This window comes from Spinacia oleracea, chromosome 5 (genome assembly GCF_020520425.1).
Source record: "Spinacia oleracea cultivar Varoflay chromosome 5, BTI_SOV_V1, whole genome shotgun sequence".
NCBI lineage: Eukaryota > Viridiplantae > Streptophyta > Magnoliopsida > Caryophyllales > Amaranthaceae > Spinacia > Spinacia oleracea.
This window is the reverse complement of record NC_079491.1, coordinates 118,197,075-118,258,022: the sequence shown is the minus strand read 5'-3', so window position 1 is coordinate 118,258,022 and position 60,948 is coordinate 118,197,075. Positions and strand designations below refer to the sequence as shown.

Below are 60,948 nucleotides of genomic sequence, written 5' to 3'. Positions count from 1 at the left end.
TGCAAAAGCAAAATGAAGGCCAAGACACTTGAGCTTCATATGAGCTACTGCCACCGATCTAAGTTTTAGTTTTTCTAAGTTTTAGTTTTTCTTGGGTTTGATTTATGATGTTTTAGACTATTTGGTTGAGATTTCGGTTAGTGATATAGATGCGTGTATGTTTGGATTCTGGTTTGAAACATACGTGTACGTATTATGAATTTCAACTACTTAAGTTTTTGTACGTTAATTTTATTGTTAATTGAAGACCAAGTATTCACAATTCAGGTTTTATTGAATGATCTTGTGTTGTACTTTAATTTTAAATTTATAATTGTGATATTGAATAGTTTTTTATTATATATTTATTAAATATGCGATATGATACAGGAATAGGTGGAATAAAAACAGCCTATATGCGATACAGGAATAGGTGAAAAAAAGCTTAATTATACAAATAAATCTAGACGTTTTCTGGGGTCGTAATATTATCGTGCTCATTTTGAATTAAATTCCCGCCAATTCAAAATGGGCAAAGCAGGAAAAAATGTTGGGGACGCCAAAAGTCAAACTTGTGGACGCATAAAAGCGTCGGGGATGGAGAAAACATGGACGCCAATTAGCGTCGAGGACTTTAAGTAGGAGAATGTTGGGCAAAGAGGGAAAACAACTTGTGGACGCTTGTATCAGACATGTGGGCGGTATAAAGCGTCGAGGTGGTCGACGCTGAACATAAAAGGTGGTCGTCAAAAAGCGTCGAGGTAGTCGACGCAACCTGGCGTCGAGAATTTTCTCGACTTTAATTTTTTCGACGCTTTTAGAAAGCGTCGAGGCTAAATTTCTCGACGCTTTATGGCGTCGAAAAACCTTCTAAAAAGCGTTCATAAAAGGCGCGTTTCGTAGTAGTGTGTGCATCTCTCTTTCATAGCACTGAAGAAAAATTTAGAGTTTGAGTCACCTGTTTTCAACCACTGAATTCTTGATTTTTGTCTATATGCACTTTCCTGAATTCCTAGAAACTTTTTAAGCAACTCTGTCTGCCTTTTTTCATTCACCTGTAACTCAGTGTCAATGGGAGTAGCAGCCAGCTGGAGTTGGATGCCATCAAGATCAGTTCTAATAGTGTCAATTCTTTCCTCAAGTCTTGCAAACTCCTTCTTGTGTAAAGTTTTCAAACCCTGCTTAACACATTTCAACTTTTGCCACACCTGGTGCATTGCAGTACCCTGAGTATTAACCTTCCAGCCATCTTGAACCACTTGATTAAAGCTAGGGTGATCAGCCATATAGTTGAAGAACCTAAAAGGCCTCCCTTTAGAATGATCCTCTAATTTACAAGTGAGAACAAGAGGAGAATGGTCAGGAAGACCTGGGTTAAGATAATCCACAACAACATCATCAAAAACTGTATGCCAAGCAGCACACCCTAGAGCTCTATCGATTCTAGAACTGATTCTCATATCACCTTGCCCTTTATTACTCCAGGAGAAGTAGTGGCCACAACTCTTCAGTTCAGCCAAACCAGCAGCATCAATACACCCCTCAAAGTCCCTTGTTTCACTATCTTGAACTTGCTTACCATTAATCCTATCCCCAGAATATAAAACAGAATTGAAATCCCCCATAAGGAGCCAAGGTTTGCTCACTTTGACCAAATCAACCCATAAGGGCTTTCTATGATCTATAGTGTGTAGACCATAGACAGCAGTAAATTCAAAATTAGTTAAGCCAGTCTTAGTGCATAGGACTCCATGAATAAACCGATCTGTTTTATTCACAACCTGATAAGTAATCAAACTGTGTCTCCAACCTACCCAAATTCTCCCTTTAGGAGAGTAGGAGTAGTTCATTTCCCACTTCCACTCACCTCCAAGCTTAGTCTGAACTTTCTTGACATTATTTTCTCTTACCCTAGTCTCCACCAAAGCTACAACATCTACATTATTCTTCTGCAAAAACCTCCTCACCTCCACCACCTTTGAAGGAGCATTAATCCCCCTCACATTCCATGAGCATATTATCATGGGAGGAACTCCAAACTACCTTCTCCCCCACCTCCATCATCATCCTCAGAAGAACTCACCACAGAAGTATGAACTTGGGCCAAACCAAGAGCAGAAATATGAGATCTAGTCTCCCTTCTTCTCCTAAATACTACCCTCCACCCATCATCACTAGGTTGAGCAATAGCAGCTGGAGTGTTCTCAACAACAGTAGAAGCCACCTCCTTTACTCTTTCAGCACATTTCTCATCTTCCACAATTACAGGAACAACATTAACTCTAGGATCTTTTGAGTGGGTTTAACAAACACTGCAGGCTGAAATCTAGTGGTATTGCTCTTTTTAATGCTACAATCATGTCCCATGACCTTACAGGATTTTCAGAAGGGGGGAAGCTAGTCATATTCTACCTTTTGCCTAATAGCCACACCTTCACTATTCTGAATCTGCACAGTTTTTGGCAACTCCTTTGTGATATCCACTTCAATCAACATCCTAGCAAAAGAGATCCTTAACTGCTTAGAGGTACACTCATCAGCAAAGAGTGGCACTCCTATCAAACTTCCAATCCTGCTGAGGGAGTCAATACCCCAACAGCTCAAATGGAGATTTGGATGTCTCACCCACACAGGAATAACCCTCAGAATCTCCTCCTGGAAGTCAAAATTAGCAGTCCAAGGTTTGGTGATCATAGGCCTACCATAGAAGGAATGAGGTCCAGATAGCAACACTAAATCCCTATCTTTCTTAGCAGCAAATTTAATCACAAAGTACCCCTCATCATGCAGAAACACATAAGGCTTACTTAGAATTTTCCACTCATTTGCAATATACCTAATGACATCCCCAATGGATGGTTTCTCTCCTACAACATACAAAATAAGAGTTGCATCCCATTGAGCAGCCATACTCTTAATGTCTAAGCTATCAAGCACAGCAACAGGACAACCATCTGAAATTGTGAGAGGGATGAAAGAGAGTGCATTACCTTTACCAGTGAGTTGAGAACCTTTAAAGAGACTCACCCAAGGTGTTGTTGGAGGTGCACCATTCTCACACTGCTCCTTTAAAGAGCTGGTCCTTTGCTGAGTAGAATCAATGTGCTCTGATTCTGAGTATTACAAACCCCTATTATCAGCAAGGGTTTCCGTACCATTCTTCAATCCAAGCACAACATTCACACTCCTCGTCATCTCTTTAACCCTTTCCAATGCAGAGCCTCTAAGAACTCCACTGTCTTGCACACCTTCCACAATCTCCAAGATCTTTGGAGAAACCACCTGGGTTGGCGCTGGGAGAGAGGGGGTGTAGTTAATAGCAGCGTGGTAGGCATCAATGGCTTCTTGCATCTCAGGAGAAGGTGGCTCAGTGTTTGGATGCGACGGAAACGGAGAAATTACCGGCGGCGATTTCCGAGTTTCCCCACCATAGCTGGGTGTCACATTTCTCAGTTGATGCTGATTCTTTGGCCTCAAACTTACAGTGTTGAGAAGAGAGGAGGCCTCCTCATTGTTTTCTCGAACTTCATGCTTCTGATTCTTCTTCTTCCTCGTCATTTTCGAAAAGGTTGCGCACAATAGCAAGAACCTTATCCTACGCTCTTTCCATGGCAGAGAGAAGAAGCCCCTTTTAATTGTTCACGTAGATGCTGTGGCTGTTCTTTAATAGGTTGCTCCTGCGTTCTTCAGTCCAAACGGCATAACTATGTAGCAATATGTACCCCACTGAGTGAAGAAGGTTGTCTTCTCCATATCCTCCTCTGCCATGGGAATCTGATTGTAGCGTGCATACCCGTCCATAAAAGAGAGTAAGGCATGATTTGTGGTGTTGTCGACCAGGATGTCGATGTGGGGTGATGGAAAACCGTCTTTAGGGATGGCCCTGTTAAGATCTCTGTAGTCCACACACATTCGTACTTTCTTTGGAACTGGGACGACATTTACGATCCATTCTGGATACTTTGCTTCTCGAATAAACCCGGCCTCTAGCTTCTTGGAGACCTCTTCTTGAATTTTGAGGGAAACGTCCAGTTTCATGCGACGGAGTTTCTGCTTGATGGGCTTTGAACCTGGAATAAGGGGAATTGTATGCTGATCGATGCTTGGATCAACCCCTGACATATCATGATAGGACCATGCGAAGACTTCTATGTACTCTGAAAGTATCTTGATAAGATCATCCCGCTCTGCTTGAGATAGAGTTAAACCAATCTGAACTAGTTTTGAATCACTGTTGTTAGAAAGGTTGATTTTTTCTGTTTCCTCAATTACGGGCGTCTTGTTTTCATGATTTTCGATAGCTTTTAGAATTTCAAGGTCAGTTTCTTGTGAAGCAAAGTTGTTTGGATTAGGATTGTGTTTTGAATTAGAACGCGAGGAGTAAGTAGAAATTGAAGTGTTATTGAAATCAGCAATCATTACATCGACTGTTTTGACTTGAAGCTCGGCCTTTAGAGGCTCTTGATTGATGCAAGACTCTAGTTCTAGACTCTTAGACTCATTGCTAGACTCGGAAATTGAAAGACAGACTCTTGACTTGGACAAAGACACTAATCGTAAAGATAGTTCTCGGGGTATTCCAGATATCCACGTCATCGTCATAATCATCGTAGACGGGGCTACATGCACAGATCTTCAAGACTTGATCCCGGACCTGATCCCACGTGCTGTAAGGAAATGCGGCGAAGCTACCCTAGCATGAAGTGTTGAGCCCTATGAGGAACATTCTCACCATTTTTCCCTCTGGCAGCTCGGGCTTGATTGTACGAGCGGAGGTTGCCCATCTGTAGTAGTATTCTTGAATGCACTCATCCTTTTCCTGGCGTACAGCCGGCTTTTGTCTGATGGAAGTGTCTCGGAAGCTTGAACCTTTGAGGGTGAGGCAGGCAGGGCCATCCAATATTTCCTCGAACCAAGGCTCTCCGAATAGTAGATCAAAGTTGGCAGACACATCGACAACTAGGAATTCAGCATTGATGTGATAAGTGTTGAAGGAGAAAACTAGTTCGAGGACTCTTAGGACCTTTTATGTGACATCCTGGAGTTTGACAGTCTGTTGAGCACTCAGCATGAGATCGTACTCAGAGAACCCCAAAGCCTTCAAGGTGGAGAGAGGGCAGATGTTTTCTTAAATGTCGGTGGTTACCCTAGGTTCGGGGATCACCCAGTTTTGAGCACTTGGAAGGAGATGGCAAAAGCTTGGGACCATCAGTTCGTAACCTGGCTTGTATATTGTAGAGATTAAATGGCATGAGAATTCCTCTTCTTCATCTTCACAGTCATAGGAGATAGCTTGGACCGAGGGAGTTTGTTTGGCTCCGGGAGGTAGGGGAAGGTCTTGTTGTCGACCATGTTTTGGATCAAGTGCTTAAGCTTGTAGCAGTCTTCGATGTCATGACCCTTACCTTGATGATACTTGCAATGGGCTGCCGGATCCCAGCTCTTGGACCTTTTGTCGACTGGAGGATCGGGTGTTGGATCGATTGGTGTTATGACTTGTTTTTCCACCAGCCGATCGAATGCCTCGCTGTAGGACATCCCAAGGTTTGTAAAGACCCTTTGTGGTCTTTCTTGATAGTTGGGCTGGTTAGCATTGTTCTTGAAATTGTTTGAATTTGGACCTTGAGGAGCCTCTAGGGCGTTAACCTCATGAACTTTGTGTGTTTCTTCAGTTCTCTTGCCCTTCCACTTTTCAGCTTGTGGAGCCGGGGCTTCTAGTGCTTTCATCATGTCATCTTCTATGTCGACCCCGATGTCGTAGGTTCTCTTGAAGCTTTCCAAGCCTAGGTACTTCATGTGAGTATTGTATTTCGGAAGAAGACCAGCAATAAAGATCTTGACCAGTTCTCTCTCGGAGGGTCGAGTCACCATCTGGGACGCTATTTCTCTCCACCGGTTGAGGTAAGTAGTGAAGCCTTCCTGAGGCCATTGCCTGAGAACCTCTAGCTCCCTTAGAGTAGTTTGAAGTTGAATGTTGGGCTGATATTGCTCCATAAATGCTCGAGCAACTGCTTCCCATGTACATGTTTGATGTTCCTTGAGTGTATAGTACCATTTCTGGCAGACTGGTTCCAGAGACATGGGGAATACCACAAGGTACAGCTCGAGTTCGACCCCCTTGATGGCCATTGTAGCTCTGAAGTTCTTGAGGTGGTATTTAGGATTGTCGGTGGACTTGAACTTTGGAATATCATTGGCGGAGAATTTGTCTGGCAGATTCGCCATCCCCTTGAGGTTGTCTTCCATTGAGGTGTCAAAATAGTTCTCTTGATTAGTGACCTTACTTACCAGACTCTCGATCTTCTTGGTTAAGTCATCAGTAGGTGCACCCTGTTCCACAACCCCCAGTCGGTTGCTTATGTTCTCCACATTGGCGCTGAGGCTGGTGAAAGCTGCTAGGAGTTGAGTGAGTTGATCGGAGGCAGACATTTGGACTGATTCTTGAAAGGGACTGGAAGTTTGATATGTAGGAGATGAACTGGCTGCTCGTTTGATGCCGGCTATGAGGGAGGCTAGGGCTGATGTAGTTCTTTTCAACCTCTCTCCTCTTCGGCGAACCCACAGGATCCTCGGACTCCTATTTAGGACACACCACATGATTTAGAACTTGGACTTCGCGACACATGATATGATATGCATGCAATGAATGAGACCTAGACTTGACTCTAAGTGCCACTCCGAAGATTCGGGATTTTGGATTTGTGTACTTGTATTCGGGATTTGCAACCTGTTGGAAGTGTTTGAGAGGAGCCTTCATTCTTTTGTGGAAGTTGACTCTTTGTACTAGAACTTGGAATATCGAAAGAATATTTCGACCTATTGGAACTTGGACTATTTTAGGGGAATTTCAACCCATTAAGAATTTCGAAATTGGACTTGTAGTAGGAGATTGAATTTTGTATTATTTCAAGGGAATTTCAACCCGTCAATATCTTAGGGGAATTTCAACCCGTTAGATTTGGAGTATTTGAAGGGAATTTCAACCCGATTGAAAGGGAATTGATTTTGTATTATTTTAAGGGAATTTCAACCCGTCAATATTTTAGGGGAATTTCAACCCATTGATAGGACTTGGAATATTTTAGGGGAGTTTCAACCCAAGAATAGGATGCGAAATTTGAACTTGTACTATTTCAGGGGATTTTCAACCCATTGGAAAGTTGGACTGGTATTATTTCAGGGGATTTTCAACCCATTGGAGGGGATTTTCAACCCTTTGGAGAATTGGAACTTGTATTATTTTAGGGGATTTTCAACCCATTGGAAAAGAGGGTTTTGAATTTGTTTTATTTCAGGGGATTTTCAACCCATTGGAAATGTTTGGAATTTTGAATTTGAGAGCAACGGAAAGCAAGGATTTGTAGCTCAAAAATGAGTTTGAAGTTTGAATTTGATTCGAAGTTTTGAACTTGGAAATGGAAAAGACGCACTTTTATATATTGAAAATCCGGCATTATGCCGCCATGGATTTGAGACATTGAATTTGGGAATTTGAAAGTCCGGCATTATGCCGCCGCGGACTTGGAATTTTGAAGTGTTTGAGAATGAGATTGAATGAGAGAGGTTATGCCATCATGGATTTGGAATTGGAAGCTTCGAATATAGGACTTGAGATTGGAAGGTTTGGAATTTTTGAACTTCGAACATGAGGTTTGAAATATGGAATGGAAAAGTCGGCATTACGACGGTATGAACTTGGAACTTGAAATTTTGAGCATAGGACTTGAAACTCGAAAGATCGACATGGGATTTGAGGTTTGAAAATTGGAGTTGAAAAGGTGGGCATTACGCCGGTCATGAGCTTGGACATTTGAACTTGAGGTCTTGAGGTTGGCAACTTGAGTTTGAGGTTTGAAGACTTGAATGTTTGAAATAGAAAATCCGGCATGACGCCATTGGATTTGAGTTTTGAACGTGGAATTTGAAATTTTGACTAGAAAATCAGGCATTATGACGCCGTTGGATTTGAGTTTTGAACTTGAAACTAAAAACTCGAAATTTGAATTAGAAAATCCGGCATTATGACGCCGTTGGATTTGGACTTGAAAATTGAGGTTTGGACTAGAAAATTTGGACTTGAAACTCGAAATTTGGACTAGGAAATCCGGCATTATGACGCCGTTGGATTTGAGTTTGAATTTGAAACTTGTGGTTTGAAATGGAAATTTCGGCATTATGACGCCGTTGGATTTGAACTTGAGTTTGAAGCTTGAAATGGAAAATCCGGCATTATGACGCCGTTGGATTGCATTTTGTATTTGAAGGTTGAAATTTGGAGCGGAAAATCCAGCATTATAACGCCGTTGGATTGCATTTTGAATTTGGAACTTGGAATATGGACTCGAAAATCCGGCATTATGACGCCGTTGGATTGAATTTTGAATTTGGCATTTGTGCGTGAGGCGTGTTTGAGGGTTTTGAATCAAATGGAGTGGCACTCCTAAAAGACCTTAAATCGGCGATTTAGATGCATGAGGTTTGAATGATGCTCCTAGGGGTTTGGTTTCCTAGTTGGAGACTAATTGGTTTTGGCAAGCTAGAACTCGAGGTTAGCCATTCACGCGCGCAAAGACGCCCACACAAAGCACAAGTAGCACGTTGTCACACTAATCATGAATATGAATGCGACATGCAAAGTTCTCTACCTAAGGTCGGTCTAAGTTTTTGTATGATGCAAGTGGTCGGCTTTGGGTGTCAAAAGGTACTTCACTAAGAGACGGATCCGGCGACAACTTACACATCCTCCTAAGGGACGTGTGTGTCGGCAGACGGCCTCCATACTTGACATCGGGAATGTCAAGCAAATGCCAAGTTTCGGTAGGCGCGGAAATGGTCACACACTTTGGTCGGGAACTGTATGGAGAGTCACCATTTCGTTGCCCCCGGGGCTAGCCCGAATGCAGAACACATCCGTTTGGGCAAGGTAGAATGTCATTTTGCACAATATGGTTTTCGAAAAATGCATGAAATGCCTAGAAATTGAAATTTGAAATCATACTCGAATTTGTATTTGTAAAGCTCGTTTTTCGACATTCGTTCTCGAGGTTTGGGAGCATCCTTCCATATTCAAAAATAGACTAACTCCCAACACGAAAAGTTGAGCAAAAGTGGGCGACAAGTCCTGGATGCAGGCAGTGGCGTTGGGCAGGCATCCAGTACTTAAGCAGATCAGTGGCTATCTGCTCGCATTTTCGAAATTAAAATTAGAAAGTCCCCAGTTAAGTCGCCAGAATTTAAGGGGGGTGTTTTTTGCGTATGTATTGTAATTCCCTACAAGGGGGCGGTTTTTAGAAACCATCGTATTTTTGTACCTCGAAGGAGTCTCCAACAAACGTTGTTTAGGGTCTCGTTTGGAAAGACCGCAAATGACTCTATTAGGATAAGACTTGAATCTTCGAAACGGATGGATGAGATCCGGGCACGGGAACGAGATGCTTATTCTGCGAGCTTTAGAAATTATTCGAGTACGTGACATGGCATTTTCGAAAATACCCTAGTTTAGACTATGCGGGTTTGAATTTAGAGCAAATAGAATCTCTACTTTGTATGGTGGTCACTTTGCTTTAAAGGTAATTTAAGGGAACCTAAGATCGGTTTGTCCAAGAAATTATCTTTGTTAAGCGTGATGTAACCTTGCATTTTGTTGTATTTAGCATTTATGGTGATGAAAGCAATAAAGAAAATAAAGCAACATCACAATAGTAAATAAGTGCGGAATTAGTAAATACAAGACCCCCTAGAGACGGACTAGGGAGTAGGTCCACATTGCCTAGAAGGACTAGGCAAGTAAAGATGCGGAAATGAAATGCGGAATTGAAAGTGCGATATTGAAATTGCGAAATTGAAGGTGCGATATTGAAATTGCGGAATTGAAAGGTGCATAATTGAAATTGCAATATTGAAAGGTGCATAATTGAAATTGCGATATTGAAATTTGTACTTGGGCACATGAGATTCGAACGCCAAGCGACACCTTAAAAATAAGTGCGCCCGACACGAATTCAAAGCCAAAAATCTCAACTTGGGAGAAGTTGCTCATCCCAAAGTATCCTAGACTTTGCATATAGAATTTGAACTTGAAAGTTTGAATCTTGAAATATTGAACTTGAAAATTTTGAACTTGAATTTGAAATATTGAACTTGTACTTGAAATATTGAAGCTTAAGAGACTTGAATCTCAAAGATCGGGCCTTTTAATGTTGAAAAGCTTAGATCTCTGATGTGCTCTTACTTTGAAAGGATCCTAGTTTAGGGAAGTAGTCATGTGCAACCCTAAACATGGTGGGATCTTGAAATTTGAAAACTTGTACTTGTATTTTGAAAAGATGGAGTCTTGAATCTCAAAAGACTCAACCTTTAATAGTTAAAAAGGTGTCATCTTTGATTACTCCATACTTGAAAGTGATTCTAGTTCAAAGAAGCGTTTGCAAACAAATTTGAACATCCTTGAATCTTGAAAGTTTGTATTTTGAAAAGTTTGGATTTTGAAAAGATGTATGATTTTTGCAAGTGAAATTTTTAGTAGTAAAAATGGCAACTTGCTAATCATTTTTGAAGTAGGAAAATCAAAGAAACATGATTAAATATGGTGGGATTCAGAATTACCTATTTAGGTTTAGGCAAGAATTCCTTTTAGAGCTCCCAATTGCTTAGAACTTGAAGTTTGTATGTGTTTTTGAAGGATTTTTTTATTTGGATTTGAGGCGTAATTATGGTATTACGACGTTGTATATTGAATCCCCCCTCAAATTCTGGAAATGAGGGGGTTTTAATAGGAAAAATGGCTGGAAAACGCCAGCCATTGCCAGCGCAGCACGCCAAACCGGCGCCCAGCGCTGGTGACGTGGCACGAGTGCTGCCAAAACAAGGACGCAGGCTCCGTCCTTGATTTGTCTTGTATTGATGTACCTTCGTACGAATAGTACGATGCTTGGCACGTAGTATTTGCTTGGAGGTTAAGACTTGATTTTGCGTCTAAAAACAAGCCGTTTCGGGTTTTGAATTCCGGTTTTAGGGGACGGGGCCCAGCTTGCTTGATTTTGTGGGTCGGCGCCCGAATTTGACTTGCCTTATATGATTTTGAGTGGAAAAGGCTTAGTAAAACCAATGGAATGGTCTACTAGATGAGATTGTACTTGGATTTTGAAATTGGCTTTTGAAAATTGTATTTTGTACCGAGTTCCGGAAGGGGAACGGTCTCGGGGATTGGATTTTGGATCTTGTATTTTGGAGATGTTCTTAGAAATTGGGATTTCCGCACGGAGTTGCTCCAACCGCCTAGTAAGGATAATGGTATCGTCATTATCCTAGAGGGGAGACACAAATTAGGTGTCTACAGTAGCGCATCTAATTAGCTTCACTTTCGTCTGTCCCTACTTGTTATGGGTATATTTTTAGATATGCAGTAAACTATATCCCTTTATTGATAGAGTAAGGGATAGAGTAAAATTGACCATTGGATCTGTTTCTGACGTAAATGTAATGATTAGTTTGAAGGGATCTGCTTACTTCTTAACCATAATCCATAATGAGTTTATTAATTGTCTAGCACCTATAAGTCACTCATAAGGACATTGTGTATTCTATTTAGATACTTAGCACTTTGAACTATTCATTGTATATGAACTAATGGCGAATACAACTCATGTCCTTCAAATTGGGGTTCGTATAAACATAATCTTGATTTCTTACTGGCTGGAAATAACTAGAATACTAACCCATCTATGTCTTTTTATCATATCATCTTGTGGAGAGTATTACGAGCTTCCTGAACATCTCTTCTGATCCAACAACCTTCATTCAGGTGAGTTTCATATCATTGACTTCCAGTACATATATGTATTCTTTAACTGCTAGAACATATATGTATTCTACATGGTAATGGGAACACCTAACATAGATGCCTCCCTAAGCTTTTTTCTTCATAGTCATTAGTTTTGTTTGGTTGTTCCTATTAGAGACTGCAATTCTAATTATCATGATGACCACAAATTTCTAACTCACCTAAGGTCTGCCAGTCATATGACAGACTAGACTTATATCAAGAAATGTACGTAACAACAAATGGGAGAACTATTTTATACGTTATAAGCATATATGTCCAGTACTCTATAAATTATATCATTAAGTTTGCCCCAATATTTTGATTTAGACTAGGATCATAATAGAATAAGGTATTACAGGCAGTGTACTAAGCTTTTATTTGTTTTGGCTGAATTTTCTTTTTCCTCATTTTCGAAAATATAAGGTGTCAAAATAAAATAATGACGGTATATTTTAATTGGTAACCATAGTTGAGTTCCATTATTAAGCTTCACTGTTGAATAATGGAGATGGTGCTACTTAAGAGTTAAGACATGGTATCTCTGAGTGTAGAGTGTAGACCTTGTTTAAAATTTGTTTTCCTATGTACGCAGTGAATAAGATAAATAAACTAAGTGTATTAAACATGGAAAGAATTTAAAATACTCATGTAAGTTCATTAGTTGAAAGTTGGGACCAAAATTAGCCATTTTAGTCAAAACGTGACCGATAATGAACTAACGTAGCTTAAATATGCATAACTTTACCAAAATGGGTGAGAATGAGCCTTTGAAACATAAAAATAATTTTATTAAACATAGAAAGACTTTAAAATACTCATTTAAGTTGATTAGTTGAAAGTTGGGATCGAAATTAGCCATTTTAGTCAAAATGTTTCCGATAATGAACTAACGAGGCTTAAATGTGCATAACTTCACCAATATGGGTGAGAATGAGTCTTTGAAACATAAAATTAAGTGTATTGAACATGGAAAGAATTTAAAATACTTATTTAAGTTCATTAGTTGAAAGTTGGGACCGAAATTAGCCATTTTAGTCAAAATGTGACCGATAATGAACTAACGAGGGATAAATGTGCATAACTACACCAAAATGGGTGAGAATGAATCTTTGAGACATAAAAATAAGTTTATTAAACATGAAAGACTTTAAAATACTCATTTAAGTTCATTAGTTGAAACTTGGGACTGAAATTAGCCATTTTAGTCAAAATGTGACCGATAATGAACTAACGAGGCTTAAATTTGCATATCTTCACCAAAATGGGTGAGAATGAGCCTTTGAAACATAAAATTAAGTTTATTAAACATAGAAAGACTTTAAAATACTCATTTAAGTTCATTAGTTGAAGGTTGGGATAGAAATTAGCCATTTTAGTCAAAATGTGACCGATAATGAACTAACGAAGCTTAAATGTGCATTACTTCACCAAAATGGTTGAGAATGAGTCTTTCAAACATAAAACTAATTGTATAGAACTTGTAAAGACTTTAAAATACTCATTTAGGTTCATTAGATGAAAATTGGGACCGAAATAAGCCATTTTAGTCAAAATGTGACCAATAATGAACTAACGGGGCTTAAATGTGCATAACATCACCAAAATGGGTGAGAATGAGTCTTTGAAACATAAAAAATAGTGTATCAAACATGGAAAGACTTTATAATACTCATTTAAGTTCATTAGTTGAAAGTTGGGAGTGAAATTAGCCATTTTACTCAAAATGTGACCGATAATGAACTAACGAGGCTTAAATGTGCATAACTTCACCAAAAAGGGTGAGAATGATATTTTAAACATAAAACTAAGTGTATTAAACATGAAAAGACTTTAAAAGACTCATTTAAGTTCATTAGATGAAAGTTGGGACCGAAAATAGCCATTTTAGTCAAAACGTGATCGATAATGAACTAACGAGGCTTAAATGTGCATAACTTCACCAAAATGGGTGAGAATGAGTCTTTGAAACATAAAACTAAGTGTATGAAACATGGAAGGACTGTAAAATACTCATTTAAGTTTATTAGATGAAAGTTGGGACCAAAATTAACCAATTTTATTATTATACAATTCATTATTTCTTTGTTATGAACAAATTAAGTCTTAATTTATTGTACGATTCAATATTTATAATATAACTAAAGTGTATATATATTTTTTGATGGTAGATCTTTTTAAGGTATTCAATAATCCGAGGGAGCGGCCTTTCACCTTTGAGGAGATATGTGAAGTTCGAGAAATGTTGGCAAGCTTCATTACCAGTGATTGTCTTTGATATTTTCTTGTACTGGATCTTAAATTGTGGATGCTAGTTTTTCATATGATTGTAATGTAATCGACTTTTATATTTACAATTATATACTATTTAATTTAATTATCTATATAATTGGATACTTTTTATGTGACGTATGGAGGTTAATCAGTGGCGTGGTCCAATTATAATATGTAGCAGGGAAATCGGTTATACAACATATCTAGATCATGTGCGGCTCATTTATACTCCAAGTGTGGCTCATTTATAAGCCAAGTGCGGCTCATTTTTATTTTTGTGCTGCCCATTTCTATGTCAAGTGCGGGCTCATTTTCAAATTTGGCAGCACCAAATATCTCAAGTGCGGGCTCATTTTCAAAATTGGCAGCACCAAATATGTCAAGTGCGGGCTCATATTCTAAAATTGGGAGCACAAAATATGACAAGTGCAGGCCCATTTTCCAAATTGGCAGCACTTGAAACATCAAGTGCGGGCAGGCCATGTGCTGCACATGTAAAAGCCCGCACTAAACCCTTAAAATGAGCCTGCACTTGAGGTTTTTCCTCTAGTGCTTATTCAATGTTTATATTTGGGGACTTGAGGGAATCATTTGTTTAAGAAAGCATGTGAGTGGCATAGTGGACACACAACATACACACGCGCGCGCGGGCCGTGCCGTGGGCCGTGGGCCATTGGCCTTGGTACTTGGTACTTGGCAAATGCGGTTCGCGGGCGTGGGGTGGGTTTTGTGGTCCGGGTCTTTATTTTTGGTCAGTGGAGGGTTTAATTAATTCCAACGGGCAGAGAATTAATCAAACCACTAATCCCGTAACTGCCCCATTAACCCCACTTAATGACGGTTTTAATTACCCATTAATTACCCAGTAAAACGTGTAACCTCCCACTACTCCACTACTAGCCGTTTATGGCTGTTGCAGCTTTCCTATAAATACCTCACTTCTGTATTCCATAAACACACAATCAGAAAGCATTCTTTGCTATTCTCTCTCAAATTCTAAACATTGTTCTCGTATTTCTAAGCAAATATTATGGTCTCCGACCGAGGCTTGTGAGTGCACACAATCCTTGGTGTCGTGTTAACCCTGGAGGGCAACTGCAAGTGTTCTACTGCATCAGAGGTAGCGCGGAATTTTCTTTTAGAGCAGTGGTCCGGCCACGGCGCGACAAGTGTTCAGTTCGTATATACGCATTATCAAGCTAAGTTGTTCCAATTACTTATATATCTAACAATCTAAAAGGCAATTATTCTGTTATGGCTATGAATATGTCGAAATTTCTTATTCTTGATATGTCGAAACTGGAACCTCTTGATGGAAAAAATTATAAACGTTGGGCTGTTAGGATGAGATTTTATTTGAAACAAATTGATGTTGCGTATGTTATTTCTGATGTTGTGAAACCTGATGATGATGATGAATTGCATGATTTTGAGGTTAAGTTTGCTAAGGATGATAAAACCTGTAAGGGCATGTTGTTGCATCATATGTCGAATGCCTTGCTTGATATTTATATGGGTTATAATTTGCTAGGGATATTTGGGATGGTTTAGAGAAAAAGTATGGAATTGATGATGTTGGTACTAAACATTATTGTGTTAGTAAGTGGTTAGGCTTTCAAGTTGAGGAAGATAAACCCATTATTGATCAGATTCATGCTTATGAAAATATATGTATTGCTATGGCTGCCGAGGGTTTGAGTATTTGTGATATAACTCTTGCTATTGTTTTAATTGAGAAACTGCCACCCTCATGGAAGGATTTTAGAAACCAATTATTGCATAAGAGGAAAGACCTTACCTTAGAGGAACTCGTAGGTCACCTAAAAATTGAGGAGGAGAATCGTATTAAGGATAAGGGTCAATCTGTATTTTCTGGTTCTGCTAAAGCTAATCTGGTTGACCTAAGGGCAATTTCTATTATGATAAGTTTAAGGGGAAGGGCAGTCAGTTCAAGCCTCAAGGGAAAATTCAGAAGTATAAGTTTAAGGGTAACTGTTTTGAATGTGGGAAGGCTGGTCATAAGTCCAAGGATTGCAGGGTCAAGAAGAAGCCGGATCAGAATCAAGCCCACCTTGTTGAAGTTGTTGCTGATCCTAACAATTTTGTTGCTGTTGGTTCAGAAGCTAACTTGACAGGTGATGTTGCTGAATGGATCGTTTATACAGGAGCATCCAGACACATATTCACCAACAAAGAAATGTTCACCTCCTATAACAAGATTGATGGTGAAAATGTATTCATGTGTAACTCTGCTTCTGCAACTGTCCAAGGCAAAGGAAAGATCGTTCTCACTCTCACTTCTGGAAAAACTCTCACTTTAACTAATGTTTTGCATGTTCCAGAAATGCGTAGGAATTTAATTTCTGGTAGTTTACTTATGAAAGCTGGTTTGAAGCTGTCTTTTAATTCTGATAGGTGTAGACACCTACTTTTGTCCCCATTCCCGAAAGGGAAGGTTTGATGATGAGAACATAAATCTCCACTTGGAAATGCATCTCCTATAAAATAACGAATCTCAATCGCCCTTTTCATTTCACCCAAACCTGCTATTTATAGAAACCTGCTAAAAATAGTAACTGCCATAATAGGTAGTTGTTAAAAGTGGCAAGTCATAAAAGATAGAAACCTGTCAAAATTAGGTGTTGCACTCCAACATAAATCCTAAAAGAGATAGAATTTGCAAGAGGAATCCTATTCCTAGTATAATTCGAAAATAAGAGTTATGTATTGATTAAAATCCTAACGAACCTAGAGTTTGTAAAGGGCCCAGACGCATTTCTTCATAAAGTTAATACGCACTAAAAGACTCGGATAAGTCTCAAACACTCCGGATTCTAAGAGTCCAAATCTGACAAAGAACTCGGCCCAAACATCATTTCCAACGCCCAGCCCTGGGCGCTGAAATTACCTGGGTACGTGTTCTCTCCTAATTCTTCTTGGATTAGTGCTCTAAAATTCTATCTTTCCACGAAATCTTCCCTATAAATACAGCCCCAAATTCGACGTGAAAAGAACACACACAATTCATATTTTTAGTATTGACTCCAACCCCTAAGCCTAAGCCTAAGCCTCACGCTGCGAAATTGATCCCGCGTTCTGTCGCAATCGATCCAAAAATCGAACAGAACGTATCCTGTCCCTTGTAGCTAAAGAATTAAGCCCGGAAACTTGAGATTCGTTAAATAAAAGGAGAAATAGCAAAGCCAAAGTGGTTAGTTTTCTGAGAACCATGACGCACCTCTCAAGGGTGCGTCGTAATGTGTCCCTTCGCATGATTTAATTGCTTTCCTGGCCCTTTTATAAAACTGTTAAACTATTAAATTTGATTGTTCTATCACGCCTAATAAAGATAATATCTTGGGAAATTGAACTATCATGCTAGGTCCCTTAAATCAATCTAAACAAGATAATCACGATCGATCTAGTATTATGTGTTGCATATTGTTAAAATCAATTCGGATTAGTTTAATAGTTAACGCATGTCCCTTCAATTATTTATGCTGAGCTAGTAAGGATATCCTGCCTCTGGAGTTATCGAAGAGCGAGTACTCCTCTCGGTAGTTACAGTCCCCCGAACCCTCAATCTCTACCCTGCGGGTGTACGTTGAGCGATCCCCACACCAGGGATCACAAGGGAACCTATGGCCGTCGTGGTCAAACATAATTGCACTCCCTTTATGTCACGATAACCGGGTTTTGTCAGTTTTTCTCATTGTCGTTAAAAAATGAATGGCGAATCCTATATTACTAGTCAATTGGGTGTAAACTCACAGGAAATCCAAATACACTTGATTTGACAAAAAGAAACGTCACGCCCACGAGGGACGAGGTCACGCCTTAGCCTCGTGCTTTTTCGACCCCCTCACAGTGGCGACTCCACTGGGTATAGTGAAGGAAATACTCGTGCTCGTAGGTAATCAAAATAGCCGAAGGGTGAAACGATCCTACCCCGCGTTTATTTCCCCATCAAGTTGGGACGACCTGAAAATCAGCATATTAATGTGAACGGACAAAACACGCATAACGAATCTTGCCTCCCTTGGCATGTTTCATCCCGGGAGTTGGGACTAAGGATACCCATCGCCAACCGGGGGTTGCATACGCTTCGAATGTTGTCCACTCGGCACTTTTCGCTAGTAGTACACCCATCCCAAACCCAATCGCTTGCCCACTAGGTCCCTCTCATTGGTGCATGCCCCCTTGGCTTACATCGTGATTGGCCTCTTGGACGAAATTCGTCTGTTGAAGGCACTACCTCGACCGGGGCATGTGTTGGATCTGCGATAGAAGCGGTACCAAGCCGGCGCAAATACTACCCATAGAAGCCTATCATAAACTACGTGACATATTATTTTTTGCTTCATGTTGTAATGCTAGTTATGTGTAGCGAATTATGTGATTGTGTGTGACATATAATGCTAGAAAACCAACGACCTTAAAAATTGCCCAAACATTCATAAACCAATTGGCCAAAGAGTTATACCAAGATACGTGTTCCGCAACCCCGAACGATCGCCACAAAAATAAGCGACGGTCAGGAGGGCCCGTAACGAATCCCACAACGCTGCACAACGCGTAAAAGACGTTATTAGGCAAGCACGCAAAATTAAGTCGCATATACAAAAAATATACGCGAACAGAATACGAGTACCAGTCAGGGACGCATTTTCAGCGCCCCTGGCTGGGCGCCAAATATTCTCACGCCCACCGCCGGGCGCTGAAGTTGCTGCCTGGCCTTTTGGTCAGGCATAGCAGCCTCGGTGCCCACGCATAAAAAAAAATTCATAGCAGTAAAAGAAAATTCGTGAAAATTGCTGCAAGGGCGTACGAAAAGGCACTCAATTCTAAGAACGACTTATAAAATAAACAACTCTTTGTGTCGTCATCAGGCCTCCTATGACGACAATGTTCGGCACCAAAACCGAGCATGCTAATTAAATGACCTTGAATGTCACATGGGCAAAGTATTCAAAAAATAATGTTTATATAGAGTCTTCAAGGAAAAATAATGTTCGAATAAAAAATAAATCCGAGTCTAGACTAGGCTATGCCAAAGTACAATCTAAATCCTAAGTCTTAGTTGTCTTATCCATAGAATCGGTCCTAATGCTTGGTGTCGTTCTGCAAGTTAAAAGGTTAAACCATATTGAGTCTCCCTTCCTAACATTTAAATCAATAAGCACCCATATGTAATTGTCATCCCTTGTTAAGAATCTACGGCCTCAATACTCTCTCTCACCAATAAAAAGAATATATTATAGTATTTGCAAAATGGAAACAGTCACATTCTGAAAATCATTCCCCCATAGTCGCACAACCCCCAAAGTGAACCTAAGGTGTCAATACCATTAGCAAAAATTAATGGCCTCAAGGCTTATGATCACATTGGGTCACGACTATCATAGTCCTCTCGAGTCACTCGCTCCTTGAAATACTACTAAGTACGGACTAAAAGATTTTCCATGAATGCAACATGACGAACCATGAAAATACCCAAATCGGCATGCCATAAGGCTACCATTGGGGTAAAGCAATACACACTAAGAGGGAAGCTGCATTTGTTAGGTTATGATACATATGACAATTCATAAATCATGCGGAAAAACCATAAACCCAGGAAAACATATTATTTACACATAATCATTTAGCATAGATTAGATGCATACTCTTTGTTGCGTGCCTTCCCTAGCTGCGCCCGAACCGAACAAGAACAAGTCTTTAGGACTCCAAGTGTCGTCCCTCCGTAGATAGTCCACAGCACGTCCGGATCCGCCTTAAGATTGACCAACTAGAATCGCCCTTAAGGTACTATTATTTTCGGCACTTTATAGGCAAATGTGTGACTGAATTTTTCTCTTAAAAACTCACTTTGAATACTTTGAAACTTGTTTTATAAATTGTGAGCCCTAGCCTCATATTTATAGCGGTATGGAAAGGGAATCGAAATCCTATTCAGATACAAATTAATTAAACCTAGAATCCTACAAGAACTCTAATTTAATTAATTTATCAAATAGAATTAGGAATTTAATCATTAACCGAACTCTGCATGTTTTAGGAAACGTGCACGAACACAAACACTTGCACACACACGCACGGCAGCCACGATGGGCCCCATGCGTGCGCGCGAGCAGCAGCCCACTCAGCGCCCGCGCGCGCTGCGCGCTGTGCGCTGCGCGTGCTGTGCGCGCTGTGCGCGCTGCGCGCTGCGCGCAGCCTGCTGGGCCTGGCCTTGCGCTGGGCCTGGCGTGGCTGTTTGTGCGGCGCGCTTGGCTTGCTGGGCGATGGCCTGGCTTCGTGCTGGGCCTCGTCCGGCAGGCCTCGTCCGATGCTTATTCGTACGATGCGCTTCCGATTAAATTTTCCGATTCCGGAATTCATTTCCGATACGAACAATATTTAATATTTCCGATTCCGGAATTAATTTCCGTTTCGAACAAATATTTAATATTTCCGTTTCCGGAATTATTTTCCGATTCCGGTAATATTTCCGATTCTGACAATATTTCCGTTTCCGGCAATATTTCCGATACGATCCATATTTCCGTTTCCGGCAATATCATCGTTTCCGGAGTATTCATTCCTTGCCTGTGACGATCTTAGCTCCCACTGAAACCAAGATCCGTCGGTTCCGAATATTCATAGATGGAGTATTTAATGCTATTAAATACTTGATCCGTTTACGTACTATTTGTGTGACCCTACGGGTTCAGTCAAGAGTAAGCTGTGGATTAATATCATTAATTCCACTTGAACTAAAGCGGCCTCTAGCTAGGCATTCAGCTCACTTGATCTCACTGAATTATTAACTTGTTAATTAATACTGAACCGCATTTATTAGACTTAACATAGAATGCATACTTGGACCAAGGGCATTATTTCCTTCAGTCTCCCACTTGTCCTTAGGGACAAGTGTGCATTTCCTAATTCCTTTGTCGCTCGATGCTTGGTCTTGAACATAAGGTAAGAGTTGTCATCCTTATTACGTCCAGAGGTGTTCCTCGGTTTCAGAGTTCAACTGATCAAATAAACAGATAATCATAGCCTATGATTCATCCGAGCACGGCCATGCATTTCACAGTTTCTAGCTCTCCGAGTGGCCTTGTACAACTTTTAAGCATCTCATCCCGATTTATGGGAGGACAATCCCAATCTTGCGATCTTGAGATTAGACTTCGTTTGATAGGTGATTACCTGAGCGTTGCCTTTATAGCCTCCTTTTACGGTGCGACGGTTGGTCAACGTCAAAGCAACCAGTTCTCAAACAAGTAATCTTCAAATCACTCAGGTATTGAGGATTTAGTGTCTAATAATTTAATGAAATTTACTTATGACAGACTTTCATCTCTTACAGTAAAGTTTCATAGGTCTCGTCCGATACTAGTCTTCCCAAAGTAAGTATCTATGCAAATGATTATGACATTGCCATGTCCACATAGTTCAAGAAACAGAACTACTAGTCATCTTGCATTCTAATCGTCTAACGTTTTCTATGCGTCCAATTTTATAGAAAACTCCGATTAGGGACCATTTTCAACCTTTGACATTCAAGTTCACTTGATAGACATTTCTTAGTCACAGGACTGGTCCTGACAGTCTATCTTGAATATATCGTCAAATTGAAGGGACTCATCATTTAATAAACCACAAATTAAATGGAAAAATGAATTCTTTTCATTTATTGTGAATGATTAACCGATAATGTTTTACAAAGATTTAAACTCTAAAACTTTAAAACATTAAACAGAGACATCAAAGCCATTCTCCAATATGCTTGATTCCCATAGCTGCAGTGTGCGAGTTGTGCTTCGCCTGCGGCAGAGGTTTAGTTAATGGATCTGATATGTTGTCATCAGTTCCAATTTTGCTTATCTCGACTTCTTTTCTTTCAACGAACTCTCGTAGAAGGTGAAATCTACGAAGTACATGCTTGACTCTCTGGTGGTGTCTAGGCTCTTTTGCCTGTGCAATAGCTCCGTTATTATCACAATACAGGGCTATTGGTCCTTTAATGGAGGGGACTACACCAAGTTCTCCTATGAACTTCCTTAGCCATATAGCTTCCTTTGCTGCTTCATGTGCAGCAATGTACTCCGCTTCAGTTGTAGAATCCGCAATGGTGCTTTGCTTAGCACTTTTCCAGCTTACTGCTCCTCCGTTGAGGCAGAAGACAAACCCAGACTGTGATCTGAAATCATCTTTGTCGGTTTGGAAACTTGCGTCCGTATAGCCTTTAACAATTAATTCATCATCTCCACCATAGACCAGGAAGTCATCTTTGCGCCTTTTCAGGTACTTCAGAATATTCTTGGCAGCAGTCCAATGCGCCTCTCCTGGGTCTGACTGGTATCTGCTCGTAGCACTGAGTGCGTACGCAACATCCGGGCGTGTACATATCATAGCATACATTATTGAACCAATCAATGATGCATATGGAATTCCATTCATTCGTCTACGCTCATCAAGTGTTTTTGGGTACTGAGTCTTGCTTAGAGTCATTCCATGAGACATGGGTAGGTAGCCTCGCTTGGAGTCCGCCATCTTGAACCTATCAAGCACCTTATTGATATAAGTGCTTTGACTAAGTCCAATCATCTTTTTAGATCTATCTCTGTAAATCTTGATGCCCAATATGTACTGTGCTTCTCCTAGATCCTTCATCGAAAAACATTTCCCAAGCCAAATCTTGACAGAGTTCAACATAGGAATGTCATTTCCGATAAGCAATATGTCGTCGACATATAATACTAGGAAAGCAATTTTGCTCCCACTGACCTTCTTGTATACACAAGATTCGTCCGCGTTCTTGATGAAACCAAAGTCACTGACTGCTTCATCAAAACGTATATTCCAGCTCCTGGATGCCTGCTTCAATCCGTAGATTGACTTCTTTAGCTTGCATACCTTTTTAGCATTCTTTGGATCCTCAAAACCTTCAGGCTGTGTCATAAACACAGTTTCTGTTAAAACGCCGTTTAAGAAAGCAGTTTTGACATCCATCTGCCATATTTCGTAATCGTAATATGCAGCGATTGCTAACATTATTCGAATAGACTTTAGCATTGCAACTGGTGAAAAGGTTTCATCGTAATCCACACCGTGGACTTGCCTGTAACCTTTTGCAACCAATCTAGCTTTGAAAACTTCAAGTTTCCCATCCTTGTCCTTTTTCAGTTTAAAAACCCATTTGCTTCCAATGGCTTGGTAGCCATCTGGCAAATCGACCAAATCCCATACTTGGTTTTCAGACATGGAGTCTAATTCAGATTGCATGGCTTCTTGCCATTGCTTGGAGCTAGGGCTCGTCATAGCTTGCTTGTAAGTCGCAGGTTCATCACTTTCAAGTAATAGAACGTCATAGCTCTCGTTCGTCAAAATACCTAAGTACCTTTCCGGTTGAGATCTATATCTTTGCGATCTACGCGGGGTAACATTTCTAGATTGACCATGATTCTCACCAGATTCTTCTAAAGATCTCTGAGTTTCATCCTGAATGTCATCTTGAGCATTCTCTAGAGTTTGTTGTTCGACTCGAATTTCTTCGAGGTCTACTTTTCTCCCACTTGTCATTTTGGAAATGTGATCCTTCTCCAAAAAGACACCATCTCGAGCAACAAACACTTTGTTCTCAGATGTATTGTAGAAGTAATACCCCTTTGTTTCCTTTGGATAGCCCACAAGGATACATTTGTCAGATTTTGGATGAAGTTTGTCTGAAATTAATCGTTTGACGTATACTTCACATCCCCAAATCTTAAGAAAAGACACATTTGGAGGCTTTCCAAACCATAATTCGTATGGAGTCTTTTCGACAGCTTTAGACGGAGCTCTATTTATAGTGAGTGCAGCTGTATTTAGTGCATGTCCCCAAAATTCTAATGGAAGTTCGGCCTGACCCATCATTGACCTGACCATGTCTAGCAAGGTTCTGTTCCTCCGTTCTGACACACCGTTCCATTGTGGTGTTCCAGGAGGAGTCAATTCTGATAGAATTCCACATTCTTTCAGATGGTCATCAAATTCATAGCTCAGATATTCACCGCCTCTATCAGACGGCAGTGCCTTAATCTTCTTGCCTAATTGATTCTCTACTTCACTCTGAAATTCCTTGAATTTGTCAAAGGATTCAGACTTATGCTTCATTAGGTAGACATAACCATACCTACTGAAGTCATCAGTGAAAGTGATAAAGTAGCTGAAACCACCTCTAGCATTTGTACTCATTGGTCCACATACATCTGTATGGATTAAACCCAATAGTTCATTTGCTCTTTCTCCAACTTTAGAGAAAGGTTGCTTTGTCATTTTGCCAAGTAAACATGATTCGCATTTACCATAATCCTCTAAGTCAAATGGTTCTAGAATTCCTTCCCTTTGAAGTCTTTCTAAGCGTTTCAAGTTTATATGGCCTAATCGACAATGCCACAGATAGGTGAGATCTGAATCATCCTTTTTGGCCTTTTTGGTATTTATGTTATATACTTGTTTGTCGTGATCTAATAAATAAAGTCTATTGACTAATCTAGCAGATCCATAAAACATCTCTTTAAAATAAAACGAACAACTATTGTCTTTTATTATAAAGGAAAATCCCTTAGCATCTAAGCAAGAAACTGAAATGATGTTTTTAGTAAGACTTGGAACATGGAAACATTCTTCCAGTTCCAAAACTAGCCCGGAGGGCAACGACAAATAGTAAGTTCCTACAGCTAATGCAGCAATCCGTGCTCCATTTCCCACTCGTAGGTCGACTTCACCCTTGCTTAACTTTCTACTTCTTCTTAGTCCCTGTGGATTGGAACATAAGTGTGAGCCACAACCTGTATCTAATACCCAAGAAGTTGAATTAGCAAGTATACAGTCTATAACGAAAATACCTGAAGATGGAACGACTGTTCCGTTCTTCTGATCTTCCTTTAGCTTTGGACATTCTCTTTTGTAATGGCCTATTCCATCACAATAAAGACAGCTTGATGTGGACTTGTCCTGCTTTGATTTAGCATTGCCCTTGGACTTTCCACCTTTCTTGAATGGTCTCTTTCTAGCCTTGAGTAAATCTTTGGCTTCACAGTCCAGTACTATTTCAGCCTTTCTGACAAGGTGAATAAATTCTGCAACTGTTTCTTCTCTTGGTTCACTTAGGTATAGTTGCTTGAAGCGACCAAACCCACTGTGTAGTGAATTGAGCAAGACAGAGACTGCCATCCTTTCGCTTATTGGTGTTCCTAGTAGACTTAGGCGATCAAAATATGAACACATAAGATCCACATGGAACCTCAGTGGGACGCCTACCCTTTGTTTAGTGCGAAGGAGCTGAACATGTGTTTCTTGGACCTCCATCCTATAACACCTGTTGGGAGAACTAACCTTTAGACCAGACATTGATTCAATCAACTCATGGACGTTCAGGTCCCTGTCCTCCGTACTTCCACGACAGATATCCCTCAGATTTTTGATGAGCGTAAAAGGTTCATAGGCTACAAACCTTCTAGCCCAATCATCAGGGATATTGTTCAGCATGAGACTCATAACCTTTTTGAGATCCGCATCCCAGGCGTAAAATCTCTCAGGGGTCATGTCTCTGGCATAGTAGCTTGGCATGGGATGTGACAGTACATACTCAAGCCCATTGAGTTTGACTATTTCAACTAGCTTAGCTTCCCATTCAAGAAAATTTGTCAGGTTCAGCTTGACCATAAGCTCAGAACCCATGATGATGTTTTGATTGTTGTTTGCCATATTAAAACTACAATTGAAAAGAATAAACAAATAAATAACCATTCACAGTTTCTCTTAATAAACTTAAATTCTAGCATACATGCATAATTCAATGTTTATTAAGCATTTTATTCAAATTATGTGTTCCGGCAGGTGTGAATAAAATGATTCCAAGATCCTAAAATCATTGAAGAACTAAGCACAGTTTGTCGACTTAATCCTAGAACATCTTAGGTAAGCAAAAGCCTTTTGCTAATAGTCTAGAAACTATTCTTGGTTGATAGGTACGTCTAAGAACTTATTAGGTAAACCTATCGAATTTGCCACGACATAAAAGGACTCCTTACTTATATCGTTGAGTTTCACCAAAACTAACATGTACTCACAATTATTTGTGTACCTTGCCCCTTTAGGACTAATAAGTAACACCTCGCTGAGCGAAAACTATTACTAGATTGATGTAAAGGATATCCAAGCAAGTGTATATTTTGTCATGGCACCTTTTAACTCAATTTTTAAGTTTGGAACTTAAGGCTCTTACTATGTTGGTTAGATTTTAAGTGAACTAAAATCCTTAATCATGCAACATAATCAAGCTTTTGATCTCATGCATTTTAAGACATATTTAAAACAATAAATAACTTAAAACATGCATAAGATATTTGTGATCTAGTATGGCCCGACTTCATCTTGAAGCTTTGACTTCAAAGTCCGTCTTGAAAATCTCCGTGGGAGGCACCATTTTCTTCAAATAGGATAAGCTATAACTAATTACAACTATTTGATGGTTCGCAGACCATATTTGAATTGAAAAATAACTTTGGTACTTTAGACCAATTACATTCAAATTAATGGTACGCAGACCATATTTTCTATCCTATTTGGCCATACTAGTCACTTCATAACCTGCAAAACAGTACATATACAATATATACCATTCACCCATTCATTATCATGAATGGCCCACATAGCTGGTTAGTAAAACACATTATGCATCACGTAAACATTTGCAGCAATTAATCAAGGGCACCAATAATCTACCAATTATTCAGTCCTTATTAATTCTAATCAAGTTGTTTTAACCTTAAGGATTTGTAGACCTAATCAAGAGTTTATGACTAAAAAGCGCTCCCACTTAAACCAATAAATTCATATGCTTTACCAATTTTAAACATAAAAATGTATTTCTAGTCTAACCGGAAACATACAAATTTTAATTAAAATTTAAAGCTCATATAAATTTATAATTGAATCCAAAAAGTTTAATTTAATTTCAGTCGTATTTAAATTAATTCATGATTTTAATTTTAGTAAAATAATTAGAATAAATAACATTTATTATAATTATAATATTCAAAATTAAAATCCAAGAAAATAATTTAAATTATTAATTTTAAAATTAATTAAAATTACGTGAACTGAAATTTTCAAATTAAACATTCAAAACGATCTAATCGTAACGCAAACACCCTACGCGTTGCACGCCCATGGGCCGCACGCACACAGCCATTGCTGGCCATGTGCGCGCAGCCCATGCGCTCGTCGCATAGCTGCTGCATCCCTATCGCAAGCCTCCGCACGCATTGGTGCTCGCTGCGCGCGCCAGCGCTCATCTCACGCGGGCTATCGCTCGCTGGGCGCGCGAGCCATCGCTCGCTGGGCGCGCGACATCGCTCGCTGGGCGGGCGACATCGCTCGCTGTGCGCGCGAGCAATGCTAGGCGCAGCGCTCGTGGCACGCGAGCTTGCGCTCGCTGCGCGCGAGGCTGCGCGCTGTTGTGCGAGGCAGCGCGCGTTGTGGCGCAGCTCGCTTGCTGCCCACACGCGACTGCCTTGGCTCGCCCTACGCCCATGCCCATTCGTCCATTGGTCGTGGCACACGACACAAGGCAGGGCTGCTGCCTTGTGCTCGTGCACTACGCCCTTGCTCATTGCATTCGTGCCGCACGGGCGACGAGCTCCCTTGCTCGTCGTCGCATGCCCGCATTATACAACACCCCTTAAGGGTAACACGAAGCGTCCATTGCTTCGTGCGTGCAAGTTTTATGAACGAATCGCATAAAAATTTAAAATTTATATTTAAAATTAATGACAAATTAATAAATAATATTAATTTCATAATTTTAGGGCGAAAAAATCGAAAATTTATTATCCAATTGATTTCCGATTGTTATGGATTCAAGTCTAGGTCATAAAAATTTAAAATTTATCGTAAATTTACAATTTTTATGGTGGTTTTTAATCATAGGTTTCTAATTAAATTACAATTAATTATGAAAATCAAATTAATTCTAAATTATTCTAATTTTCAACAAATTAATCATAATTACAAATTAGATTGCATAATTAACAAGACTAGGCATTCAAACTTGTTAAACATATGCAGTAGGTCAATCAAAAATTCAAGATTTATCAACAAGAATCGCAAATATTTAATTTAACATCTTAAATTTACGAAATTTTGCATTCGAAAAACTAAAACCTTCGAAAAGTCAAAATTTTAGAATGCCCTTTACATGCGGAATTGACACAAAAATCACTCAATTCGGATGAGTAACGAAGAAACTGCCGAAAAACTGCGTACGTATAATTAAATAAACGCAATTTGCAATTAATTAACAATTACGAAAATTAATCACCCCTTTTAATTCTTGCAAATTTGTAATATTTAACCATGTTCATGCAATTTAGATTATGAAAATAATAAGGGGCTCGTGATACCACTGTTAGGTTATGATACATATGACAATTCATAAATCATGCGGAAAAACCATAAACCCAGGAAAACATATTATTTACACATAATCATTTAGCATAGATTAGATGCATACTCTTTGTTGCGTGCCTTCCCTAGCTGCGCCCGAACCGAACAAGAACAAGTCTTTAGGACTCCAAGTGTCGTCCCTCCGTAGATAGTCCACAGCAGGTCCGGATCCGCCTTAAGATTGACCAACTAGAATCGCCCTTAAGGTACTATTATTTTCGGCACTTTATAGGCAAATGTGTGACTGAATTTTTCTCTCAAAAACTCACTTTGAATACTTTGAAACTTGTTTTATAAATTGTGAGCCCTAGCCTCATATTTATAGCGGTATGGAAAGGGATTCGAAATCCTATTCAGATACAAATTAATTAAACCTAGAATCCTACAAGAACTCTAATTTAATTAATTTATCAAATAGAATTAGGAATTTAATCATTAACCGAACTCTGCATGTTTTAGGAAACGTGCACGAACACAAACACTTGCACACACACGCACGGCAGCCACGATGGGCCCCATGCGTGCGCGTGAGCAGCAGCCCACTCAGCGCCCGCGCGCGCTGCGCGCTGCGCGTGCTGTGCGCGCTGTGCGTGCTGCGCGCTGCGCGCAGCCTGCTGGGCCTGGCCTTGCGCTGGGCCTGGCGTGGCTGTTTGTGCGGCGCGCTTGGCTTGCTGGGCGATGGCCTGGCTTCGTGCTGGGCCTCGTCCGGCAGGCCTCGTCCGATGCTTATTCGTACGATGCGCTTCCGATTAAATTTTCCGATTCCGGAATTCATTTCCGATACGAACAATATTTAATATTTCCGATTCCGGAATTAATTTCCGTTTCGAACAAATATTTAATATTTCCGTTTCCGGAATTATTTTCCGATTCCGGTAATATTTCCGATTCTGACAATATTTCCGTTTCCGGCAATATTTCCGATACGACCCATATTTCCGTTTCCGGCAATATCATCGTTTCCGGAGTATTCATTCCTTGCCTGTGACGATCTTAGCTCCCACTGAAACCAAGATCCGTCGGTTCCGAATATTCATAGATGGAGTATTTAATGCTATTAAATACTTGATCCGTTTACGTACTATTTGTGTGACCCTACGGGTTCAGTCAAGAGTAAGCTGTGGATTAATATCATTAATTCCACTTGAACTAAAGCGGCCTCTAGCTAGGCATTCAGCTCACTTGATCTCACTGAATTATTAACTTGTTAATTAATACTGAACCGCATTTATTAGACTTAACATAGAATGCATACTTGGACCAAGGGCATTATTTCCTTCAGCATTAATGATTCTAGTCTTGCAAAAATGAAAATTCGATCTCCCCGACTAACTACCTTGCCAACATTAAGCAAAATGGCGCATGAAAAATGAACACCCAAGGGTTAAAATCTAAAGTGTCAACCAACGAAAGTTATGGTCCAATTAGCCTAAGTCTGGGAGTTGCTTGGTCAAGTATTATAGGCTTACGCCACGTCATTATTTTGAGTCTAGGCCACCTCCTTGTATTCATACACGGGTTATAATCAGAAAAATTAATGGAAGTTCGAGTCTAAATCACAACTTCCAATTAAAACCCAGAAACTGGAATCTGAAAAGAAGCAAAAAAATTATTTTCGATGTAATTATTTCGTTAAATTTCAATAAAGTAAAAAACCATTTTGAATCTACGCTATTTGCACATTTTAAGAAATGACTAAATAGGCTTGCAAAGTAAGACAATTTAAAAGTCCACCCTAGGCCTACTAAAGGTAAAGGTCCACCCTAGGCCTACTAAAGCTAAAGGTCCACCCTAGGCCTACTAAAGTTAAAGGTCCACTATAGGCCTACCAAACGAGGCTCACTCAGTCTCGCCTCGTGACTCAAAGACCACAACCATCTACCTTTTAGCCCAAAAAAAAAAATGAAGGATTTATGTTGGGGAGAAATCCTAAGCAAAAAGAAAAAATAGAAAGATAAAAGGGAGAGCGAAAAGAGCGAGCCATGAAATACTTAAAAAGAGAGAGAAAAGGGAGAGCGAAAAGAACGAGCCATAAAATACTTAGCCCGTACCTCCCAAAGTGCGGTATTTACCCAAGCAGACCAAGGAAAAGAATTGAGTCAACCAATCCAAATCATGCCACAAAAACTACATAAAGTTCTACGATGTCTACCCTTTCCAGTCCTTATGTTCTTAGACGCCTCTGCTCTGGGGCCCCTGTTCAACTCATTTAACCCATCCATGTTCTCATTGCCATAACCCAAGAAACCATTACCTCGACCCTTGTTCTTGAACTTGTTATCAACTGCAAACCACGTACGTGCGTCATACCCATTATTTCCAAAACCTGCTCTTACATCACCATTAGCATAATGACCATATAACTTGTTTGAATACATCCTGTTGATATACCCTTGAGCCGTCCCCATGCTACTCATTGGCCTTGGTTGATGTAAACTCATGACACTAGCACGAGGCTGCAAATTGTAAGTCCTAACAGATGTAATCCTCATGCTTGACTAATACCTATACAAATTATCCTATCTCATTCGACCCGTCTTCCAAGCCGTCTTGAGTCACGAATAAAAAAAAACAAATGAAAAGTACATTCTACTCTTAACGTAAAAAAATAATAAAAAAATATAATAATAATAAATAATAAAAAAAAACTTTGCAACGCGCACAAAAAAAGAAAAGAAGCATTTAAAAAGGAAAAGGAGCATTTAGCGCACAAAAAAGATTCGCAAATATTGGCACGAAACGAAAAGGAGCAGCGCAAAAAGGCAGCCCAGAACACGCTTTCAACGCCCAGACCTGGGTGCTGAAAATAATAGCGCCCAGCCTTGGGCTCCGTTCTTGCTTCCAACTCCCAATTCCTAAAAGTGTTCGTATATTTTCCTATATACATATGGAAGAATAACGAACACTTGGGGGGTAGAATTTCGTATAAAATACGCAAAATACGCGCGCTCCAAAATTTTCGTACACTTATTTCACCCTTTTCAAACATTACGAGTCCACTCGAACGTACTTGTTTAAAATCGGCATTCTAAGAAACCATTTTCTGGCTAAGAACTACGCAAGACCTGATTCCAAATTAAATCTATTTAAGGCGGATACGTAGGCAATCCTTGATTCGGTCCAACCAATTTGCAAAAATGTTAGAGCCTATAGAATAACAAGAATAAGAAATAGAGTCCCTTATTGAAATTTAATTACTTGCAACCCAAGTCGAAAGAAAAATTTAAAGTCAAAGGAAGAATCAAAGTCATCAAGATGCCAGAATGAGCACACATCGAAAAATAATAAGGGCACATACCATTGCCAGGAGGAGCACTCACACTCTTAGGCACTTAGCCAATACTCAAAGGATCGCTTTGCCTCAATTGAATGGGGGCTAGCGCGAGCGTCCATGACCTCTAAAGTACTCGACTTGACCCTCCCTAAAGCGAACTAACTCACTTAAAGACCTTCTTTCACCACTAGACATAGTCGTTCTCTTAAAGACCTTCTTTCACCACTAGACACAGTCATAATCGCCAACAAGTAGTAAAGGCAGTAAGCTTGCAATAAAGAGGATTGTTCTACAGCATCGCCCCATCGTTCCTGCAAACTCAGGGCACCCGTTCATGGTAATTCAAATGCTGGCGAATCTCCTTTGAAAAAATCAGACATTGTCAATAGGACTTGGCACTTAACCAAGGCTCACCCTACTCAGACATATGACACGGGCATCTAAAATCGAAATCTGAAAGCATCATTAATGAGAAGACATAATAGCAACTGGGGGCTAAAAATTGAAATGAAAGACCTAGGGAAAGAACTAAGTATACCTTGACCTTTTGTACAGACATACACCAAGTAAATCTAAGTCAATTTGAAAGCGGTTTATATTCCCGCAATTCCGGAAAAGATGGCCCTAAAATCCTAAAGCATGTGCCACACGGGCACAAGTAATATCTTGACGCCTGCACCCTGGCTTCCAGCAAATCCTTAGACAGCATCCCGAAAATCGTAACAGTATTTTGATTCACTCATGTAATCCTGTACAAATCCTTCTATAAGTCAACTTACTTAGGACACCTCGGATTGTACACTGTAGGACGCGGATTTCAAATAATTTTCAAAGACTTCTTCAGACATAATAAAGCGTCGTTGGTTTAATCTCAGTATGCGTTTATCTCGATGTTGCAAGTGAGTCAAAAGATTTCTAAATATGCTTATGGGTAAAGAAAGGCACCTAGCTTTTGGTCAAGGCACACTTCAACATGTGACTACCTTGACCATGGCAATGTCGCACAATACGACATTTACAAGAGAAGTAGCAAATCACTACTCGAACATACCTCGCACTAAACGAGTCTGGTTCAAACTATTCATGATCCTTGTCACCATGAATGCATAGAAACGTATGCCAAGCATTATAGCACCAAGACAATCCCGTAGCTACAATTGGGGGCTTGAGAAAAACACTCTAAAAATGCTCGAAATGACGATTTTATCGCAAATTCTCGACGCTAATGCTATACACACGTCATAGGGGCACAATCCTGAGGCCAATCGTGTAAAACGAACCTTAGAATGGCTACAACCCCTCCCAAATTCTAATCACTACTTAAAATATATAAAGTCACCTCACTGTTAAGGGTAACTGAAAATCGCGAGTCACCAAAACTCCGATCAAACTATTGCACATAACTCTCGCCCTACAAGCGCCCGTTACACAGTCTACATCGTTCCAAAGCAAAAGCGAAAGAAAAATCAAGGATAAAAAAGGGAAAGAAACATCTATGAATCCTCGCATCGAACGAAGTAATAAGCCGTGCACACCCACGCAGAAGGTGCTACACTTGTTCGAGCACCTGAACGAGGCATGATGAAGTACTCCAATGCAAAAAATAATAATGATATCCCAACACCTGGAGGAATATTCTAAGACACGCTGTTAGGCCACACAAGCCTAAGTCGCACCATAAGTTCAACCATCCCACGGTATAAGTCTGAAAAAAAAAAAAGTAAGGCATATTGCACTAATGCGAGCATGACCAAGAGTATGAGGCAAAGACTACTTATCGCCCAAATTCAAAATGAAAGCCGCACGACTTTTACATTAAGGATTAAAGGTAGCAAAACATTACCTACCACGGAAGGGATAGCTCGCACCTACACGAGCGGAACCCCAAGGCATTTTTCTCGAAAGAACCTACAAAAATCGTACGCCAAAAGGAAGCATCCCAACATGCATACTTGGGGGCTCCAAGATACGAAACGACCCTAGCAAAATAAAAAAAATCTCAAAGCAAATGTTTGAATGATCGAAAGGGCACGATGCTTGAGTCCACTTCATTAATGGGCCTGACCCCTATCAAGCTTCTAAGCAAACTATTCAAAATCAGTCTTGCTAAAAAAAAAATTTGATTCAAGCGAACTGATTAATGGACCGCACGCAACGGCCATTCTATGAACGCTCGTTCGCACATGCATATCATCATTCTAAGAATCGAACATTCACGAACACGTTCAGAAGAAAAATGTATACGTTCAAAAACAACAACAAGAGCGATCAAAGTCTTACACCTCAAGGTATGTTCCTCGGGCCATAAAGACTCGCCCAACTATTGCAATAACTGCATGCCTTAAGAACAACAGTTCCATAAGTAATCGCCCCAAAGAGACAAACACTGTAGTCCACCAATCGGCTACGGCTTCTCAAAAAATCATCACGATCACTCAACTCAGGGTGATCTCCAATAAAATTCTATGTTCGAAAAATAAAGAAAAACAAAAAAAAGAGAAAAGAGAATACGTAGAATTTCCAAGTGAAGTAAACGAACGAACGAACGAACAAGAGGCCAACTGTGTCATCAAGGAACCTAACCATAAGTCATTTTCAGCGCCCAGAGCTGGGCGCTGAAATCTTTAACGCTAGTCATGGGCGCCGAAAATGAGCCCAGACCCAAAAAAAAAGGTCCTGACTTCTATAGGGCCTTGCCGTATCCATTCGACCCGAAGATTGCCGATTTCTTTACTGAAAGTCGCACATCACGGCTTTGTTAAGAGTAGCACACCACTACAAAGATCGCTCGCACATACGAGCACGATCCCAAACATGATCAAAGGACGTTATAAAATACGTACCTCTCTTGGCAAGAAATGACCGTCAAGCCCGAGTGCTTGGGGGCTCGAAAGAAAATATATACTACCACGAAGATGTGCGAAGTTGAAATCATATTCCCGGACTACGCTATACACAGTCCCATGTTTGGATGTCTCAAAAAATAAAACCGGTTTACGACCTCAAGACAAAGGTCGCCGTTGATACTTATACATAGTCCCCTAATCAAGGACCCAGGTAGTGGCAAAATTGAGCCGAAAAGACTAGCTCAAAACCATGAAAAGGTAATGACCACGAGACTATGGTCCATCTAAACACATTGTCAACCCACATTTAGGTTGTAACTAAATCCGAGCATCCCTCGGAAGAATTCGCTCCTACAAGAATGAATAAAAAGAAATTCTCAAAAGAAATCACAAGAAAAAAATGAAATAGGGACTTGCCCACCTCAATCAGGCAAGATTGCGGCACGCGAGTCCCAAATCGAATAGACGAATTCAGGTTCGCTCACCTCCAGCGAGCGGGGCGTCCACCCTTAGCGGACAGGGCTCGCCCACCTTCAGCGGGCGGGGTCTGCGTCACTAACCGCGCAGGTCCTCAATCTTCGAAAATAAAAAGAAAATAGAATATTCAAAACAAAGCAAAAAACAGGCTCTCCATCTTTAGCCGGCGCGGTCTGCGCCACTAACCGCGCAGGTCCTTAGTCGCTGCAGCGATAACTTTTTCTGGTTTTCCCTTTTTTCCAAAAATTAAAGGACTGGTTTTCCCTTATTCCAAAAATTAAAGGATTGGTTTTCCGTTTTTCCAAAAAAGAGCGATGTGCTGGATTTTCCTTCGTTTTACGTCCTATAAAAATAAGGGGGTTTTCTCGTTTGGTTAAACCCTAAAAATGAGAATCTTTAAAAAATATTTTACCTCGTGATTGGGCTTGGCCAGGCCCAATTACACTTTATAGCTTTGATTTCGAAAACATCTGTAGCTACTTCCAATGACAAAGTGAGGGACTCTCTACGCATCTTTAGATACTTCCAATGACAAAGTGAGGGAGTTTCTATACTATCCGTTGACAAATCCCAATGACACGTGAGGGATATGTCGACACTTCAAGCGATAACCCTTAAGTCAAATGTTATCACTCGGGGGCTCGTGAGACCCTCGCAAAACAGGTCACATACACCATGGCTTGTGTGACGCACCTCGTCTAGTACTTTGACCATCGTCTCATTCCGAGACTCAGTCAAAGTGGGGGCTAACTGTAGACACCTACTTTTGTCCCCATTCCCGAAAGGGAAGGTTCGATGATGAGAACATAAATCTCCACTTGGCAACGCAACTCCTATAAAATAACGAATCTCAATGGCCCTTTTCATTTCACCCGAACCTGCTAATTATAGAAACTTGCTAAACATAGTAACTTCCATAATAGGTAGTTGTTAAAAGTGGCAAGTCATAAAAGATAGAAACCTGTCAGAATTAGGTGTTGCACTCCAACATAAATCCTAAAAGAGATAGAATTTGCAAGAGGAATCCTATTCCTAGTATAATTCGAAAATAAGAGTTACGTATTGATTAAAATCCTAACGAACCTAGAGTTTGTAACGGGCCCAGACGCATTCCGTCATAAAGTTAATACGCACTAAAAGACTCGGATAAGTCTCAAACACTCCAGATTCTAAGAGTCCAAATCTGACAAAGAACTCGGCCCAAACATCATTTCCAACGCCCAGCCCTGGGCGCTGAAATTGCCTGGATCCCGTTTTCAACGCCCAGAGTTGGGCCCCGAAATCTTTAACGCCCAGCCTTGGGCGCTGAAATTACCTGGGTACGTGTTCTCTCCTAATTCTTCTTGGATTAGTGCTCTAAAATTCTATCTTTCCATGAACTCTTCTCTATAAATACACCCCCAAATTCGACGTGAAAAGAACACACACAATTCATATTTTGAGTATTGACTCCAACCCCTAAGCCTAAGCCTCACGCTGCGAAATTGATCCCGTGTTCTGTCGCAATCGATCCAAAAATCGAACATAACGTATCCTGTCCCTTGTAGCTGAAGAATTAAACCCGGAAACTTGAGATTCGTTAAATAAAAGGAGAAATAGCAAAGCCAAAGTGGTTAGTTTTCTGAGAACCATGACGCACCTCTCAAGGGTGCATCGTAATGTGTCCCTTCGCATGATTTAATTGCTTTCCTCACCCTTTTATAAAATTGTTACACTATTAAATTTGATTGTTCTATCACGCCTAATAAAGATAATATCTTGGGAAATTGAACTATCATGCTAGGTCCCTTAAATCAATCTAAACAAGATAATCACGATCGATCTAGTATTATGTGTTTCATATTGTTAAAATCAATTCAGATTAGTTTAATAGTTAACGCATGTCCCTTCAATTATTTATGCTGAGCTAGTACGGATATCCTGCCTCTAGAGTTATCGAAGAGCGAATACTCCTCTCGGTAGTTACAGTCCCCCGAACCCTCAATCTCTACCCTGCGGGTGTACGTTGAGCGATCCCCACACCAGGGATCACAAGGGAACCTATGGCCGTTGTGGTCAAACATAATTGCACTCCCTTTATGTCACGATAACCGGGTTTTGTCAGTTTTTCTAATTGTCGTTAAAAACTGAATGGCGACTCCTATATTACTAGTCAATTGGGTGTAAACTCACAGGAAATCCAAATACACTTGATTTGACAAAAAGAAACGTCACGCTCACGAGGGACGAGGTCACGCATTAGCCTCGTGCTTTTTCGACCCCCTCACAATAGGCTAGTTATTACTCACAATGGGGAATTTGTAGGAAAGAGATTTTGTAATGGGGGGTTGTTTACTCTTGATGTTTCCTTTGAAGTTTTGAGTAAGAAAGCTAGTACTTCTTCTGCTTATATTGTTGAGTCTATTGATTTATGGCATGCTAGATTGGGTCATGTTAATATTGCTTCAATTAAAAGACTTCAACACTTGAACATGATTCCAAGATTTTCTAAAACGGATTTTGCAAAATGTGAAGTATGTGTTGAAGCAAAAGTACTAGAACTTGTTCATAGTGACTTGGGGGATTTTAAAAAATATGAAAGCAGGGGTGGTAAAAGATATTACATTACTTTTGTTGATGACTGCTCTAAATTCACCATGGTTTATCTTCTCAGGTCTAAGGATGAGGCCGAGGAGATGTTCCTCAAGTACAAGGCTGAAGTTGAAAACCAGCTAGACAGGAAAATCAAGAGACTTAGGAGTGATAAGGGCAGTGAGTATGATCCTATGTAATACCTCGTATTTTTATAATATTTATAAGTATATTTTATTATATTTATAAAGAATTTTACGATTTATTAGCATTTAAATAATATTTAAATGTATTTTATTTAATGAATTTTAATTAATTAGAATATTTATTATTTTAATTAATTACGAAACGAATTTAATTCTTGAGTCGGGAAATTAAATGAGTTGTGTAGACACCTACTTTTGTCCCCATTCCCGCAAGGGAAAGGTTCGATGATGAAAGCATAAAAACTCCACTTGACAACGCATCTCCTATAAAATAAACAAATCTCGATTCCCCATTTCATTTCACCCGAAACCTGCTATTTATGGAAACCTGCTAAAAATAGTAACTGCCGTAAAAGATAGCTTCTAAAAGTGGCAAATCATAAAAGATAGAAATATGTCAGAATTAGGTGTTGCATTCCAACATAAATCCTAAATGAGATAGAAAACTGCGAGAATCCTATTCCTAATAGGATTCGGAAATAAGAGTTACGTATTAATTAAAATCCTAACGAGCCTAGAGTTCGTAACGGGCCCAGACGCATTCCGTCACAAAATTAATACGCGCTAAAAGACTCGAATTAATCTCAAACTCTACGGATTTCAGGAATACGAATCTGACAAAGAATTCGGCCCAGACATCACTTTCAACGCCCAGAGCTGGGCGCCGAAATCTTTGACGCCCAGCCCTGGGCGCTGAAATTGCATGGATCTCTATTTTCAACGGCCAGCCCTGGGCGCCGGAATCTTTGACGCCCAGAGCTGGGCGCCGAAATTACCTGGGACGTGTTTTTTCCTAATTCTTTATGGATTAGAACTCTGCAATTCTATCTTTCCACAAACTCTTCCCTATAAATAGGCCCCTAGTTTCGACGTGAAAAAACACAACAACACATAATATATTCTGAGTATTGACTCTAAACCCCTTAGCCTAAGCCTCTCGCTGCGAAATTGTTCACGCGTTCTGTCGCAATCGATCCATAAATCGAACAGAACGTATCCTGTCCCATGATCGAGATTCGTTAAATAAAAAGGAGAAATAGCAAAGTCAAAGTGGTTAGTTTTCTGAGAACCGTGACGCACCTCTCAAGGGTGCGTCGTAATGTGTCCCTTTTCGATGATTTAACCGCTTTCCTCGCCCTTTTTATGAACTGTTAAACTAACCTAATTTGAATGTTCTATCACGCCTAACAAATATAATATTTTTGGGAAATCGGATTTATCATGCTAGGTCCCTTAATGTTATTTAAATCAGATAATCACGATCGAATTAGTATTATATGTTGCATATTGCTAAAATCAATTCAGATTAGTTTAATAGTTAACGCATGTCCCTTCAATTATTTATGCTGAGCTAGTAAGGATATCCTGCCTCTGGAGTTATCGACGAGCGAATTACTCCTCTCGGTAGTTACAGTCCCCCGAACCCTCAATCTCTACCTTGTGGGTGTATATTGAGAGATCCCCACACCAGGGATCACAAGGGAACCTACGGCCGTCGTGGTCAAACATAATTGCACTCCCTTTATGTCACGTTAACCGGGTTTTGTCAGTTTTTCTCATTGTCGTTAAAAACTGAATGGCGACTCCTATATTACTAGTCAATTGGGTGTATACTCACAGGAAATCCAATTACACTTGATTGAATAAAAATAATCGTCAAACCCACGAGGGACAAGGTCACGCATTAGCCTCGCGCTTTTTCGACCCCCTCACAAGTTGCAAATGATTTTTAAAGCTTCGGGTTTTAAACAAAAAGTCCAATTCGTTTTATTAATCGAGCCCAATCCAAAGAGTTTAATTTAAATCCTAAGCTAGCCCAATTCATTTAATTCCTAAGCCCAACTTAAATATCCTAAGCCTAGCCCATCAAGGGATTAGGGAGCCTATATATAGGACTCCCCCATCATTAAATGAGCCCCTAAAATTCATAAACCCTATTTTTGCTTTTCTTGGCCAACACTCCTCTTTCCTCTCCTCTTTGCTCGGCTCGTCCCCACGCTGCACGACCCTCGTGCTGGTGCCCTCCTGCTGTTCACTACTCGAACGTACCTCACACTAAATGAGTCTGGTTCAAACTATTCATGATCCATGTCACCATGAATGCATAAAGACGTATCCAAGGCATTATAGCCCCAAGTCAATCCCGTAGCTACAGTTGGAGGCTTGAAAAAAACACTCTAAAAATGCTCGAAATGACGATTTCATCGCAAATTCTCGACGCTAATGCTATACATATGTCATAGCGGCACAATCATAAGCTTTAATCGTGTAAAACGAACCTTAGAATGGCTACAACCCCTCCCAAATTCTAAAGCACTACTTAGAATATATAAAGTCACCGCACTAACAAGGGTAACTGAAAATCGCGAGTCAATAAAACTCCGATTAAACTACTGCACCTAACGCTCGCCCTATAAGCGCCCGTTACACGGTCTACCTCGTTCCAAAGAAAAAGCGAAAGGAAAAAATCAAGACAGAAAGAACTGTCAAAATTCTGCCCAGAAATCAATTTCAACGCCCAGAGCTGGGCGCCGATATCTTTAACGCCCCAGCCTGGGCGCTCAATCTTTCTGCTAGCCAAGTTACCCAGATATAAAAATAAGAAAGAAAGAAACACCTATGAATCCTCGCATCGAACGAAGTAATAAGCCGTGCAAACCCACGCAGAAGGTGCTACACTTATTCGAGCACCTGAACAAGGCATGATGAAATACTCCAAATAATGATATCCCAACACTTGGAAGAATGTTCTAAGACACGACGTTAGGCCACACAAGCCTGCGTTGCACCATAATCCCATAGTACAAGTCTAAAAAAAAGGTAAGGCACATTGCACTAATGCAAGCACGACTAAGAGTAAGAGGCAAAGACTACTTATCGCCCAAATGCAAGCCACACGACTTCTACATTAAGGATTAAAGGTAGCAAAACATTACCTACCACGGAAGGGATAGGTCGCACCTACACGAGCGAAACCCCAAGGCATCTTTCTCGAAAGAACCTACAAAATCGTACGCCAAAAGGAAGCATCCCAACATGCATACTTGGGGGCTCCAAGCTACGAAACGACCATAGCAAAATAAAAATAAAAACTCGAAGAAAATGTTTGAACGATCAAGAAGGGCACGATGCTTGAGCCCACTTCATGAATGGGCCTGAACCCTATCAAGCTTCTAGGCAAACTATTCAAAATCATTCATTGCTCAAAAAAAAATGATTCAAGCAAACTGACTAATGGACCGCACACAACGGCCATTCTATGAACGCTCGTTCGCACATACATATCATCATTCTGAGTATCGAACATTCACGAACGCGTTCAAAACGAAAAAATATGCAACAACAAGAGCGGTCAAAGTCTTACGCCTCAAGGTATGTTCCTCGGGCCATATAGACTCGCCCAACTATTGCGACAACTGTACGCCTTAAAGAGCAACAGTTCCTTAAAACAATCGCCCCAAAGCGACAACCGCCGTAGTCCACCAATCGGCTACTGCTTCTTAAGAAAATCATCGCGCTTTAAAAATAAAGAAACAAAAAACAAAAGAGAAAAGAATACATAGAACTTCCAAGTTAAATAAACGAATGAACAAGAGGCCAACTGTGTCATCAAAAGACCAGCCCAAACATCACTTTCAACGCCCCATCTGGGCGTGAATTATTTCAACGTTCAGGCCTGGGCGCCGAAAATGTACCCAAGCTCAAAAAGGCCCTAACTTCTAGTGGGCCCTGCCATACTCATTCGACTTGAAAATTGCCGAAAGTCGCACCTCACGACTTTGTCAAAGTAGCACACCAGTACGAAGATCGCTCGCACTTACGAGCACGATCCCAAACACGATCAAGGACATTACAAATGCTTATCCCCAAGGAACCTTTTCAACAAGAAATAACCGTCAAGCACGAATTCTTGGGGGCTCGAAAGAAAATATAGAGTATACAAAGTTAAAAACAATATTCCCAGACTACGCTGTACGAAGTTCCGTGTTTGGATAATCTCAAAATATAAAACCGGATTACGACCTCAAGATAAAAGTCCCCTAATCAAGGACCCAGGTAGTGGCAAGATTGAGCCGAAAAGACTAGCTCAAAACCATGAAAGAAGATGACCACAAGACAATGGTCCGTCTAAGCACGTTGTCAACCCACATTCAGGTTGCAACTAAATCCGAGCATCCCTCGAAAGAATTCGCTCCTGCAAGAATAAATGAAAAGAAATTCTCAAAAGAAATCACAAGAAAAAAAATGAAATAGGGACTTGCCCACCTCAATCGGGTAAGATCGCGGCACCCAAATCGAAAAAAACGAATCCAGGGACGTCCACCCTCAGCGGACAGGGCTCGCCCACCCTTAGCGGGCGGGGTCTGCGTCACTAGCCGCGCAGGTCCTCAGTTTTCGAAAGAAATAAAATCTTCAAAACACAAACAGGCTCGCCACCTTCAGCCGGCGGGGTCTACGTCACAAACCGCGTAGGTCCTTATTTTCAAAAAAAACATCAAAACATATTCGTCCACTTCTATCGGACGGGGGGTCCACCCTCAGCGGACAGGCTCGCCCACCTTTAGCGGGCGGGGTCTGCGTCACTAACAGCGCAGGTCCTTAGTCGCTGCAGCGATAACTTTTATCGGTTTTCCCTTTTTCCGTAAATCAAAGGATCGGTTTTCCCTTTTGCGAAAATCAAAGGATCGGTTTTCCCTTTTTCCGAAAATCAAAGGATCGGTTTTCCCTTTTTCCGAAAATCAAAGGATCGGTTTTTCCTTTTTCCGAAAATCAAAGGATCGGTTTTTCCTTTTTCCGAAAATCAAAGGATCGGTTTTCCCTTTTATCGAAAATTAAAGGATTGGTTTTCCCTTTTTCCAAAAATTAAAGGATTGGTTTTCCCTTTTTCCAATAATTAAAGGATTGGTTTTCCCTTTTTCCAAAAATTAAAGGATTGGTTTTTCGTTTTTACAAAAAAGAACGATGTGCTGGATTTTCCTTCGTTTTACGTCCTATAAAAACAAGGGGGTGTTCTCGTTTAGCTAGCCTTGAAAATGAGAATCTTTAAAAAAAATTTACCTCGTGATTGAGCTTGGCCAGGCCCAATTACACTTTACAGCTTTAATTTCGAAAACATCTGTAGTTACTCCCAATGACAAAGTGAGGGAGTTTCTACGCATCTTTAGATCCTTCCAATGACAAAGTGAGGAAGTTTCTATACTATCAGTTGACAAATCTCAATGACACGTGAGGGATATGTCGACACTTCAAGTGATGACCCTTAAGTCAAATGTTATCACTCGGGGGCTCGTGAGACCCTCGCAAAACAGGTCACATACACCATGGCTTGTGTGACGCACTCCGTCTAATACTTTGACCATCGTCTTACTCCAAGACTCAGTCAAAGTGGGGGCTAACTGTAGACACCTACTTTTGTCCTCATTCCCGCAAGGGAAAGGTTCGATGATGAAAGCATAAAAACTCCACTTGACAACGCATCTCCTATAAAATAAACGAATCTCGATTCCCCATTTCATTTCACCCGAAACCTGCTATTTATGGAAACCTGCTAAAAATAGTAACTGCCGTAAAAGGTAGCTTCTAAAAGTGGCAAATCATAAAATATAGAAACCTGTCAGAATTAGGTGTTGCATTCCAACATAAATCCTAAATGAGATAGAAAACTGCGAGAATCCTATTCCTAATAGGATTCGGAAATAAGAGTTACGTATTAATTAAAATCCTAACGAGCCTAGAGTTCGTAACGGGCCCAGACGCATTCCGTCACAAAATTAATACGCGCTAAAAGACTCGAATTAATCTCAAACTCTACGGATTTCCGGAATCCGAATCTGACAAAGAATTCAGCCCAGACATCACTTTCAACGCCCAGATCTGGGCGCCAAAATCTTTGACGCCCAGCCCTGGGCGCTGAAATTGCATGGATCTCTATTTTCAACGCCCAGCCCTGGGCGCCGGAATCTTTGACGCCCAGAGCTGGGCGCCGAAATTACCTGGGACGTGTTTTTTCCTAATTCTTTATGGATTAGAACTCTGCAATTCTATCTTTCCACGAACTCTTTCCTATAAATAGGCCCCTAGTTTCGACGTGAAAAAAACACAACAACACATAATATATTCTGAGTATTGACTCTAAACCCCTTAGCCTAAGCCTCTCGCTGCGAAACTGTTCACACGTTCTGTCGCAATCGATCCATAAATCGAACAGAACGTATCCTGTCCCATGATCGAGATTCGTTAAATAAAAAGGAGAAATAGAAAAGTCAAAGTGGTTAGTTTTCTGAGAACCGTGACGCACCTCTCAAGGGTGCGTCGTAATGTGTCCCTTTTCGATGATTTAACCGCTTTCCTCGCCCTTTTTATGAACTGTTAAACTAACCTAATTTGAATGTTCTATCACGCCTAACATATATAATATTTTTGGGAAATCGGATTATCATGCTAGGTCCCTTAATGTTATTTAAATCAGATAATCACGATCGAATTAGTATTATATGTTGCATATTGCTAAAATCAATTCAGATTAGTTTAATAGTTAACGCATGTCCCTTCAATTATTTATGCTGAGTTAGTAAGGATATCCTGCCTCTGGAGTTATCGACGAGCGAATTACTCCTCTCGGTAGTTACAGTCCCCCGAACCCTCAATATCTACCTTGCGGGTGTATATTGAGAGATCCCCACACCAGGGATCACATGGGAACCTACAACCGTCGTGGTCAAACATAATTGCACTCCTTTTATGTCACGATAACCGGGTTTTGTCAGTTTTTCTCATTGTCGTTAAAAACTGAATGGCGACTCCTATATTACTAGTCAATTGGGTGTATACTCATAGGAAATCCAATTACACTTGATTGAATAAAAATAATCGTCACACCCACGAGGGACAAGGTCACGCATTAGCCTCGCGCTTTATCGACCCTCTCACAAGTTGCAAATGATTTTTAAAGCTTCGGGTTTTAAACAAAAAGTCCAATTCGTTTTATTAATCGAGCCCAATCCAAAGAGTTTAATTTAAATCCTAAGCTAGCCCAATTCATTTAATTCCTAAGCCCAACTTAAATATCCTAAGCCTAGCCCATTAAGGGATTAGGGAGCCTATAAATAGGACTCCCCCATCATTAAATGAGCCCCTAAAATTCATAAACCCTAGTTTTTCTTTTCTTGGCCAACACTCCTCTTTCCTCTCCTCTTTGCTCCGCTCGTCCCCATGCTGCACGGCCCTCGTGCTCGTGCCCTCCTGCTGTTGCGTCGCTGCTGCTCGGCCTCACGCCCCAGCGCACAGCGCCGCTGCTCCCTCGTCCCTCTAGCGCGCCTAGCGTGCTGCCCTGCCCTGCTCTCTCGCGCCCCAGCGCGAGTCCCTCTCTGCTCTCTTGCGCCCCAGCGCGCGCATCCCTCTCGCTCGTGCCCTCGCGCACAGCGCTGCACCCACACTCTCGCTCTCTCCTTCGCGCCCAGCGCGCGCGCGCCCCTCTCCCTTGCTCGCGCTGCACCCACACACGGACGTGTGTGTGTGTGTTGTTCGTGTTCGTTTTCAATTTCTTTTTTCGCCCAATCACATTAATTCGTGGTTGTTCCGTGCTATAGGCCGGATTGGTATAATTCTCTTCTTCCTTACCTATTTTATTTAAATTCCGTATTTTAAATTATTATATTAATATTGTTTTGAGTAATTAAAATGCTGGGAACTGTTTATGAATACCGTGGTTTGAGGATTTGCGTGTTGTGATTCATTGGATTTGTTTTAATTATTAAAGGAGGAATTTTCAGATTTGTTTATTCAATAAAGCATTGATTTTTATGATAATAAATTAGTTTTATTGGGATTTTCAAGTTAGGGTTTTAACATAGACCTAATGAGTCAATTGATTAGCATAATTAGGTGATGATTTTAATTATGATAGTTAATTATATTTTCAGATTTGAATAAAGGTTTAAAGTGTTGATTTTTATTGATTTTAAAGGCGGAAAAAGTATGTTTTCGTACTAGGGATTGATTTGTCAAATTGAGACGATTTTATTATTGAAAAACGATTGAATTCTAAAGTCTAAAGGAGGTTTTAAATTTTATAAAGTTGCTGGAAATTTAATGAACATGGAAATAATTTAAGTTTCATTATTTTGATGATAGGAGGTGATTTCTAGTTGAGTGCTCGTTTTGCAAAGTGGCCCCTACGCTTAGGTATTCAAGGTACGTACAAGTCTAGGGCGACCACACCTTTTTGTAAATAACATTACATGATTGTTGATGATGTGAATTACATTATGTGGAATCATGTTTATTTTGGTGAACGAGCATGTGATGTGTGATGTTGGATTTATTGGATTAATTGTTGAACAAGCATGTTGAAATTATTATGAGTATGGATTTCATTGTCAATCATGTTGTTCAATATTTATGCATGTATGGTTTATTTCACATGCAAGGGGTGGATTATTTAATTGTATGCTATTGTACGGGATGTCTAGCATACTTTGAGCCAATTATTCGTACCTCATTGTACTATTTATTTTACCACATGTGAAGGGTTAGCTCACGTAAGCCACCGCACATATAGGGTTCAGTTGGGAATATTATGTATGAAATGAATTAGGATTTTTCGTGCAAGGGCACAACCCTCATGTTAATGTGCATGATGTGGAGTCTCACTTTGGTGAGGAGGAACATGGTAGTAATTTCACAAGTGTCTTGCCTTGTTGATCACAAGTTCTAAAGCATTTAAAATAAGATTATTTTGGTTGTTGTTTATTTATTGTATGTGTGCATGTTGGTGAGTCTTGAGTTCGCCTTTAATAAAATATTAATAAACGTAAAGTGCAACCAGAACAAGCTTCAAAACTCTTGGAACGTATATACCTTGAGTATGAACCATGGGGGGAGTCTTGCCGGAAAGCTCGTACTCCTACTGATGATACAAGACGTTGTTTTATTTACATTATGTGCAGGAATTCCGTCGGTATGGCCCGACACTCGGTATGGCCCGATTTTATTATTTATTTTTTGGTGTATGGTTGGCTCCCATCACCTTTCCTTTATGGAACTTTCTTTTGGCCCGTTCGAAGCTTATTCTAATTAAATTGTGAGTCAAGAGTCGAGTCAAAAGTCGAGTCAAAAGTCGAGTCTTGTATTCACAAGTGATGGTTTATTATTATATGGCTTTTGCATGTTGATTAGTACTTAGTGAGTGATGCACGTTTTAGTTTCATTTACTCTATGCTTGTAAGTACTCAGCTTTTGCTGACTACGTGCTTTGTGTGTTTTGGTCATGGCCTTTTCCTTAATGACCCTATAATGATCTATCATTTGCACTTGCATTGATGGGGAGTAGAATAAAATAGCAGGTTGGTTGATCGGAATCATGTGGCTTGGGATGATCGAGAGAGTTGCATGTTTTCGTATTTTGAACTATTTAACTTTACTTTAATTATGTTTGGAACGTTTGAATTATTTATACTTTGGGTTTTTTGGCCATTATGGTTCAAAATTGTAGGAGGCCTCAATTTTACATTAATTATGTTTTTTAAAGTTAGTTGACATTTAATTCCGCTGCGTAATTCTGGTAATAGCCTTAACCGTTATCACGGTGGCGGTAATACTTTAGTAATTCCTTTATTTTAAGTTGAAAAATGGTTTTATAAAAGCAAGGAATTATTAGGGTGTTACACCCTAACACTCTTAAGGCGTTTTGTGAACAGAATGGTATAGTTCACGAAACAACAGCTCCTTACACACCCGAACAAAATGGGATTGCTGAAAGGAAAAATAGAACTTTAAAAAAGATGATGAATTCAATTCTTATTAGTTCTGGGCTTCCTGAAAATATGTGGGGGGAAGCTATTCTTTCTGCTTGTCATGTTTTGAACAGGGTGCCTCACAAGTTTCATATTGCTTCTTGTTTATAATCCTTTTCAAAATTCTGAACCAAAACTATTCAATGTACTTGAAAAATTAAACAGACAGTTGAATCCATAAAATACTTTGAGTGAGAGGACTTACAACTCCAATCATCCTGTGAAGCCAAACCTTGTATAAAAAGCTGAAGTTATTTTCCCACCATCTCATGTAATGCATCTCAAGATGGTCGTAGTCATCCATAAATCTCGCTCCACATTCCACATGATCACGTCTGGATCAGGCTGTTTTTGCAAACCTCTGGTGCATCAAGAGAAATTTGTATCGTAAAAGTTAATAATGTGCAATATGATAAGCCATTTTATCGGACTTTTTCTTTGATCCACGCACTTTCGTACTCCTCAACAGAAATCTTCTTTGAATATAAAGATCCAAGCATGAAAAGTAACAATTTTCAGAGAAGTTTTAAAACAATTTAAATTCTCGTCATTTCGGAATCAAAATCTTGTTCAGAAATTGATTTCAAGGTTTTACTTTCCAGAACCGAGATCAAGCTCAAACGTTACTATAGCAAAGGCCGAATAAAGAAACAAAAGACTAAGAGAATAATGAATATAGATTCTACCGTATGAGTAGTATCTTCTAATCTGAGGCCAACCTCCTTTTGCTCTCAATTCTCAAGAAAAAAAATTATTGTATATTGTTACATCAGTAACAATATATTGATTAAGTCATTGTATATTGTTACATCAAGAAATAACAATCCATTAATAAAAGATGACCAGAGTTGGTATTAAAGTGCAGATACGTTTTATATTTGGCTGATTTTTGTAATTTGGCATTATTGAAACATCCTGATCCTCTTCTCTTTTTTTTTTGAAGAAACCCATAAGACAGGGACTATATTACAAGATCAGAAGCAGCTACATCAAGAATACTACTCGGGAATTCGTCCACCCACAATCGTTGCCCAATCTCCCAAGGTTGAAGATGGGCTAGGTTATGGGCCACCTTATTCCCACTACCTTTAACAAAAGACCAATTAACATCAACAAAACTGGAACGATTGTTGCTTCCTTTTGTGCCACCTTGCAAAGCTTGGATAACCAGTAGCGCATCACTCTCGATCACAATACGCTCGTAGCCCAGCTCCTTCCCTACCATCATCCCCCAATAAATTGCCTTTGCCTCAGCCACACTTGTCTCCCATCCTTCCACGAACTGGTACGAAACACAAGCTACTACTTTACCCATATTATCTCGAACAACTACTCCAATACCTGAACCTGCATCCCCTAACAAGCCTACATCCACATTCACTTTCAGCCATCCTTCCTTGGCACTCTCCACGTAACTGGGTTAGCTAACCCCCACCCCTTTCGAGCCTGTCTCCTCCCTACCCAACATCTCTCGCACTTCCTCACTTATCTTGCTCGCATCCTCTGTTTCTAAGCATGCTAGTGTCTCAGTTGTAAATTGACTTGATGATCAAACAGGCGACTGTAAGATTTATTATTAGTTTAAATATTTAAGTAGTATCTCATACTTGTATAACCAATCTCTAATTCAGTTATTAATTAATTAACAGCCACACAATCAATAACGACAACAACTGCAACTACAAACAACACCAGCAACAACAATAATAACAACACCATCTTCATCTACACCAACAAATTTCAAATTAAAACCATCAATTGTGCATCATTATGAAAACTGAATTGCAATAGTTTTCTAATTAAACTCATAAACTAATTTGTCAACTTAAAAAGCACTCAAAATTAACAACAACTAACATAGGTAGCAAAAACTTCTTTAAATTAGTATCAGGAAAGAGAGGAAGAAGAATGGAGTTTCGTACCTTGGGCTAGAAACGAGCAGCAACAACGGAGGAGAGGGAAGGGGAGAGCAAGACCAGAATTAGCATTCACAACAACGAACAAGGAGGTAGCGGCGACGACAGAGCGCCGTCGCACCCAACAACCAGAAGGGGCGGCGCAAGCAATGGGGGAAAAGAAAATTGAAATCGATTAGTTAGGGTTTTGGGATTTTAAATCAAGAACTTATTAAATCAATTGAGGGAGAAATTGAAATCAATTTACCAATTAGTGATGGATTGCAAATGATGTTGTGTTGGTGGCCACCATTATCGGCGGCGACAAACAGAGGAAAGGCGAGCACGGAGGCGGGACAAGACCATCAACCACAACAACGCAATAACCATCGCAACCACCACACCAGCAGCGTCGGCATGAAGGAGGTGGTGGCCGGCGATGCAGAGGAACGAAGAGAAAGAGTGTTCGAAGTGAGGAGAGGAGAACGGGACGCGAACAACGAGAAATTTGAGATGTGGCTTAGGTTTTTTTTTAGGGGACGACCTAGGAAAGAAGAAAGTAGTTGAGCGCGAGAAATGAAATTTTGAGATGTGGCTTAATTAGTCAGGGAATTACTTTTTTACCCGGCTATTGCAGGGGGGCTTTTAAAACATAGGCTGCAACAAAAAGGGTTATTGCAGGGGGCTTTTAAATGTACGTTGCAACAAACTTTTTTGCAGGGAACAATTAAATTATACGCTGCAACAACCCTTTAAATGGTTTGACCCACATTGACCGACTGGTTCTTGAAGCGTATTAATACATGTACGCTGCAATAAGGGGGGTGTAACAGGGTTTTTTTCTACTAGTGTATCTTTATTGGTTATGCTTATCAAAGTCCTGCTTATCGTTTTTTAGTTAAGGGTCCTAACAACTCTTATGCAAGTGTTAACATTATTGAAGCAAAAGATGCTAAGTTTTTTTAAAATACCTTTCCTTTAAAGATCTCTTGCATTAATAATGATGTACCATCTTCTAGCAATTCTAATGCTCTACCCATTGCTCCTTCTTCTACTACTAATAATGAGTCTAATTTAGAGCCAAGGAGAAGCAAAAGGGTAAGAAAGGAAACAAGTTATGGTGATGATTTCGTTACTGTTTTTCTAACTGAACCTTTCTTAATTACTGATGATTTTGTGTATGTATTTATTCTAGAAGACGACCCTAGAACCTATGAAGAGGCAATGAGGTCGGTTGATGCAGTTTTCTGGAAAGAGGCCATTGATAGCGAGCTTCAGTCAATCCTAAGTAATAATACCTGGGAATTGGTTGATCTGCCTAGAGGCTGCAAACCCATCACGTGTAAGTGGATCTTTAGGAAAAAGTTGAAATCATATGGATCCATTGACAAGTATAAGGCCAGGATTGTGGTAAGGGGTTTTACTAAAAAAATGGCATTGATTATTTTGATACATACTCTCCTGTAACTAAAATTGCAACCATTAGAACCTTAATTGATGTTGCATGCATTCATGATCTTGTTTGCATAAAATGGATGTGAAAAATGAATTTTTGAATGGTGATTTAGATGAAGAGATTTATATGGTTCAACCTGAAGGTTTTGTTGTTCCAGGTCAAGAAAACAAAGTTTGTAAACTGGTCAAGTCATTGTATGGGCTTAAGCAAGCGCCTAAGCAATGGCATGACAAGTTTGACAAGACAATGACTAGTAATGGATATCATGTAAATGAAGGTGATTCTTGCGTTTATTATAAACATGATTCTTTTGGTTGTGTGATTTTTTGTCTCTATGTGGATGATATGCTAATTCTCGGTACTAATTTGGATCGAGTGAATGAAACAAAAGAATTTTTGAGTTCAAAATTTGAAATGAAAGACATGGTTGAGGCATATGTGATTTTGGGAGTGAAAATTATTAGAACTCCAAATGGCATCTGTCTCAGTCAAGCTCACTATGTTGAAAAGCTTCTTAAAAAGTTTGATTCATTTGATGTCGATCCAATCAAGACCCCCTATGATATAAGCATCCATTTAAAGAAAAACAAATGTGATCCCGTTTGTCAATCTGGGTATGCTAAAATTATTGGTAGTGTTATGTTTCTCATGAACTATACTAGACCTGACATTGCCTATTCTGTAAGTAGATTGAGCAGGTGCACTTATAACCCAAGCAATGAGAATTGGGGTGCTTTGAGGCAGTTGCTTAGGTACCTAAGGGATACCATGGATTGGGGATTGCACTACTCCAAGTCTCCAGGAGAGTTGGAGGGTTTTTGCGATGCCAACTGGGTATCCGGAATTGATGAAGTCAACTCCACTAGTGGTTATGTCTTCACCCTAGGGGGTGGAGCTGTTTCTTGGAAATCCTCTAAGCAATCTTGTACTGCTATGTCTACTATGGAATCTGAGTTTATTGCTCTTGAATTGGTAGGTCATGAGGCAGAATGGTTGAGGAACGTGCTTGCAGATATTCCACTGTGGGGGAAGCCAGCTCCTTCAGTTGCACTTCATTGTGATTCGCAGTCTGCTATTGCCGTGGCAAACAACCAAGCCTACAATGGGAAGAAAAGACACATTCGTTTGAGGCACAAGGCTGTCAAAGAATTGCTGTCAACTGGAGTGATATCACTGGATTATGTAAAGTCTTAAAAGAATATCGCAGATCCGTTAACGAATGGCCTATGTAAGAAACTAGTTTTGGAAACATCAGAGGGGATGGGCTTGAGGCCCATTGGATGAATTGTAAGGTAATGAACTCCTACTCACTATGAGTTCAAAGGGGAACATTACATAATAATTCAGAAGCACAATTTTTGTTTTTGTCCATCCATTAGATGTTTATGATGTGCTTGCTATTATTGAACGAGGTTGAGCATACGGCTCTTAATGAATCCATATCCATATTATTGGTGGTGTGATGTAGCTCACACTTGATGAGATTCACCTACTTAGGTGTGGAAGTGAGGCCGCTTCCTATGAAAATTGCATGGGCTATTCTCTAGAGCACCTATGAGCATCCAGGTTATGGACGTATGGCCAGTATAATGCGTCACTTTTATTGGCGGAGAATCAGAATATTATACATGTTCAATTGTGTGCTTTGAGTAACGGGTTTCTAACCTCCTATTAAGTTCAAAACGAAAGTCACTTGGTAGGAAAGAGATTCTAACTTGAATGTCACTAAGTGTTAATTCAAGTCGCAAGGCATTGACACTTATTCAATTGTTTGTTTTGCCCAGAAATTCAACTCTTTTATTTCTTTCTTTTTTCATCTCATCTTCGGACCTGTGGGGGATTGTTGGAAATACTAGTGAGAAATACAAAAGAAAATGAGTGGGAAATGGGAAAATGTGGGAATATGGAAAGTCCCACATGGGAAAAAACCAAACCTTATTCAAATTTTATATTTGGGGACTTGAGGGAATCATTTGTTTAAGAAAGCATGTGAGTGGCATGGGGGACACACAACACACGCACGCGAGCGCACGCGGGCCGGGTCGTGGTCCATGGGCGTTGGGCCTTGGTATTTGGTACTTGGCAAATGCGGTTCGCGGGCGTGGGGTGGGTTTTGTGGTCCGGGTCTTTCTTTTTCGTCAATGGAGGGTTTAATTAATTCCAACGGGCAGAGAATTAATCAAACCACTAGTCCCGTAACTGCCCCATCACCCCCGCTTAATGATCGTTTTAATTACCCATTAATTACCCATTAAAACGTGTAACCTCCCACTACTCCACTACTAGCCGTTTATGGCTGTTGCAGCTTTCCTATAAATACCTCACTTCTGTTTTCCATAAACACACAATCAGAAAGTATTTTCTACTATTCTCTCTCAATTTCTAAACACTGTTCTCGTATTTCTGGGCAAATATTCTGGTCTCCAACCGAGGCTTGTGAGTGCACACAATCCTTGGTGTCGTGTTAACCCTGGAGGGCAATCGCAAGTGTTCTACTGCATCAGAGGTATCGCGGAATTTTCTTTTAGAGCAGTGGCCCGACCACGGTGCGACAAGTGTTCAGTTCGTATATACGCATTATCCAGCTAAGTTGTTCCAATTACTTATGTAGTTAACAACCTCCTTTAGTATTCACCATATTAAGCGACACAAGTAATGTACACACTACAAAAAAATCGTTTTATAGAGACGATGGATTTTGTCTCTAAATAGTCCAAATCCGTCTCAAAATGATGATTGGAGACGGATTTGAGACTGAAATGGGGCGTCTCTGTAGAGGGCGTCTCAAAAAAATTTGAGACGGATTTTGGCAAGTCCATTACAAATTTGAGACGAAAATTTTAAAACTCTATATACAATCCCATCTCAATTTTAGTTTAGAGACGAAATTTAAGTAATCCATCTCAAGTTTGAGATGCTTATAGTTTCCGTCTCAAATTCCGTCTCTAATAATCCATAATTTTGTAGTGACAAGTTTACTATATGAATTGCTTTTAATTCCATTTCGAATTTGCTTATCTAATTAATGTGTTTCCCACTTCAGAATAATAACTGAGATTATATTTTGTGAAGAACTAATGATATATTCAAGGGTATTTATAGTTGAGATGGCCATAATCAAATGTGTTTTTTTCTCTTATAAAAGTCATAATTTAATACTTCTATCTTTGAAAAAAAGCATTTGTATTAATTCAAAATTGAAAAAGTTAGACTTTGCTGTTGTCTTAGAATGCTAAAAATAAATTAAACTCGATCATGCTTAGAGAAAGTTTATGGGGATCAGTCTTCTTGATCATGATCTCAAAACTTTTATATATTCCACGTCAGCTATTCATTATTATTACAATAAATAAATAATTTCTAAAACTACTTCTGTTTTGAACAAATTAGTTATTCACCTTTAAAAGTCATTTAAGCCCTCTATGATTAGATATAATTTTATTTTATTATTTTATTCAACTCACACATTGAATTTTAAGTTGAATCTTTAAGATGTTATCAAGACTTATCCATTTCAATGTAGTAAATTATGTTATCGATCTTGCCTTAACATTAGGTGGCCTTGTTCGGCAAATGTAGCGCTAGCGGGTAGCGATTAGCGGTTGAGTAGCGGTAGCGGTTGAGTATAGCGGATAACGATGAATAGCAGCAGTTAACGGTTAACTGTCAAAGTGGAGGGTAACTAATATGAGTTTTCGGTCAAAGTAGCGGTTGATATTGTAAAATAAAAGAAAAAACCAAAAATACTATTTAAAACTTTACTATAAATTTGTCAAACGCTACCCGCTACCTTAAACGCTACTAATTTTAACGTTTGGCGAAAGCTACCCAACTACCTCTACCGCTAACCACTACCTAACCGCTACCTTGCCAAACACTTACAAATTTTACAAGTAGCTTATTAAATAGGTCAAAACGTTACCCTCTACCTCAAACACTACCGCCGAACACGCCCAATTTTACAAATCTAATATACATATATAAAGGAGGCATATTTGTTGAAAGATTAGAGCGCCACCTAGGATTACTAATGGTTTCGGCCAATGAAAAATAAGATTTCTAATTTATTTTTGAATTAAAAAAATCGAGTGCCACGTAGAAAATTAATTAGGTGCCACGTAGATATTTAAATTAATTAATTAATTACTAATATATACAATTCCATCCAAAATCAAACGCTCTAATAATTAAAAAATAAATCTAAAATAAAATTCATCCAAAATCATACACTAATCTAATATAAAATTCAATCTAAAATCAAACATTAATCCAATATTAGAGCGCCACGTAGGAAATCTAATGGTTTCGGCCAATGAAAAATAAGACTTCAAAATTATTTTTGAATTAAAAAGTCGAATGCCACGTAGATAAATAATTAGGTGTCACGTAGATATTTTTATTAATTTCTAATTTATTTTTGAATTGAAAAAATCGAGTGCCACGTAGATAATTAATTAGGTGCCACATAGATATTTAAATTAATTAATTAATTACTAATATATACAATTCCATCCAAAATCAAACGCTCTAATAATTAAAAAAATAAATCTAAAATAAAATTCATTCAAAATCATACACTAATCTAAAATAAAATTCAATCTAAAATCAAACATTAATCCAATATTAGAGCGCCACGTAGGAAATCTAATGGTTTCGGCCAATGAAAAATAAGACTTCAAAATTATTTTTGAATTAAAAAGTCGAATGCCACGTAGATAAATAATTAGATGTCACGTAGATAATTTTATTAATTTCTAAATTATTTTTGAATTAAAAAAATCGAGTGCCACGTAGATAATTAATTAGGTGCCACGTAGATATTTAAATTAATTAATTAATTACTAATATATACAATTCCATCCAAAATCAAACGCTCTAATAATTAAAAAATAAATCTAAAATAAAATTCATCCAAAATCATACACTAATCTAAAATCAAATTCAATCTAAAATCAAACATTAATCCAATAAGAGCGCCACGTAGGAAATCTAATGGTTTGGCCAATGAAAAATAAGACTTCAAAAATATTTTTGAATTAAAAAGTCGAATGCCACGTAGATAAATAATAGGTGCCACGTAGATATTTTTATTAATTAATTATTAATATTTCATATATACAAGTTCATCCAAAATCAAACACTATAATAATTATAAAAAAATCAAAATGAAATTCAATCCAAAATAAAAAAAAAACCAATCTAATCTAATATATAAAATATAGCAATTGATATATATATAGGAGTTTTATTTTAACGTAACAATTTAATAGAAATCGTGCATCGCACGGACTAAAATCTAGTAGCTTATTAAAGAAGTCAAAACATTATCCGCGCGCTATCTCATACACTAGGGCTCCGTTTGGTAGGGCGTAAAACGTTTTCATGGAAAACCATTTTCACCTTTTTAATCATTTTACGTTGTTTGGTAGAGTAAGTGATGAAAAACAATTTTCCATTACTCTCTCAAAGATGGAAAACCCTTTTCCATTTGAAAGGAAGGTAAACCACTTTTCCTTATTTCCTCCTTACCTCCCTCTCCTTTCTTCCCCTCAATCTTCATCATCTTCTCCTATTTTCCTTTAAGTTACCAAACAAAGGAAAACTAGTTTGGAATTGTGTTTTCCCTTGAAAATTGTTTTCCAAGGAAAATCATTTTACAATGAAAATGTTTTACACCTTACCAAACGAAGCCTAGAAATAAAAAATTATGTAAGCAGTTAGTTAAGTAATAACTCAAGTCTAAATTTTCTTAAATACATACGTGGGACAGTCAAACTCCTTTAAATTTACCTAAACTGCTTAAATAACTAAAGACATATATTGCACGAGATCGATAAAAAAGAAACCATGCATGATTATGACGTATATAGTTTTACATACTATACGATGTAGAGATTTCATTTGAATCTGAAAATGATTGCCCAATCCTAAATCCTACTTATTGGGCCGGCCGCCTTCAAGCTTAATTAAGGACAATATTTCCCAAATTATAAGTCAAGCCATGCAAAATTGATCATCTCTAGACATATGTACAATGTACGTGGTATGAATTAGATATGAGTTCATGCATGATTATCCATTACTAGCTTAGTTTCCTTGCGAATTTTTCACTTCAATATGTATTGCGCTTGTTTGAGAATTAGAAATTACATGTTTGGTGGTTTGACTAGTTGTTCACTGTTAGATATTTGCTGATCAAATCGAAGAGTTAGAGGGTTGGAGTTTCTTCTTCCATGGTTGTGAGAATTGCATATCATTAAGATGTACCATGTAGAGTAGGTTTTGAAGGGTCGAGTATGTGGTGTAACCTTAATTTCGGGTTGGTGATGAACTGATGATGATGAAAGATGAAGACAATAGTTCCTCTGTAATAAAGAAAAAGGTTAATTTAAGCGGAAAATTTAAAGGAGTTGACCGAAGATGGTAATTAAGAAAAATTTGTGCATTTTTAACAAAATTTCAAGATTACTTGATGCATTTATGAAACTTGAGGTTATTTCTCACATTTCATTAATTTTAGGGGCATTTAATGAAAAAACTTATAATTTTATTATGTTTTGTTTCACAAGATTTAAAATAAGGCAACGAATAATAAAATAACTAGTTTGTGGCCCGGGCGTTGCTCCGGGTTTTACTTTTAGTGGAATTTACTTATTTTAAATATGTGTGTATGTGGTGCTATTATCTGATTTCCATGCAAGATCAGTGGCCGATCAACAAACTTCCTTCCCTATCCGAAAATCAAAACAAAGTCGAGTTCACTTCTTCATGATTAGTTGATTGTTATACTCTTGTCAATGTTCCCCTCTTCCGCACTCATAATTACACTCCATTACCCTAAGTTTTTTATTTTTTAAGCTTAAGTTCAAAAGAGAAGAGTTGTACATTTATAAGTTGAGTAAATAATTCCCTTTTATTTTTTTTCCCTTTAATTCTTTATTATTCATTTTAAAAAGGTTATATTTATTATTTAAATAGAAAGATATAACATCATTGTGGCTAGCTAAGATGGTAAGAATAGTAACTTTTAATTCAAGAGGTCTAGTGTTTAATCCTTGCTACATGCTTTTTGGTTGTCAACTACATGTCATGATACAGAGTAGTGGTGATTGGCGTAATTAGGAGGGATCTACGTGGCACATATACGTTCTTATAAACGCTTTTTAATATATTAGTATAGATTACGTGATTATAAAATGAAGCCCTTACTCAAATAACACATGACAAATTGATAGAAACGGCCACATGATTAGAAAAAAACTAATCACTATCCCAAACAAGGTTAAAGGCATGACAAATTGATAGAAATGATGACTTATTTTTTTTTGACACGAGCTTAAAGAAATAAACTAAAGAACATTATTAAAAAGACAATAATGTTAATGCAACTTCTTTGGCAAGGTCATTAGCTCTCTGCACTCTTAAACGATTCACCTTGTGTGTACTACACAACTGAAATGTTAACCATTTTTAATAAATCTCTGCAACAGTCCAGAGTAATGAACGTCAATCGATTCTTGCTTTATCACCATATCAACGAGCAATTGAGAATCGGTAAGGATTGTAACCTTATCAAGATTTGCCTGCACAACCCAACGTAACCTATATAAACAAGCCATTGATTATCAATGCAAAGTAGAATATGTCGTTCCCAAATAAGCTTCACCAAGGATCCTGGGGACGTTATATATGTTGTTCCCCCTCCCGGCCAATACCATCCCATTCTTGCATTGTTAATACGAGCATGTCAAGACCCATCAACTAGAATCATATCCATTGCACCTTCCGTACCTGTATCCGCAATAATAACTCTACATAAACCTTGTGGTTTAAGTTGAAGTGATCTATGGAGGATGAAGGACGCACAATGAATGATATTTACCTTTCTTCAGCCATATTGATCGGTCTCCTCCTTAATGATGGCCAGTATAGTGATATTAGTTGTCTCGCCTCTGAAAAATTCTATATATTATTCTTAATTGGCATACACAATGCCCATGTGCTACAAAAATAAACTGTCATATGACTATTTCTCCCATCATAGCGGTGAAATTGCCCGATGTAACATCCTTAGAATCGATTTTCGGGTATATATATATATATATATATATATATGTATATATATATATATATATATATATATATGTATATATATTTATATATATATATATATATATACATATATATATATATATATATATATATATATATAGAATCAGGATCCGGTGAGAACCACCTCTTAAGATGAGAACTGAGAACTAATCTCAGTCCTTGATCAATTCAATCCAACAACCATTATCTCGTCTGGCCGAATCAAAAAATAAGGGTAGATTGGTAATTTTGGCGATTTGAATGACAACCCCAATTTCTCGATTTTAATCTTTCTTTATTTCTCTCTCTTCCTTTCGATTTTTCTCTCTCCCTGCAAATCCTCTCAATCGACTTCATCTTCTTCAATGTCTTCAATTTACGTTGTTCCTGCAATTGCTTAACCTTCTTGCGATTTCATCTCTCTCAAGTCGCGCAGGTATTGATTGAACTTCAGGTATTAATTTGTTCGATTTTTTGGATTTGAGTTCTGATTTGTATCGAAATTTTGTCAAATTTTTAGGGTATCAGTTTTTTTTGGTTGAATTAATGTTTAATTGAACAAGTATTGAAATTAATTTATGCTTTTAAATTTGCGAACCATTGATTGCGATTATAATATCTAAATTTGGGGGTTTTCACATGTTGATTTTTTAGCATTCTAGTTTTTAGGGTTTTAATCTGTTTTTTCTTTTTTACATATTTTTGTTTTTTTTATAGAAGATTTTTGGTAAAAAATTTGAATGATCGAATAATATGTAGTTTTTGTTACTTCAGTTTTACAAGGTTGTGAGATAAGAAGAATGGATTTGGCTTGATATTTGTACATTCCCCTGTTTTAGATTGTTTACTTTCATAGGTTGTATTGTTTACTTTTCTGAGATTTTTATCTACTTCTAAAATTAATGAACGACAAATTATGTACTGCTATATCTACATTTTCACCTTCCATGAGTAGCCCAAAATTTTTAATTCTTCCTCCTTTGTGTTTTTGTATTGGAATGATTGATTTGCTTTTACTTTGAGCCATGATTTTCCCCTGAAAATAGAGTTTTGGTTGCCTGTGGCAACTATGGAATAGGAGAAACATTTTGAGAATAGTCTCCTTTTTCCTACTTCGAAAATGAGAGCTTCATAGATTTTCTTGAGCGGTGTTAACGCCAGGGAGAGTTTTGTTCTCCTTAGCTTGACGTTGCATCAAACGGTCGTAGCTCAAGTTGAGGCGAGGTAAATCAATACAACATCGACCTTGCTGCTTGTTTATTAGGTGTTCGTTAGGTGTTGGCTGGGAAAGCTAAAGATTGCAAGCAGGCGGGTCATGAGCATTGTAGTCGAGTGGCTGGCTGATTGTGTGCTAATAGGTGATTGTTTGCAGGGTGCTTTATATTTAATTAAAGTAGTAAATTAGTAGTCTCATTTTTTTTTGTTTTTTCGCTTGATTAGTGTTGTTCTATTTGTAGATTTTTAGCTGCGTTTCTTTGTTGATATAGTGTGAGTAAATTTTATGCTTCTTATTTATCAAAAGTTATCTTTTCTACATTTAAATAACCAGAATCTTAACAGGGAAGAAATAGGAAGGGCAAGCAGAAAACCAAGGAGCTCGAAACTAAGGTTGATTGATCTTCATATGACAATAGATTCAGAACGTAGGACTATGTCCTCACGTGCAAGGATCACAGTTTAACGGAGGTATGTCCTTGTAATAAACGAGAACTGAACTGAGTACCAAGGTTTCCAGTCAAAATAAAAGGATGGTGAGAATTATCGTATAAAGGCTAATAGGTAT

General features: G+C 39.1%; 1 protein-coding gene and 1 long non-coding RNA gene across 2 annotated transcripts; one reads left to right on the top strand and one right to left on the bottom strand.

The window, feature by feature from the left end:
• Window positions 1-860: 860 nt before the first annotated feature.
• Window positions 861-2,003, bottom strand: LOC110802066 (uncharacterized). Its single transcript, XM_022007487.1, has one exon. The coding sequence runs from the start codon at window positions 2,001-2,003 to the stop codon at window positions 861-863; it is 1,143 nt and encodes a 380-aa protein (XP_021863179.1).
• A 9,582-nt stretch (window positions 2,004-11,585) lies between these two features.
• LOC130461998 (uncharacterized) lies at window positions 11,586-14,208 on the top strand. Its single transcript, XR_008922089.1, has 2 exons — window positions 11,586-11,782; window positions 13,972-14,208. It is a non-coding gene; the product is annotated as an uncharacterized lncRNA (long non-coding RNA).
• Window positions 14,209-60,948: the final 46,740 nt, after the last annotated feature.

Coding starts and splice junctions, on each gene's coding strand:
- LOC110802066 (XM_022007487.1), bottom strand. CDS start 2,003: ATGATAATATGCTCATGGAATGTGAGGGGGATTAATGCTCCTTCAAAG.